The sequence below is a fragment of the Pseudorasbora parva genome, chromosome 18 (genome assembly GCF_024679245.1).
Source record: "Pseudorasbora parva isolate DD20220531a chromosome 18, ASM2467924v1, whole genome shotgun sequence".
Lineage (NCBI taxonomy): Eukaryota > Metazoa > Chordata > Actinopteri > Cypriniformes > Gobionidae > Pseudorasbora > Pseudorasbora parva.
The window spans coordinates 10,356,570-10,423,629 of NC_090189.1; the positions used below are offsets into that span (position 1 = coordinate 10,356,570).

General features: G+C 37.0%; 6 protein-coding genes across 6 annotated transcripts; all 6 read right to left on the reverse strand.

The window, feature by feature from the left end:
• Window positions 1-16,216: 16,216 nt before the first annotated feature.
• Window positions 16,217-17,089, reverse strand: LOC137047086 (C-C chemokine receptor type 8-like). Its single transcript, XM_067424645.1, has one exon. The coding sequence runs from the start codon at window positions 17,042-17,044 to the stop codon at window positions 16,217-16,219; it is 828 nt and encodes a 275-aa protein (XP_067280746.1). The 5' UTR covers window positions 17,045-17,089.
• Window positions 17,090-20,976: 3,887 nt separating this feature from the next.
• Window positions 20,977-44,662, reverse strand: LOC137047087 (chemokine XC receptor 1-like). The gene is made up of 2 exons (XM_067424647.1): window positions 43,900-44,662; window positions 20,977-21,173 (listed from the first exon to the last, which is right to left on the reverse strand). The coding sequence occupies exons 1-2, from the start codon at window positions 44,660-44,662 to the stop codon at window positions 20,977-20,979; spliced, it is 960 nt and encodes a 319-aa protein (XP_067280748.1).
• A 3,327-nt stretch (window positions 44,663-47,989) lies between these two features.
• LOC137047088 (chemokine XC receptor 1-like) lies at window positions 47,990-48,853 on the reverse strand. Its single transcript, XM_067424648.1, has one exon. The coding sequence runs from the start codon at window positions 48,851-48,853 to the stop codon at window positions 47,990-47,992; it is 864 nt and encodes a 287-aa protein (XP_067280749.1).
• Window positions 48,854-50,409: 1,556 nt separating this feature from the next.
• LOC137047089 (hydroxycarboxylic acid receptor 2-like) lies at window positions 50,410-51,246 on the reverse strand. Its single transcript, XM_067424649.1, has one exon. The coding sequence runs from the start codon at window positions 51,244-51,246 to the stop codon at window positions 50,410-50,412; it is 837 nt and encodes a 278-aa protein (XP_067280750.1).
• Window positions 51,247-56,690: 5,444 nt separating this feature from the next.
• On the reverse strand, window positions 56,691-57,527 carry LOC137047090 (uracil nucleotide/cysteinyl leukotriene receptor-like). Its single transcript, XM_067424650.1, has one exon. The coding sequence runs from the start codon at window positions 57,525-57,527 to the stop codon at window positions 56,691-56,693; it is 837 nt and encodes a 278-aa protein (XP_067280751.1).
• A 7,266-nt stretch (window positions 57,528-64,793) lies between these two features.
• Window positions 64,794-65,624, reverse strand: LOC137047095 (hydroxycarboxylic acid receptor 2-like). The gene is made up of 2 exons (XM_067424656.1): window positions 64,956-65,624; window positions 64,794-64,847 (listed from the first exon to the last, which is right to left on the reverse strand). The coding sequence occupies exons 1-2, from the start codon at window positions 65,622-65,624 to the stop codon at window positions 64,794-64,796; spliced, it is 723 nt and encodes a 240-aa protein (XP_067280757.1).
• Window positions 65,625-67,060: the final 1,436 nt, after the last annotated feature.

Below are 67,060 nucleotides of genomic sequence, written 5' to 3' on the forward strand. Positions count from 1 at the left end.
TGCGTTGCACAACAATCGCTCCAGCGGCCCTGCTCAGCTCCTTCAACACTCGGTCCTGCTCTGCTTCATACTAGTCAGTTTTTTTTTTATTGTTTTTTTTTTTTATATATCACGTATAACAGTTATGCAATCTGAGAATCATGAGGTTACAGACAGCTTTGAGAAATATGAACAGAAACAAATTACTTCTCGGTGGAAACTTTATTGGAAACTTGTGAAGATTGATTTACATGAATGCAAAAAAAGTAAATAGATACAATTATAGTGTAATGTGTGTTGTCATTAGATTCAATGGCTGCGTTCAGATTATTATAGGCTACTAGCATACTTCTCTTACTATTTCTCCAATGACTTTACATGGCAGAAATAATGTAAGTAGTACTTTTGCCACCTACTGGTGTCCTAATGGTAGCAAAAGAACCTGAATGAATCTTTTTGAACTGATTTAAAAAAAGTTTTTTAACCCTTGTTCTAAGTTCTTTAACATTAACTGCTTATTAAAACATCACACTCTTTTTATCACACTCTTTTTATCACTTTACTTTATCTGGACAAACTCCATATCATTAGAGAAATTAAAGAGGCCATCTTCGATATTTGAACACTGTTTATGGTAAAACTGGATTGCAGTAACATTAATTTCTTAATTTATGTCAGGAGTGCAAAATGTTCGATCCATTATGAACAATATTTTGAATGGAATATCACACACAAATGAATTCTCTCTCATCTGCAGCGGTTCAGTTGTGTCCACACAGCTCGCAAACAACTGCTTTCAGTTTAGCTCTTAAATCAATATTTCTCAAAATGTCAGCATTTTTGAACTATCACATGTTTGCTCACATTTCTCTCTGAATTAGCCGATCTGAATGAGCTGAAATATATAGTGAGATCTGTCTGTCTCTCCTCTTCCTGATTGCAGTGAGATATGAGCCATCATGTGTTCATTTGCCTGTTTACTTTCTCATTCTGTCTCTGTGAAGAACGAATGCGTGAAATAAGCTAATAAGCACACGATAACTATGGAATATATTTTGTGTGATTTTTTTTTTTCCATGTGATTTTTGGCTAATTTATATAAATGATGGATGTTTACATTATGACTGCTAGCATATGTAGCGATTAGCTCCATATAAAATGATAAATATAACGTTTTAACATCACCATATGAATAAAATCCCCATTAGATCCGACAGGAAGCTAATAATAACACTCAATGGTGGTCTAAAGTGACATTGAGTGTTTTGTCGCTTGATGCTAACTGAAGCTCTAATACACCTGTTGGACAAGGAGCTTTGTCTATTTTTTTTACAATAATTCACATAATGTGCTTTTGTTTAGTTTTTTTTTTCTTTCAGAAAGACTTCAGATAATTGTGAACAGGCAAGGGGTTAATTCATTTATAATGACAAAAGTCATTTTAAATTCTGATTGATTGTGTAAAATTTTTATATTGATTTTGTGTAAAATCCAATAATAAAAATACCATTATGTATACAATATGATTACACTGTCACTCAGTGAACTGAAACCATTCAGAAATTATATCATATTTTAAAGAAAATGAAATACAACAAACATTAAGTAAATAACAAAGCACACTTTACTGCATAACTCGTTCACACTAAACAAAACATTCGGTCCATACTGGCACCATAAAAGTCAGTTTTCTAGAATCTTTCTGCTGAAATAATAAAAACTAAATAAAATTCAGAAAGGTCCATTTAATTTCACATAAACTATATTTTAGAGCAGCGATTGTTTTCTAGAGCAACACAGTATCACTGACTGCTCAACATGTTTAACTTTATTTTATTTTTCCAGTACGGTGCAGATAATGAACAGGCTGAACTAAATCAGCCAGCATAACACAAATATAACTTATTGACCAAAGGATCGGATAACTCTTAAATGTCAAAATAGTGATTAATCCAGTCATGGCAAAAGGAACGTATGTGAAAGTCAAGCTAACAGTAGTTACTACAATGAGATGAAATGCTCTTCTCTTCATGTGATTTTTATCCTCTCTCTCTCTCCCTCTCTCTCCTGGTCCTGACTGCTTCAGAGCTCTGAGAACAGCCACAAGGAAAAACAACTGGATGGAGAAGAAGAGGAGGAACTGTGTGGAGTAGGACAATATATAAACATAAGTGTGACACACAAAAAAAATAAACATAAAGAAAAAACAGGAGCCAAGAGTGATTATCCAGGCCGCAGTGCAGCAGATCACTCTATATCTGAGAGGTTTGTACTTCAGAAAGGTTACAGGATGAACCACTGCCAGGTAACGCTCAAAACAGATCAGACACTGAAACAGAGGACGACCGGTGACGCCTAGTCCAACTAAAAACTGTGTTAATGCTATGAGAACCTGAAATGGAAACCAGTTTGTCATCAGAGTGAGCAAAGAGTTCAGAGAGAAAAACATCCCACAAAGAGAGAGACTGAGGTTGAAGAACTCTGCTAAAACTCCACTTTCTGTTCCTTTGACGATGAGCCAGATCACATAGGAGTGTATAGAACCACCAGACATGAAGCTGAAGATAAACATAGAAATTTCTAATATTCCTATTTCCCAAAATGGAATTAGTGTGCGATTGGCAAATGAATGAAGTGTGGTGAAGTTCTCCATTAGTTCCATACGTTTCCCTTCCCCAACCAGAAGCACAAAATAAATGTTGCAGTTGTGATCTATGGAAAGAGTAGATGTGCCAAAAAATAAAAAATCATTAGCAGCCGACCTAAAGCAGATGATCTAAAGGTAAAGTAAAATTACATTCTAATACAACCCAGTGTGCAATTCAACACAATACCAAAATTATACCCAGATAATTTTGCATTCTATTTTTAAGTATACATACCATATAATAATATCAATTTAAATGCGTTTCATAGCCATTTATTAAGTTTCAAGTAGTGTTCAACTGTAGAGTCTGAAGCCTATCTGGCTTGACATCAAGCTCAGTGCTGGTTTATATAGTAATTTCTCAGCTGTCATTTCAATGATTACATTTTTTATCAAATAGGACACCGGCTATGCAAAGTAAAAGTCACGAGGTTACAATCATGTACACTGTCTTGAGTAAACAGTAAAACATTGTGCTTCTCTTTGGAACCTTAATTTCAAAACTCTGGGTGTTTTATTTACATGAAGGCAAAAGATGATCAATGTATGTTGTCGTGACCCTTTGTATTGTATTGTTTCTTATGATTCCTTTCTTTTTTACAGGTTCAATATTCAGAATGTCAGAGCCAAACTGGAGTAACATTAAATATATATATTTTTTAAATATATTTTTAATAAAATATATTATTTACTGCAACACATAGGCTACTGTAGGTTAAATTCAAGTAAATTGCATGGGCTATTTAAGCTTGATTGTACAGTGCACAATTGTTATGTTTAAAATGTCAAAGCAAAATGTCAAAGCAAAAAATTATCTTGAAGAAAGGGAAAAAAATGTCATTAAATGATACTGTAAAACTGATACTGGAGATTGTAGCCACACCTCACAGAATAACTCCAACATCATGTAAACATGTACATAAATATTATTCTGACAGCACATTTTTGCCATTGTCGTGCACATGGAAAAAAAAGCAAAACAATTAAATAGAAAATTAAAGCAATTTTGAGTGTGGCATGGTTGTTGGTGCCAGACGGACCGGTCTGAGTATTTCACAATCTGCTCAGTTACTGGGATTTTCACGCACAACCATTTCTAGGGTTTACTTCAATGCTGAGAAAAAAAGTTATTCTGATTTTTAGGATCACATTTTGTGATATCACATCCTGTTTTGGGATCATTTAGGAGTTTTGACTATGCCGCATTCACATTTCAGTCTAACTGTACAAGAGTTAATTTGGAAGAGGACCGAGACTCTCTAAAAAGGTGTGTCTGTCTGCTTGTTTGGTCTGCACCAGGGTTCAGATGGCAGCATTCATACCGCACTGACAGAGCAATCACACTACAGTTTGTTTTAATAAAACCAACCCTACTAAATGTGAACACACCCAAGTCAACTTTTTATAACCACTTTTATCAAAAGTATGGGATCCTGACAGGGTAATCAGGACACTAAAATGATGCAGATAATTATACAAAGACTAATTAACTCTGCATGCTACAGAATCTGAGGCAGTAGAGTTTTCCATTTCGGTGCAGATAAAGAATAGCTGGTAATAAACCAGCCACCAAAAAACAAGAATAACTAAGTACCCAGAGAATCTGAAAAAGCTGCTCTGTTACAGCAGATATCAATGCAGTTATAGTAAATGGAGCATATGTGATAACTGTGTTCAGAAGAGTTATTACAATGAGATGGAAAGCTCTTCTCTTCGTGTGGTTTTCCTCCTCTCTATCTCTTCCTCTCTCTCCTGGTCCTGACTGCTTCAGAGCTCTGAGAACAGCCACAAGACAGAACAACTGGATGGAGATGAAAAGGAGGAACTGTACTGAGAGGAACCAAGTATAAATACTAAATATAAGTAGAAAACTAAGCATGCCAATTAAACATGAGCCAAGCGTGATTATCCAGACCGCAGTGCAGCAGATCACTCTATATCTGAGAGGTTTGAATTTCAGAAAGGTTACAGGATGAACCACCGCCAGGTAACGCTCAACACACATCAGACACTGAAACAGAGGAAACCCAGTGGTGGCAAGTCCTAACGAAAACTGGGATAATGCCAGTAAACTTGGGAACGGAAACCATTTTGTGAAAAAAGAGAGCAAAGAGTCCACAGAGCAAAATATTCCACAAACAGAGAGATTGAGGATGAAGAACTCTGATGCAACTCTACCTCCTGTTTCTGTGATGATGAGCCAGATAACATAGGAGTTTGTAGGAAGACCAAACAGGAAACTGAAGCCAAAAACACAAAATTCTAGGATGTCGATTTCAAATACAGATGCTGTGAGGTTGGTGGAAGCTTTATGTATGGTAGAGTTCACTGGAGAGTTACTCATGTCCTCCTCGTCTATCTTCTCACTCCAAAATAAATAAATAAATTGTGATCTAACAGGAGAGAAGTGCAAAACCAAGGCAAGTGTAGTGGTTAAACTGCATGCACAATTCACAACCAGTAAAAACAAAACAAAAAACTGATGATAAAATTAAGACACTGAAGCAGATGTTGTATTTATTTTCAATATAAAATTGCTCTGGTAATTAAAACAACATATTGGGTTTCAAGAAAATTACTTTACCTTCTATGACACAAACAGAGCTCCATAACAAATTCCTCTAACCTCCCCATAACATGATTGACAACAACAATAGTATATCATATATTGTTATAGATTGTGCTCAACACAATAGAAGAAAATGATTCAAATTGAAAAGTTTGTCACCTGAAAAGTGATTGCTCAGTCTTGATGCTCAGAAATAACAATTGTCATTGTACTTGTTGATCGTTGTACACAAATACTTGATTTTATATTATAACCATCACACAGTACATCAGATATGCAAACAAAAAGACAAAAACATATTCTCGCCACAGATGCAAAAATACATCATTTGTCATTCATGGCTTATTTAAGGTATAGGCCATTTCCTTCTCTCTCACACATATATGAAAACATAATTTAACATGCACAAAAATGTTGTTAAAACACATGGGACAGTTCGGTAAGTCACTTTACAAGGCTAATTGCAATGGCTTAGGGGTTACTTTTTTTCAATTCTATTTAAAGGTGTCGTGAACTGGCTTTTTACATTTTTGCATACTGTTGTCTGAGGTCAACTAATGATGTTTGTGTGGTTTTTGCATTCAAAAAAATCATAACTAAAAAGTAATAGGCTATTTTCAGGATCTCTCCTGAACACTAGGTTCTGATGGGCATGCCACGCTGAAGACTTGTAAATAAATGTCCACGGCTAGGATTGTATAAGATTTGCATAATTAATGAGCTTCAGCTCCCCTGTCAGTTCAGTTCACATGAGGGAAGGATTGATTTAGAAGCAGCAAACGGAATGATTCTCTCTACCACAGGGCTCGTAAACGCCTTTATCAAACAAACACAATTTATCAAACAAATTCAAATATGACTTATTTCTCATCCAACAGCAATTGATTGGAATATTACTTGGCTCGCCTGATTGGTGGATATAAGCGCGATAACCACGTGCGCACACACATGCCCAGATCAAGAAGGGAATAGTATTTCACTATTTGAGATTTACCGGCCTGCCCAGGGGCGTACATTTTGAAAACACATAGCCCTGGGACTACTATTGCATAAATAAAAAAAGATTTTTTACTCACGTAAGTGTGTTGCACCATTCCTGTTAGATCCAATATGTTTTAATCCTGTTTTAATCTCAATATGTTTGCAAATCCAGCATCGACGTGAGACTTGTTTACAAATGATTCCGCAGTAAAATGAAGCGAGCACACGTATGTCTTCCCCACATGAGCTGTAACTTCATTAAAACTTAATGAAGTATCACACATATAATATGATCCGAAGGAAGCTTATGCAGCGACTGTGTTCTTCCACAACCAGGAACAGCTCATCAGCTCTAAAACTTACATGATATAACTATAACTGTACCATGACCTTATATCAAAAGCTCAGGGAAAGTTGATCTCTCAATGCATCACCCCTTTTAAATGTTATTACATGGTTTATTGATATAATGATACTTCATTTTAAAAATGGGCAGAAACCTACAGCCTTTATCTGACACATCAAACGATTTTTTAAAACTGTCATAAGTGCTGGTTAGTCTTTAAAAAAAAGTATTTTCATAATGTAGTCAGTGTGAGTTGAAGCACACAAATTGATTAACAATTTGGGTAAGACTTTAGTACACTTTACTACGTGTACTTTTTCCAGTATTAACAGTATAATTATGCATAAGTACAAGGAACTAACCCTAAACCAAACTTTAACCATAACGGTAAATTTACAGTAAGTACAGTAAGTTAATATTAATCATTATAATAATATAACTAATAGTAGTAGTGTGCCACAATATGTTTAGCAAGCATTAACCAGCTAGAAAGCTAAATAATTAGCTTGTTAAATGCTTAAAGCGTGAAACACATTTAAATACATGTTATGGTTAACAACATACTGATATTTTCCTACATTATGTTACTTAGTCAGGGTTGAGGTCTGAGGTAGGATTAATATTTATATTATTAAAACTATCAATCTCAACATTTGCATGATTGATCGTTGCCCTGGAATTGAGTCATTTGACTGAAGTAGCCTAGTTTTAACTTTGCAAGCATAATAGTTTTTTCTTTGCTTTTCTTTTTTTCCTCAGCAGATCACTCTATATCTGAGAGGCTTGTACTTCAGGAAGCGTTCAGGATGAACCACTGACAGGTAATGCTCAACACAGATCAGAAACTGAAACAGAGGACAACTGGTTATGCCAACTTCAAATAAAAACTGTGTTAAAGCTGGGGACCATTTTATGCATAGAGTGAGCAAAGAAAGGGAGAACAAGATCCCGCAAAGAGAGAGACTGAAATTTAAGAACTTCTAAAACACCAGACATGAAGCTGAAGGTAAGCATACAACATTAAAATATTTCTATTTTCCAAAAATGGAAATAATGTGTAGTTGGCAATAAATGAGGTGTGATGATGTTTGAATTTTTCTCTTCTCCAACCAGACGCACAAAAGGAATGATGTTGGAATTGATCTCTGGAAAGAGTAAATGTACCAAAAAAAGAAAACTTAAGCTGAGTAAAGTAAAATTGCACAAACGCAAGCGTTACTGAAAATGTACAGAGTAAAATATTACTGAAAATTGATTAGTAATGCCTTACACTACTGCGTTACAGCAAGTTACTGTAATGTATTACTTTTGTAATGCGTTACTCCCAACACTGCTCAAGACTGAACACAATGGCATGGAACAAATATACGTATAAAGGGTCAAACACCAGTGTGGGAAATCAGGGTGGATGAGCAGTATATTGAACATGGGCGGGGGCAAATTATACCTCTTTCAGCAGTGGAGAGACTACAGTCCATGATATATTTGTCACTCACAGTTCCAGAGAGAGCAGGGCTCTAGGAAAGTGACCCCTACTGTCCAGGATGAAAATGGCACCCTGGAGACAAATTCATAACATTTCTCTATATTAGACATATCCCTCAAAACATAACATGTCATCTGTTCACTTTCTCACCATGTGCTCTGTGACGAGTAATAATAATACACATAATAATACACAATAACTATGGAATACGTTTTTTTGTGCGATTTTTATCTGATTTTGGCTATTTTTATATCAATAAGGGATGTTTACATTATACATGCTAAGCAGGTGTAGCGATTTAGCTCCATATAAAAGGCTAAATACAACATGTTTTAACATCATAACCTGAATGAAAGCCTCATTAGATCGCGACAGGAAGAGGATTCACTTGATGTTTGTTAAAAGTGAGCTTTGAGTAAAAGTATAATTTTAATCTTTTAAAATGTTTTATGTAGCTTCATGCTAACTATAGCTCTAATGCACCTGTTGGACCAGGAGCTATATCTATTTCACAATCTGTGTCGTTACAATAATTCACATAAGAGTCCAAGGATGTGCTTTTAGTTTGTTTGTTTTCTAAGAAAAGACTTAGTAAACTACTGTTAATTGGCGAGCAATTATGCCAGAATAAAGGATGTAATGGCTGAATACAAACAAAAAGAATAATAAGGATTAAGTCTCATACCTACAAAGGTGTAAGATGTTTGCTGTTTGAGAACAATATAAAGCACTAATTAAGCTGTTCTCCTTGCCAGACAATAGACAAAAGACCGCAATGTGTGTGTGCAAGCCAATAACATATTTGATTAGCATCTTACCTTAGCGTTCTCTTCATGGTCTGACAAAATGCTTTGTAGAATTCTTTTTTTTTTTTTTTTTTTTTTTTTTAGATATCCTCAGATTTGAAATGAAGCATGACCACACTTGTGGCTTCACTTTAGTTTTGGTTATAAGTTGTTATAATCCATTCATATAATATCTTTATACATTTAAAAATATAGTCTTAATATTTTTGTTTTTATGTTTGAGCATACAGCATATATCTCAATATCAATAACTGTCTGAGTAATTCTGAGTCTTGAGCTATAAACCCTCAAGTGTTGGCTTTCTAAATATATATTGGTTATGTGTATATTCAGAATGACTTATGAGCAGCAGCCTTTTCATTTTGGTCATGTCAAAATAAATATAGTAATATGGGTAACCAAACAGTCAATGGACCCCATTGACTTCCATAGTATAAAACAAATATTATAGAAGTCAATTGTTCAAAATATAACACACACAAGTTGAGTAGATGATAACATAATTCAAATGTTTGGGTAAACTATCCCTTTAATTAATGTTACACGGCTCTGTGAAATACTTGATTCTGATTGGTCAATCACGCATTCCTGCGGTACGTTATTTCCAGATAACACCCGCTCATACGGGTACTATGAGTTATCTTGACCGGTACTACTTCTATGCTTAACGCTGGGGCCATCTTGTGGCTTAAACAGCCGTGGGTTACAATGGAAGACTTCAATGCAGGTGTACTTGGGGTTTCCTTTATAACGTTTTTAATATAGATCTTTTTCTTACACAAACGCATCGATTCGAATCAGAAGGCTCTATTAACCCATCGGAGTCGTGTGGAGCACGTTATTTGACGGACAGCTGCATTTTTTTATGGACTTCAAACACAACTACAACAACTGCTTGGATTAACGTTAGCCTGGACTTTTTAAATATAACTCCGATTGTGTTTGTCTGAAAGAAGAATGTCATATACACCTACGATAACTTGAGGGTGAGTAAATCATAGGCTTGGTTTCATTTTTGGGTGAACTAACCTTTTCAGCATTCATTTCCAACATTTAGCAAGGGCATGGCAAATCTTCAGCAATAGAAAGGCTTTGTGTAAGAGCTAATAAAATATTTAATCTCGAGACAATATTTTGTGTCTAATAATTATTTATTTGAGACTAAAAAATCGGTATTTAGAATTAAGCTGTTACCATTTGTTTATAAAACATAAATAATGAAAAGCAATACACATGTAATATATGACAAAGCACACCTTAATGCAGACAACACCGAAAATAGAGCTAGATTGCACTTACACTGCATCATAAAAATCAGTAAATTAGCTAACATATCTCAGGTATAATATACAATTTGGAATGCTAAAATGATTCACAAATTTCACATTTCATTTCATATAACCTACAATCTCCATTCTAAATGAAAACCAATGTAATTGTTATAGTATGATACGGTTCACTAGGGAAAATGATTCCAATTGGTTAATTACAGCATTTCAATATTCCCAAATGATGACAATTGTGATGAAGCTGGGTTTTTTAAGAACAGACGCAGAAGAGTTTTTTTGTCCGATGCAGATAAAGTCCAAGTTGAACAAAACCAGCCAACATAAAACAAATGTAACTAACTGACCAAAGGATCTGACTTGACTGATGTGTCACAAGAGAGTGCAATCCAGTCATAATAAATGGAACATATGATATAACCAAGCTAGCAGTAGTTACTTGAATGATGTAAAATGCTCTTCTCTTCATGTTGTTTTCCTCCTCTCTCTCTCTCCCTCTCTCTCCTGGTCCTGACTGCTTCAGAGCTCTGAGAACAGCCACAAGACAGAACAACTGGACGGAGAGGAAGATGAGGAACTGCACTGAGATGAACCATATATACACATAGATGGTAAATGAGAGAGAACTAAACATGCAGAACAAACAAGTACCAAAAGTAAATATCCAGACCACAGTGCAGCAGATCACTCTATATCTGAGAGGTTTGAACTTCAGAAATGTTACAGGATGAACCACTGCCAGGTAACGCTCAACACAGATCAGACACTGAAACAGAGGATAACCAGTGACAGTAACTCCAAGGAAAAACTGTGTTAATGCTCTGAGACTGCGAAACGGAAACCATGTTGTGACTAGAATGAGCAAAGAATTCAAAGAGAAAAAGATCCCACAAACAGAGAGGTTGAGGTTAAAAAACTCTAATGCGACTCCACTTCCTGTTCCTGTGATGATGAGCCAGATAACATAGGAGTATGTAGGAAGACCAGATAAGAAGTTGCAGGTCAACATACAAATTTCTAAAATGCCTATTTGCCAAAAGGAAGATTCTGTGACGTTGGCATGTGTATGAGTTGTAAAGTTCTTCATTAGTTCCATGTCTTTGTCCAGTAAGAACAAGAAGAACAAATGAATATTGCTGCAGTTATGATCTATAAAAAAGAAGTCCAAATGGAAGGTCAATAAAAAGTAAAGGCAAAATTACATATTGTAAGCAATTGTAATTATTCTACACAAAACTTTAACTATACGCAGATAATGAATGCTAGTTTTAAATACCATGCTATATATTAATATAATTTGAAATGTAGTTAACTTTCATATCTAGAAAATCTAGTTTTGTTTAATTTTTCCAAAGATCAAACCTATTTTACTCAATTAATCTAGCGCACTCATCATAAACCTTGCCCTGTGTCACAGTGACTTTGTTATATATGACAGCAGAGATAAAGACAATGAATCAAAGTGAACATAGTTTGTCACCTGAAGAATGGATGTTCCGTCTCTCTGGATTGACAAAGCTCACTGCTGTTATATACAAGTCACTTCACAGCTGTCAAAACCTCATATGTAAACAATTTCATTTTTTAAACACCGGCTAGGCAAATGTTTAAAGTGAAAATCAGGAGGTTAAAAAAAGACAGACAATCTTGAGTAAACATGAATAGAAAAATATTTTGTTCTCTGTGAAAAACTAATTTGGATCTTTATATCTTTATATAAAGTTGCCTTAACTACTATGTACTACCATTGTAATTAACAATTTGATACAATGGACTTATTGTGTACATATGTTTTTACATTGTACTTACATTTTAAAAATGACCTGAGTGTAATTACATCTGTAATTAATTAATTTATATTTGTAATTATACAGTTGGCACCTCCCTTACACCAAACCCTACTCTTAAACTTACCCACACCACCACACCTGTCCCTAACTCTACCCGTATCCCACCTCAATATCAGCAAAAGTGCTTTGCAATACAATTTGAACACAGTAAGTACATTGTACTTACTTTTTGATGTAAGTACATAGTAGTTAAGGCAACCTAATATAAAGTGGGACCATAATTTCTTACAATGCTTATTGCGTACATGTTTTTACTTTGTACTTATTATGTAAAACACATTACATTTATAATTACACTGTTGACACTTCCCTTACACGTAACCCTACCCTTAAACTGACCCATACACCACACCCCTCCCTAACTTTACCCTTAAACTGACCCATACACCACACCTTTCCCTAACTTTACCCTTAAACTAACCCATACACCACACCTGTCCCTAACCCTACACTTAAACTTACCCATACACCACACCTGTCCCTAACTTTACCCTTAAACTTACCCATACACCACACCTGTCCCTAACTTTACCCTTAAACTTACCCATACACCACACCTGTCCCTAACTTTACCCTTAAACTAACCCACACACCACACCTGTCCCTAACTTTACCCTTAAACTTACCCATACACCACACCCGTCCCTAACTTTCCCCTTAAACTGACCCATACACCACACCTGTCCTAACTTTACCCTTAAACTTACCCATACACCACACCTGTCCCTAACTTTACCCTTAAACTAACCCACACACCACACCTGTCCCTAACTTTACCCTTAAACTTACCCATACACCACACCTGTCCCTAACTTTACCCTTAAACTTACCCATACACCACACCTGTCCCTAACTTTACCCTTAAACTTACCCATACACCACACCTGTCCCTAACTTTACCCTTAAACTTACCCATACACCACACCTGTCCCTAACTTTACCCTTAAACTTACCCATACACCAGACCTGTCCCTAACTTTACCCTTAAACTAACCCATACACCACACCTGTCCCTAACTTTACTGTTAAACTAACCCACACACCACACCTGTCCCTAACTTTACCCTTAAACTTACCCATACACCACACCTGTCCCTAACTTTACCCTTAAACTTACCCATACACCACGCCTGTCCTAACTTTACCCTTAAACTTACCCATACCACCACACCTGTCCCAAACTTTAGTGGACTAGTGGAGCCTTGTAGAAACCTTGTAGATAATGGTTATAATGGTAATAGAGCTCTGCTGACAGGTTTTCCTCACTGACACTATAGTGTCGGGCCATGGGCAGCAGAAGTTGTTTGTCCAAAGTTTTGTGTTTTGGGCTGAGAGTTGGCACACCTTTCAGTACATAATTTGCGTCTGTTGAAAAGCGCTGTTTCATTTCCACCATCAACCTGTCTATAACTGGATAGAAAGAGTGCGTTTTCATGTCATCACTATTGTCTGTCTGTGTTCTCTCTGGGCCTCCACAATAAAATCCTCCAGGTGTCGAGTTTTCTGGGTCTGCCATTTCTCACGTGAAGTATGTGCCTGTGTTTGAACACAGAGTCTCTGCTTGTTGTTGGATTTCTTTGCACTTTGTGTCTGTGTGCTTTTATGATAGAGCATTAAGTACAGACTGGGCCAAATCCACTGCCGCAATGAGGTCAAAATTGGGGGCCTGTAGCTGATCTGACATGAACATTGTTGTTCTAAATAAATCCTCAAACATGATGAGGTGCAAAACAAACTTGTCATCGATGATGGCACTGATGGCTCTTGCCTCTGTGATGTGGGTGTGACTGAGATGATATCACGCAGGGTGGCTCGGATAGCGGGGAGAGTTTTCTTGATGGCACAGATCGCATTATAATGGCAAGCCCAGCGAATATCGCACAGTCTCTTGAGCTCAACTGGTTGTGCTGTCGGGTCAAGCTGAATTTTTCCTGCACACCATTAATACATCTGGACATCACATATGCTCCATCGTAGCATTGACCAACACATGATGTATATCAATATTACACTGACTGAGTGTGTGTTTGATGCTGGCCTTTTCTGCATCCAATCCATCTGCATCCAATCCATCTGTGGCAGTGAAAGGCAAAAAAATCCTCATGCACTTCCCCTGATTCTGGCTGCAAATATCGCATGATAACAGAAATCTGCTCCTTTTTTTTTCTCTCATCCACCAAAACAGCAAAGCACTCGAAATCTCTTACTCATCACTTATCTTCTTTCTTATAATTTCTGCCATTACAGAAAATATCTAATTTTGAATATCATGGTGAGTGTATTTGGCATTTGATGGGTTGGTAGCTAACTTCTTGTCAATTGTTGGATCAAACTTAGTAATAACATGCAGCAGCTCACGAAAGTTTCCCAAGTTGTGTGACGACTCACCCTCTTTGTAACCTCTCTGTGCGATCCCCTGGCAGGCAGTGAAGTGCAGGCTCTCCACCACAGCTTTCAAGTATTTTCTGTTCTCCATAACTAACGCAGAATGTCCCTTATCAAGCAGGATAATAAATGTTTCACCATCTATTTATTAGCAGACAATAACTGCGACGGAGCGATCATTTGTGTAGTATATAAAGCTCGAAAATAAATAGTCAAGCAAAGGACACTGTTCACACAGGCTGACTACACAAGCGGTTCTGTGAGTTTAACCTGTGTTTTTTCACTAATCCTACCACCAGAATTTCCTGTAAATGGTCTGAAAGTCCGAATTATACAGAAAATGCTTTCACACAAGAAATGAACCTTTGTTCAGTTTGATCTGGACAGAGACTACCTCTTTTCGTCTGACCAAATTTCATCTATTTGGTCAGGACCGTGGTACGGGGAAGGATTCACACCTGTAATTTTGATTCAGACCAAACTGAAAAGTCCGAAAATCCGGACCAAACAAGGCAGGTGTGAAAGAGCCCTAAAACTGCACACATACACATTTCTAAACTTTCCATTATCCCAAAGGTATGAGCAGTGGAGTTTAGGGATGCTTTAAGTTTGGTGAAATTCACTGATGAATTATAAATCTTCTTCTTTTCTTGAACATCTCACTAAATAAACAATAAGTTATCTATAGGAAGAAAAAGAAAATATTAGCCTGGGAAAACCCAGACCATTTCCGGCAAGTTTAAATTTGCTCTGCAAGTATTCTGGCAAAGAGCTCATTTAAACCCATTTCTAATCCGTCAAAATCGCGGCACCAATCAGAAACGTTTGGGCGGGCTTTGAGCGTTGACGATGGGTGAAGATGGATGCCGACGTGGAACATCACTCGTTCAAATCAGCTATCGCATCTGTTTTAAACGATTTAAACTTTTCCTTTTCGTTAAAACCCAAGCGAAGAACAACACTCAGATCTGGTAATTATGTAAAATAATGTAATTGAATAACTAGCGTGACTATGCTCAAGTCTGAAAATGTTCTAACACATCTGAAATGACTGAATTTGCATAAAGTTTGTGAGACACAATTTCCAAAGACTAATGATTATTATTTTATTTTCAAAATATTGCAAATCGCATTCCAATCGCAATACAAATGCCTTACAATGGGGGCAAATGCGATCAGAGCTTGATGTTTTCTGTTCGACTGTCAATCCGAGATGTTTCAGTCTGCCTGAGATGCTATTAGCTTTCCAAATTTTGCAAAAATGTTGATGGAGTGGCGGTGGACACCAGCTATTATCATATTTATTTTACAACAATGTCAAAAGTCGTCAGAAGCCACTGAAACATCATCTTCGAAATCACAAAAATTGCTGTCTCAGATGTTTCTCCGGCTACATCATCGTCTGTTGGTGACGCCCCTTTGGAAATGATTTGTCTATGAAGTTTTGCCAGGCCATAACTCAGTTACTACTGAGAATGGTATAGTTTTAACCAGGCTAAGAAAATATACTAGAGACTTAGTAGTTTGTGCATATCTATGGTCATATTCAAAATCTCAATTAAAACAGAATACCTCACCCTGTTTTACTCAACAGCTAATTAATCTAAATTGTCCATAAATCTTAATCTACAGTTTATCTGCTATTCATGTTGGTTTTTTTCCATATCGCTGAATGGAATAAACAAATACAGTAAAAAAGGAGAGTTTGTCACCTGAAGAGTGAATGTCCAGTCTCACTGGGTGTAAAACATATGATGTCCAGTCCTGTTTTTGCAGTCTCATTTAAAAGTTGTCACAATGATATATCATGGATAAAACAAAGCATGCAAATGCTGGATATGGGCATTTCTATACTGTTATACAAGTTTTAATAAGGATTGTTTACAAAACTTTTGAGGAACAGAGGCAGACAAGTTTTTCAGCACGGCACAGATAAAGAACAGGCTGAACAAAACCAGCCAGTAAAAAACAAAGTATACAAATTAACCAAAGTGCACGAATATTCTGTTTTGTCACAATGGTAAAGAGTCCTGTGATAATATATGGGACATATATGATAACAGTGTTTACAGTAGTTATTAGAATGATTTTAAATGCTCTTCTCTTCGTGTGGTTTTCCTCCTTTCTCTCTCTCCCTCTCTCTCCTGGTCCTGACTGCTTCAGAGCTCTGAGAACAGCCACAAGACAAAACAACTGGACGGAGAGGAAGAGGAGGAACTGCAGAGTGTAGAACCATATTTGTGCTGGACTATTCAGAGAGAGGAATAAAAAACAGGATCCAAGAGTAATAATCCAGGTCGCAGTGCAGCAGATCACTCTATATCTGAGAGGTTTGAACTTCAGAAAGGTTACAGGATGAACCACTGCCAGGTAACGCTCAACACACATCAGACAATGAAACACAGGACGGCCGGTGATGCCTAGTCCCATTAAAAAACGATTTAATGTTGTGAGATTTGCAAACCAAAAAGACAGTAGAAAAACCAAACTATTCACACAGTTGCCAATCTCACAAACAGAGAGATTGAGGATGAAGAACTCTGATGTAACTCCATTTCCTGTGATGATGAGCCATATAACATAGGAGTGTGTAGGAAGACCAAACAGGAAACTAAAACTGCATGTATACATTTCCAGAATGTCCAATAGCCCAAAGGAATAAGTTGTGAATGATTCAGGTGTAGTGACATTCACTGTAGAGTTGTTCATTTTGTTTTCTTCCGTTCTCAATCTAATTCATAAAATGAATAGCTAGTTGCAATCTATTGGAAAAGATAAAAGATTTTATTATGGAAAAAAAAGGCTAAATAAATCGACTCAAGATTTAAATCTTCAATATATCCCAGTCTCCAGTTGTACACAATTACCAGATCTTTCCAATATTGAATTACTTTCATGTCTAGGGAATTATTTTAAGTGACATTATAACTAAACAAATGCATCACGCTAGAAGTACACACACTAGTTAAACCAAATTATTTAAATTATCTTAACTTCAAAATGGTATGGTTCTATTCATTATCATAAAACAAATGTAGATCATTTGCTAACATTTGCTATTATATTTCTAAGGTGAAACTATACACTTCAGCACCATTTTACACATTCAGCTAATTAATGTATTTATTCACCTGTAACACTTAAACAACATCTGGTAATCACGCTCATGTTTTTGCATATTATTGAAAAGAAAAACAAACAAATCAATCAAAAAGGAGAGTTTGTCACCTGAAGAGTAAAGGTCCAGTCTCTCTGGGTGTAAATGACACTGCTGTTTTTCTAGTCTCACTTTACAGCTGTCACAAGAATATATGTGCATAGCTTTTATATGTAACATGTCAGATAAAACAAAACATATGCAAACCTCTGCAACACATGCACAAGATTCAAAATGATCAATGGTGTTCTGTTTAAATTGCGTAAAACATTTAAATAGAAGGGAGAAAATGTGGGTTTGATTTCGGCAGATGTTTTAATTACAGAAATAGCACTATATATAAAGCACATAACATTCAAAGACCTTCAGGTCTCCCTCGTCTCAGCTATGGTCTGTGTTAATGATAAGGTATACAACACCATCACATATGCCAAAATTAGTTTTGGCTTGCATATGGTATGCACTTTATGGCATGTATATGACACACTCTTGGGTAGGATGAGGGTGGCATAGAATAAGTAAAATTAAATTGCTAGTTAATAGCCTCACACTAACACAGTAGCATAATGAGGGTCCCTACATGCAAACTGAAGCATTGATAACTTTGTAAGTGTACAAACAGTTTAATAAGAAGATACTTTATAAAGACAGTGCATAACGCGTTTTATGGACAGGCGCCAGTCGAGCCACGAACGCTGTGCTAAGTCTGCTGGTCGATAGGAATTAAGTTTGTGAAATCTAATTACATGGACCTTTTTATTTTCATTTATTTTCTCTGTTGTGTTCAGTGCTTTCTTCCGGAAACAACGGACCATATAAGATTCCAAGTCACTGTTCATCACTTAGCACAGTGTTTGTGGCTCGACTTGTTGAGACGAGCCGAGCCACGTTTTCCAAGATGGCGCATGTCCGTAGACACGTAATGAATTGTCTTTATAAAGTATGTCCTTATTAAACTGTTTCTACACTTACAAAGTTCTCAATGCTTTGGTTTGCATGTAGGGACCCTCATTATGCTACCGTGTTAGTGTGAGGCTATTTTGAACCTTTTTAGTGGCATTAACTAGCGATTTAATTTCACTTACCCTGTGCCCCATAGACAAGCGTTATAAACTAATCTGTTTTTAGAGATAAAACTTTTTACATTCGATTTTCATGAAAATGCATACTAGAGAACGATCTACTCGGTAACCATCTGTTAATTACCCTAGGTTCATTTCTCACTGGTCACAGACAGAGGCAGATGTATATGGGGACGCAGGGAGTGAGAAATAAAACAACATGGTTCTGTTGGTAACCCCATTCTGCATTGTTTCAGTTCTTGAGAAAATCTAAATGGTGTCAGAAGTGGCATGGCACAAGGTTGATTCGCTGTAGCTCCACGCAATATATCACCCCAAAATGATCACAAGAACCTTGAGCAAAAATCCCAGAACCACACAGGGAGACCTAGTGAATAAAGTTGGCCCATCTGAAGTTTGTTAGAGATCATTTGGATGATCCAGAAGAGGATTGGGAGAATGTCATCTGGTCAAATGAAACAAAAATTTAACTGTTTGGTAAAAACTCAACTTGTCGTGTTTGGAGGAGAAAGAATGCTGAGTTGCACCATACCTACTGTGAAGCATGGGGGTGGAAACATCATGCTTTGGGGCTGATTTTCTGTAAAAGGACCAGGACTGATCCTTGTAAAGGAAAGATTAAATGGGGTCATGTATTGTGAAATTTTTAGTAAAAACCTCCTTCCATCAGCAAGGGCATTGAAGATGAAACGTGTCTGGGTCTTTCAGCATGACAATGATCCCAAACACACAACCCGGGCAACAAAGGAGTGGCTTCATAAGAAGCATTTCAAGGTCCTGAAGTGGCCTAGCCAGTCTCCAGATCTCAACCCCATAGAAAATCTTTGGAGATAGTTGAAAATCTGTGTTGCCCAGAGACAACCTCAAAACATCACTGCTGTAGAGGAGATCTGCATGGTGGAATGGGCCAAACAACCAGCAACAGTGTGTAAAAACCTTGTGGCAACTTACAGAAAACATCTTATGTTATTGACCAAATACTAATTTTCCACCATAATTTTTTTTTTTAAAGCAGAATTTGAGTCCCCCCCCCCCCAAAAAAAAAAAAATATATATATATTTATCATTGTGTCCTTCATTGTTGAATTGTACCTACAATTGCAGGCCTCACAATTTATGTGAATTTATGTGCAAAATTTATTGCTGATTAAATGCCGTGGCTCAGTGGTTCATGTAGGTTGTCTACAAACCAGAAGGTTGGTGGTTCAATCCCCGGTTCCACCTGACCGAGTGTCGAGGTGTCCATGAGCAAGACACCTAACCCCAGCTGCTCCCGACGAGCTGGATGGCGCCTTACATGGCTGACATCGCCGTCGGTGTATGAATGGGTGAATGTGAGGCAAAAATGTAAAGCGCTTTGGATAAAAGCGCTATATAAATGCAGTCCATTTATATAAATGCAGTCCATTTAAATACTTAAAAATAAAAAGCAGGAAAAAACTGAAACACAAAGCTGAATGTAGTGCCCACTCCCTTAGACTTAAGTGGGAAGGGCCCTGGGTTAGTTTATAGTTAGATCTCACTCAACAGCCTCTGAATATTATTAACTTTGTTTCAGTAAACCCTTATTTTATTATTGGTATGCTTATCACCAGACTAATAATAAGAGAAATAGAAACATAGTGTAATTTACTCAAATCAAATAGAGGGAAAGCAAATAGCAAATCAAAAATAAAATTAAGTTTACCCTGTAAAGTTTTACAATATGAGGGTCTTTCCAAAATTAAACATTAAAATTAAAATCAACAATTCCAGGTACCACACCTTATTAATACTCCCTATATATAGAATAATAGGCTATATGACTCTCGTGTTTGAACAAAATACAGACAATAAGTCATCATCATCATCTTTCACTTATCCGGGGCCGGGTCATCAGTCTAAGAAGAGATGCCCAGACTTCCCTCTCCCTAGACACTTCCTCCATCGCTTCCGGGGGAATACGGAGGCATTCCCAGGCCAGCTGGGAGAAATAATCCCTCCAGTGTCTGAGATCTTCCCCGGGGCCTGCTCCCAGTGGGACATGCCCAAAACACCTCCCTGGGAAGGTGTCCAGGAGTCATCCGAAAGAGTTGCCTGAGCCACCTCAGCTGGCTCCTCTCGATGTGGAGGAGCAACGACTCTACTCCTCCCAAGTGACCACGCTTCTCACCCTATCTCTAAGGGAGCACCCATGCCACCCTGCATGAAAATTCATTTCTGCCACCTGCATCTGGGATCTTGACCTTTCGGTTATGACCATAGGTGAGAGTAAGAATGTAGATTGACCGGTAAATTGAGAGCTTCCCCTTAAAGCCAAGCTCCTTCTTCGCCACGACAGACCAGTACATCGACCGCATTACTGCAGAAGCTGCACTGCTCCATCTGGCGCTCTCCCATTCCATCCTTCCTTCACTCATGATCTAGACCCAAGATACTTGTAATCTTCCACTTGAAGAACTCTCTTCCAAACTGAAACGGGCCACCCTTTTCCGACTGAGAACCATGGCCTCGGACTTAGATGTGTTGATTCTCATCATAGTCGCTTCACACTCAGCGGCAACCCATCCCAGTGCATGCTGATGGTTCTGGTCTGAAGAGGCCAACATGACAACATCATCTGCAAAAGCAGTAACATTCATTTCAATCAGTTTTTGTAGTAAATCATTTTTAAATATGTTTACTATTAGACTAATCTGGTTTCTTTCATGTTGCTCAGCTGATATTGTTGCTTCTGTACGCTACACAATCACAGAACACAGTCTGTTCATGATGGGAAATATGATCATTTTCTATATTTGCATGCTATTTTTCAACACTCTACATGACCCATTCCTGATGTGTCAGTTGAATCTTCTTTATACATTCACTTGGAAGGCAGACAGTCTAGGTATCAGTATCGTTGTGGACATCAGCCCAGGACTGAGGTAAAAAAAAACCAAGGAATTTAAACAGAACTGTTCTCTTTTACTAATGTGTGGTTTTAAAGTAGTTTTGATCAGGTTTACTCTGCACCATCTCAGAATGTTCTGGTGGACTAACACTTGTATCTCTCATTCATAGAACACAGTTGTGTTTTTGACTGCACACAGTGAAGAGATGAACATCTCAAGCGATATCTTCTCCACTGATGGATCAAACTCATCTGATCACTTATTTTTCAATGGCACTGGGGATGAAATTAGTTTTGATACATTCTCACCTGTATATTTTATCACCTTTCTGTTGGGTGTTCCTATCAACTCCTATGTGATATGGCTTATAGTAAGAGGAACTGGCAATGGACTTGCAGCAGAATTCTTCACTTTGAACCTCGCTGTCTGTGAGATAATGTTTTGTATACAATTGCTTTTAATGTTTTTGAGCTATAAATTTATAATTCTTTGGACGGCTATGTTTGTTTTAGATGGACTAGCCATGGCTGGGCGTCCTCTGTTTCAGTGTCTGATCTGTGTTGAGCGTTACCTGGCGGTGGTTCATCCTGTAACCTTTCTGAAGTACAAACCTCTCAGATATAGAGTGATCTGCTCTGTATTTATTTGGCCAATATGCCTTGGCTGCAGTTTGTTCTCCATGTTTACCTTTCACTCACAAAATATTTATACATTTACAATGCTCTTCCAGTTCCTACTTTTCCTCTCCATTCAATTGTGCTTCTGTGTGGCTGTTCTCAGAGCTCTGAAGCAGTCAGGACCAGGAGAGACAGGAAAGGAGAAAGAGGAGGAAAACCACATGAAGAGAAGAGCGTTTTATCTCATTTTGATAACTACTGTGACAATGGTAATCATTTATGCCCCTTATATTGTCACAGGAATCCTCTATATTCTAACACAACAAGAGGTTTTATTTGTCAGTCCAATTAGTTTAATATGTTTTAGTCTGGGTGGATTTGTTCAGCCTGTTCTATATCTGCACCGCACTGGAAAACTTTCTTGTTTTTGTTCTTTTTTTAAAATATGCTACTTGCAACTACTGACAGTTTTTACCCTTATTGCTTGATTTTTTTGTTAACTTGAAAATCGATTGGGCTACACTTTACAGTACTTTGAATGAAAAGTGAATTACATTTGTTCATAGATATACAGTAAACAGAGTGTGATTTTGTAATCTCTTTGTTAATTGTTAGGTATTGTGTATAATTGCAAAGCCCTGTCTAGCAAGCAAGGGATACAAATTAATAAAAAGAACCAGCATTTTACAAAACCTTCATATTAATTGGCATTTACTCATTTGTAGATGATATTCAATACACTTTCATGAAAACATTTGCAGTTGGTTTGCAAAATGTGTCATTATACCTACATGTTTTTGTTACATATACCATTTTGAACTGCCAGTGCCAAAACAAATTATTCAAGCACTTTAAAACAGTGAATCGTTTTGTGAAGCATTTTCAAAAGCTTTATTTTCTAGTAAATAAGCACAACTGTGTGTATGTTAGGAGTCATACTTAATCTGCATCTTGTGGATAGTTTGCTGCCAAAAAGTGTTCTACTTCCTGAGAGTTATGTGTTAAAAGGTAAAGGTGCAGAACAGTAAAGGGAAGCATTGCGAGGCACTTTCCGTAAGAGTAACAGGGGCACATTCAGTTCAGGGAGACAGCATATTTTTAAGACTTTAAGCATTAAACAACTACAAAAAAATACTTTGGTGAGGACTATTATAAATAAGAATATACAACAATATGTTATATTTACTTAGCCTGGTTAAAACCAGACATTTCTCTGTAGTAACTGAGTTATGGTCTGGCAAAGCTTCATAGACAAATCATTTCCAAAGGGGCGTCACCAATGGACGATGATGTAGCCTATGCAGAGTGACGGAAAAACATCCGAGACAGCAGTTCTCTGATTTCGAAGATGATGTTGCAGTGGCTTCTGGTGACTTTTACCATTATTGTAAAATAAATTTGATAATAGCTGGTGTCCAACGCCACTCCATCAACATTTTTGCAAAATTTGGAAAACTAATAGCATCTCAGGCCGACTGAAACAAATTGCATTTGCCCCCATTGTATGGCAGTTGTATTGCAATTAAAAAGAGATTTGCATATTGATTAGTCTTTGGAAAATTGTCTCACACACATGATTTAAATTCAGTAATTTCAGATGTGTTAGAACAATTTCAGACTTGACAGCATCCATCTTTGTAATGTACAAAATCAGTTTCACCGTCGCTGCTCTGTCGTAATCGTGTAAAGCCCGCCCCAACGTTTCAGATTGGTGCCACGATTTCGACGGATTAGAAATGGGCTTGAACGAGCTCTTTGTCAGAATACTTGCAGAGCAAATCTAAATTTGCCAGAAGTTATCTGGGTTTTCCCAGGCTATCAATCTCAATCAATCAATCTTTATTTATATAGCGCTTTTACAATCACGATTGTGTCAAAGCAGCTTCACAGTGTCAAACAGGATAATATTGCGACAAAATTAGATTTGGCTGTACAGTCGTACTGGAGAAAACAGCGATGTTATCAGCTTATCTTAATTTATCATATAGCGACAATGTTGGCAGATCAGTATTATAGTTTATAGAATTAAATAAGTCCTAATTCATACATTTTATTTGTATAATAAGTTGAATAACTTTAATCATATTTTTAGTGTCCCCAACTGAGCAAGCCAAGCCAAATGCGAAGGTGGCAAGGAACCAAAACTCCATCAGGGCATGATGGAGAAAAATAAACCTTGGGAGAAACCAGACTCAGTCGGGGTGCCAGTTCTCCTCTGGCCTATTAACACACCTTGTAAGATGACTAATAACCACTTATATTTGGGCGTGAAGTTATGCAAGCTTAATTGGAGACACGGCAGTTTAGCATACTTGCACTAAAATCAGAGTTTTTATTTTTAATGAATTAATCCTGGGTACATATGTTTGTGTTCTATGGTCTAGTGGTATTAAATATGCAAGATGAGTAGTTATGTCCGGTTCTTGAACAAATCGTTCTTTCGAGCCGGTTCTAAGCCATTAACAGGTTGTGCCAGTTCATTAATCAGACTGAATCAAACTGTAGTTCCGGGTTGATGACTCAAACATGACGTAAGATGCAAAAGCCGAAGTAGCACATCCGACTAAAAAAGAACTAAAAGAGCAAGTTCAATCAGCTGTCAAAGTTTGCCAAGGACTCAAAAGGACCTGAACGAGCCGGTTCAAACATTTGTCGAAGTTTGCCGATTCAGCAACGTAAGTCTGAGGCATGTAAGCTACTGGAAATATGTTAATTATGACTACTGTTATTTAATAACATCTAATTAAAACCTGCAAAAAACCTTTCTGTCGATGGATTTAAAGTAAGGGATAATGTACATCCAGACGGTTTTTATCGCCGAATAAACCCAGACAGAGTGATCAGGACCCCGATGCGAAGCGGAGGGGTCTTGTGTCACTCATGACGGGGTTAAGGATGTAATTTATCCCACTTATTACACAGCTACTTTTTTACAAGTAAATTAGACATTAAATATTGTCTTGAGTTTAAATATTTTATTAGCTCTTACGTAAATCTTCCACGGAGAAAAACAGTTCAAAAGTGCTTTAAGCCTTTATTGCTGAAGATTTGTTTTTACCATAGGCTATATGTGGAAAATGAATGCTGAAAGGGTTAGTTCACCCAAAAATGAAATTAAGCCTATGATTTACTCACCCTCAAGTCATCCTAGGTGTATATGACATTCTTCTTTCAGACGAATACAATCAGAGTTATATTTAAAAAGTCCTGGCTAACGTTAATCCAAGCAGTAGTTGTAGCTGTTTTTGAAGTCCATAAAAAAATGCAGCTGTCCATCACATAACGTGCTCCACGTAGCTCCGATGGGTTAATAAAGGTCTTCTGATTGGAATCGCTGCACTTGTGTAAGAAAAATATCCATATTTAAAACTTTATAAACTAAACCCTTGAAGTCTTCCATTGTAACCCATGGCGTTTAAGCGTTTAAATTGGGGAGAAGCCCCAATAATGAGTTTGATTTTTATATTTGTAACAATATAGTTAAGCAAAGCTATATCATACGAGATAGATTGCTGTTTCAGGAAAAAAATAAAAAATAATAATGAATGATTCAATGACTCAGACCATGTGACTTGGTTTCCACTGCATTCCCCTGTGGAGTGAAAGTGTGTAAGATAGGCACCAAAGTGTTTGTTTATTTATGCATTATTGTTTATTTCCTTTTGCCATGAAAAATACCTCAAAAGCCATTTTTTGAAGTGGCATATTACAGATAAATTCCTTATTACGAGTGCAAGCAACACTGTAATGTGAAAAATGTACTGCATATGCTCTATCTATTTAAAAAAGCATTCTCTGGGATTGTTTTTTATACTCCATGGTGTTAATGTTTTATGTATTATCTATATATATCTTTACCCTTTTAAACTCCCAACCCAAAACATATTTCTGTGCCCCTGTACACAAGTCAAGAGCTAGAGGAGTTGGTAGACCTCTCTAAATAAAACAATGCATAAACGATATCCATAGTACACTAACATGTCCTGGGATCATGAGGTCATGTCTCATCAGGAACAGAGACAGGAGAGTTTTCCAGTCCGGTGCAGATAAAGAACAGGCTGAACAAAACTAGCCAGCAAATAACAAATCAGACCAGTGAACAAAAGTGCTTCCATATTCTGTTGTGTCAGAAGGATAATGAATCTGAAAACAGCATTTGGGACATATATGAAAACCGTGTTTACGGTAGATATTAGAATGAGATAAAACGCTCTTCTCTTCGTGTGGTTTTCCTCCTCTCTCTCTCTCCCTCTCTCTCCTGGTCCTGACTGCTTCAGAGCTCTGAGAACAGCCACACAGTAGAACAACTGGATGGAGAGAAAGAGTAGAAACTGCACACAGAAGAGCCATGAACTTGTTTGTTCTTCTTCGGTGATGGGGGCTAAAATAAACATGGAGAGCAAACAGGATCCAAAAACAGTTATCCATGCTGAAGTGCAGCAGATCTCTTTATATCTGCGAGGTTTTAACTTCAGAAAGGTTACAGGATGAACCACGGCCAGGTAACGCTCAACACACATCAGACACTGAAACAAAGAACGACCAGTGATGGAAAATCCAAACAGAAACAGTTTCACTATCTTGAGACTTGCAAACCAAAATGACAGTGTAAAGATCAAGCTGTGCAGAGAGACACCAATCTCACATACAGACAAATTGAGGAAGAAGAACTCTGATGCGACTCCACTTCCTGTTCCCGTGACGATGAGCCATATGATATAGGAGTGTGTAGGAAGACCGACCAGGAAATTGATGCCACACACAAGTCCATTTATTAGCTCAAATGTGGAAGCTTCAGATGTAGTTAAGTTCACTGCAGAAGTATTAATTTTCTCCATGTGTTCTTTAATTAATGAATAATTCATTATAAAGATGACCTACTAAAAGAGAGAAACGTTAAAGTTCCAAATAATTAAGACTGCATTGATGAAGCCAAAATAAAGACTTAATGTGTGAATAATCTTCAATACAAACCAGTCTGCAACTGTACACAGCTCATTTAAACCCACATTACCAGAGCCTTCTTAAATTAACTTTATGCCAAGGTAATTTTAATTAACTTAATTAATAATTAAACAAATACACTACAATCTATACTTAAATTGCCTAAAAGTTCAACTGTATTCAGATGACTTCAAAATGAGATATGATTCTAGTTCTTATGATACAAAATGCAGTGGTTTTTTTTTTAGCATGCAGTTATATTTCTAAATAAACTGCCTGCTGAAACAATACAAATCAGCCCAATTTTAATCAATAACTAATTCATATCACATAAACTACATCTGATAATCACCCAGCTCGTTTGCATGCTATTGACTGAAAGAAAATCAAATGAATCATAAAGGAGTGTCATCACCTGAAGAGTGAATGTCCAGTGTCTCTGGGAGTAAATGATATTTGTGCTGTTTGTATAGTCTCAATTTCCATCTGTATATGATGTATGTGCACAGCTTCATATGTACGTCACATAAAACAAAACATACGCAAATGAGGTTTAAAATGACTGATGACATTCTATAGTCTTGTAGTGACAACACCGTCAACTGGAGTGTCTGTGGTGACACACACTGAGTGGCAAAAAAAACTTTGCGTTGGTTCTCAAAGTGAATGCAGCAAAAAAAAAAAAAAAAACTTTACAAAGAGCTTTGAGATTGACTGTATAAATATGTTTCAGATATATTTTAACAGACTGCCCAAAGATTCAGAAAAGAGAAGCAAATGGATCACTGCAACTCACAGAAACAATTGGAAATAGTTTTGTAGTTATGATTTTTTGTCAATATGCTGAATTTCAGGGTAAAATAGAGTATTGTTATCTTTTGAACTTCTCAAATATTTTCCCGCTTATATTCTGCATAATTGTTTTTTTTTTTTTTTTAAATAAACACTGGCATGTGTCTATCTAGCTATCTATATACAGTATATAATTTATATAACATTGATATCTACTTCTAGTAGGGCAAAAAAATGTCTCTTTTTTTAGTTCTCCCACTTAAAAAGATGAGAGATGCCTGAAATTTTCATAATAGGTACACTTCAACTAAGAAACAGAATGAGTGATCAAAAAAAAAAAACAGAAAAATCACATTGTCTGATTTTTAAAGAATTTATTTGCAAATTATGGTGGAAAATAAGTATTTGGTCAATAACAAAAGTTAATCTCAATACTTTGTTATATACCCTTTGTTGGCCATGACAGAGGTCAAACGTCTTCTGCAAGTCGCCACAAGGTTTTTACACACTGTTGCTGGTAGTTTGGCCCATTCCTCCATGATCTCCTCTACAGCAGTGATGTTTTGGGGCTGTCGCTGGGCAACACAGATTTTCAACTCCTTCCAAAGATTTTCTATGGGGTTAAAATCTGAAGACTTCAGGACCTTTAAATGCTTCTTTTGAAGCCACTCCTTTATTGCCTGGGCGGTGTGTTTGGGATCTCCTCCAAACACCACAAGCTGAGTTTTTACCAAAAAATTCTGGATCATCCAAATGCTCTCTAGCAAACTTCCCAGACATGTACTAGCTTAAGCATGGGGAAATGTCTGACACTGCAAGATTGGAGTTCTGGTGGCATAATGTTACTGATGGTAGCCTTTGTTACTTTGGTCCCAGCTCTCGGCAGGTTATTTACTAGGTCCCCTGAGTGGTTCTGAGATTTTTGCTCACTGTTCTTGTGATCATTTTGACCCCACTGGGTGAGATCTTGCGTGGAGCTCCACATCTAGGGGGATTATCAGTGGTCTTCTATGTCTTCCAATGCTTGCTTCCACAGTTGAGTTCTTCCCACCAAGCTGCTTACCTATTGCAGATTCAGTCTTCCCAGCCTGGTGCAGGTCTGCAATTTTGTTTCTGGTGTTCTTTGGCAGCTCTTTGGTCTTGGGCATAATGGAGTTTGGAGTCTGACCCTGCGTCCCAATTCGCATACTATCCATCCTAAATAGTATTCGAAAATAGAATTAGTATGTCCCAAATCGTAGTATGTTGAAAAGAGTATTCCAAAGATTCCCGGATGGTTTACTATTTCCGGTCCGAATTCACAGTATGGATCGATGGGCACTCTAACGGCTGATATTGCCCACAACCCATTGCGAGTTGGACGAGGATTCGATTAGAACTACAAACGCGGATAAAAAGCGTTAAAAAACTACAAACATGACGGATGTGCGAGTTCGACGGTTAAGTAGAGAAGTTTAGATAAAGGGGTTTGAGTGACCAACTATCAATATTTAACCTGACAAAAATATATTTATTCAGTGGTGTCACATTATATTTCACCCGCAGCAGCATTGAGAACTTTTGAAATGACACGTTTGGCCATTAACTTTTAAATGCATCATTATATTTAAACTGTAAATACATGAGGAGAGTCTCTGCATTAAAGACCCACAAATGGCAGATCAACGAGCGGCTACATTTCTCTCCGATACGGTAGGAGATTAAACTGAATGTGAAGGATTTGAACTGTGACGAATCTGACGATGATTGACAGGGCAGATAAACGGTGACGGGATGCACGTAACTAAGCGACAGAGTCCGTTAAAGATGGCGAAGTAGTATGTCCCGAAGCTTGCATACTTTTCTGCTACACACTCAAAAGTATATACTTTTTCTTCACAAAAAGAGTACATACTTTTAGGACGTAGTATAAGTAGGCGAATTGGGACGCAGCATGACTGTTTGAGGTTGTGGACAGGTGTCTTTTATACTGATAACGAGTTCAAACAGGTGCCATTAATATGGGTAACAAGTGGAGGACAGAGGAGCCTCTTAAAGAGAAAAAAAGTTACAGATCTGTGAGAGCCAGAAATCGTGCTTTTTTTTAGGTGACCAGATATTTATTTTCCACTATAATTTGCAAATGAATTCTTTAAAAATCAGACATTGTGAAACTATGATAAAAATGACCTCTCTCATGTTTTTAAGTGGGAGATCTTGAACAATCGGTGGCTAACTAAATACTTTTGGGGAGGTCTGTGTTGAAACATTTGACAAACATTTGCATTTTGGTTTGAAATGAAAATCGTATTGATGTCAAAACTCACCTCAACCTTGGCTTGACGTCAACCTCCAACATTAGACAGCCATTGAGTTTTGGTTACTTAGTACCACAACTGAAAAGCAACAAAATATTAAAGTCTACTGATATTATAATTTAATGGTTTAATGGAAATTTAGCAGTTTTGGTTACCATACCTTATGATTAAATGTTGGTGTTTATGTCAATATGATGTTGGCATGAAACATTTACAAACCTGATTCCAAAAAATGGACAGTGGACAGTGTACAAATTGCGAATAAAAAAGGAATGTAATATTTACCAATCTCATTAACTTATATTTTATTCACAATAGAATATATATATATAAAATAACAAATGCTGAAAGGGAAACATTTTGAAATGTCATGCCAAATATTGGCTCATTTTGGATTTCATGAGAGCGACACATTCCAAAAAAGGTTGGGACAGTTAGCAAATAAAGGCAGTAAATATAATTTACATGTGTATTATGTACATATAAGGAACAGCTGGAGGACCAATATGCAACTAAGAGGCTATTTTTATACCCAATCATGTTGCCAATTGACCTAATAATGCCAATTGACCTCTTGACCTCATGCAGTCCATTTACACTGCATAATTCAAGTTACCCAATTCCGATTTTTCCCTCTCATGTGGCACAGATCGGATATGTAACATGTAACAGAAAAAAGAAAGAAAAAAAAAAAAACATCAATTCCGATATCCTCAGGTCGGATTCAGGCCTCACTGGATTCGGATATGTGCATTTGCATCTGCCATGTAAGCGGACAAATCAGATATTCCCCAGTAAATCGAGTTGTAGCAAACATTAAAGATGTTTGGAAAAGTGTAGCAAAACATTGAATAATCATTTCGCCTGCATCCATTGCATATCGCGCAGTTTTACTTCCTTTTCTGGGTTAGTGTCTTGGGCTATTTCGCCAGTGTATGCAAATATCGGATACAGGATGCTTTTAAAAGATGATGTAAAAAGGTCATCAAAAAAAAAAAAATTCGGATATAGTCACCAAATCAGAATTGTGTGTCAAGACCTGCAGTGTATATGCGGCATTAGAGTGGCAGTGTCTCTCATAAGTCAAGATGGGCAAAGGATAACCAATTTCCCCAATGCTGTAGTGAAAAATAGTGGTGCAATAAAAGAAAGGAGTTTCTCAGAGAAAAATTGCAAAGAGTTTGAAGTTATCATCATCTACCATGCATAATATCATCCAAAGATTTAGAGAATCTGGAACAATCTCTGTGATAAGAGTCAAGGTCAGAAAACCATACTGGATGCCCATAATCTCTGGGCCCTTGGACGGCACTACACCACATACAGGAATTCTACTGTAATGGAAATCACAAAATGGGCTCTTCCAGAAAACATTGTTGTGAACACAATCCACCATGCCATTCGCTGTTGCCGGCTAAAACTCTATAGGTCAAAAAAGAAGCCATATCAAAACATGATCCAGAAGCGCAGGTGTTTTCTCTGGGCCAAGGCTCATTTAAAATGGACTGTGGCAAAGTGGAAAACTGTTCTGTGGTCAGACAAATCCAAATGTGAAGTTGTTTTTGGAAAACTAAGATGCCATGTGATCCGGACTAAAGAGGACAAGGACAACCCAAGTTGTTATCAGCGCTCAATTCAGAAGCCTGCATCTCTGATGTTATGGGGTTGATTTGTGTGAGTATGAGTGGCATGGTCAGCTTAAACATCTGGAAAGGCACCATCAATGCTGAAAGGTATATTCAAGTTCTAGAACAACAAATGCTACTATCCGGAAGTCGCTCTTTCAGGGAGTACCTTGCATTTTCCAACCTGACAATGCCAGACCACATACTGCATCAACTACAACATCATGGCTGCGTAGAAGAAGCATCCGGGTACTGACAATGGCCAGCCTGCAGTCCAGATCTTTCCCCCCTAGAAAACATTTGGAGCATCATAAAGAGGAAGATGCGATGAAGAAGACCTAAGACAGTTGAGTATCTAAAAGCCTGTATTAGACAAAAATGGGACAACATTCCTATTCCTAAACTTGAGCAACTTGTCTCCTCAGTCCCCAGACGTTAGCAGATTGTCATATAAAGAAGAGGGGATGCCACACACTGGTAAACATGGCCTTGTCTCAACTTTTTTGAGATGTGTTGATGACATGAAATTTAAAATCAACTTATTTTTCTCTTAAAATTATACATTTTCTCAGTTGAAACATTTGATATGTCATCCATGTTATATTCTGAATGAAATATTGAAATTTGAAACTTCCACATCATAGCAGTCAATTTTTATTCACAATTTGTACAGTATCCCAACTTTTTTGGAATCGGTTTTGTAGAAGCTGCTGGATTTTGGTTGCTTAACTCTAACGTTATAATTTCATGTTGTGTGCACGTTAACATTATGACATTTAGCAGATGCTGGGTTTCAATTACTATACCTCGAGACTAAATCTTAGTGTTTGATGCTATATGATGTTGAATAAGACTTGGGCTGAATCCAGAATCACCCTCTATACCAATGTTTTTAGAAACGTTTATACCCATACATAAACATGTTTTCAGGTGACAGCCATTTTTAGTGGTGTCTGATACCATAATGGATATTATTGAGCGCAGTCATTCTATCCCACATTACACTGCAGCAATGATTGTACAGCTGATTTACACTCAAGGCTGTCTGAATTTTCATTCACTCTTTCAAGTAAACTGTATTAGTGGACTAAAGTAGGGTATAGTGATTGAGGAGGCATTTTCGGATTCAGACGTTGAGTTTAATTAATACCAGCATCAGCTGTCGTCAGTATTACACATCAACTTGATGTTGCATGACTACAGTACCTAACAATACATTTTAGTTTAGGAATGGCTTAATCCAAATCTAAACCTTCATTTAATTGAAATTCTGTTGTAGGACCTGAATTGCCAGTGTTACTCCTATCAAAGAGCCAAATATAATTTCCCAAAACTTGCCCTTCCTCACCTGGCTTCTTGATTTCTTGGCCTTAAACCTCATCCTGTTCATTGTTTCCATGCAGTCAAATGTGTTCAGAACTCACCTTCCCTGTGTTAATGTAGTGATAGTTAAATCTCCCCTGAAACCTCTAAAAAACTGCTCATTTGTTTAGTGAAGCCATTAACAGCCCACGCTCATCTATTCCAGCCAATGAAATCTTGGGTCAGATTTATAAAACATCAAGTATAAAATTATTCTTATTTTAAAGTTAATAAAAATTAAAAGGTATTACTGATCTAAAACAACCAAAAAAAAATAAAAATCAAAAATAAATAAATAATAACAATAATAATCGTTTTTTTCAAGTCTTAAGCACAAAAATATAATACTGACCTACTACCAATATTTCATATGCACTATGAAAGGATTTCAAGTAAGGGAAACTGCACATTAAGTCGGTTGCAAAATAAACCCAGATGGGGTGATCCAATTCCAACCATTAATATGGAAAATGGTGATGCAGGAAGTATTTATTCAAAATGAACAAACCACAAACAAGTGTAACAACCATATCTGATAAACACTCAGAGAAAAGGCAGAATGTGTATGCAAATAACAATTTAAATTAAAGCTGCTAGCAGCATTTAGCGGGGTTCAAGCCTTTAAGGCCTTTTAAGCACAGAGGCATTAAAGACATTACGTTTTATTTAGCAAGATTTTAAACACTGGAATAGTAGATGGAAAAGTCCATTTACAGCCAATATAGGCAATTTACCATAGGAAATGCATGGTTTTTAAAGCTTTTTAACACTTATAGCGCCAACTATAGTCCGATCTCCATCAAACTTTGCATGCTTCATCAACATGTTATGCCACATGTACCCAACAATTTTCGTGAAGTTTTGAGTTTCCCCTTAAGATTTATAGGCTTTTGAGTGTATTTTTCCACGCCTCTTTTCTAAATGGCCCTGTTATAGCCATCCAAATGCAAAAGTTTCACTTTTTTTGATAATTATTAATCTAGAGAGTCCAGAGAATTGTCTTAGACTGGTTTGGGCAAAAAACAGGGACAAGTTCGCATAAGTAGGTTTTTAACATAATTATGAATATTTAATTAACGATTTGATTGACAGCAATGGTTCTAGAGGCAAAGTTGTTCAGCATGAGGAGGTCTATCATATATGCATATTTTGCGGATGTGTTTAACACCACGTGATTACAGAGCCATAAAACTCGTTAGCGCCAACTAGTTGCCGATTTCTTTTAAAATTCTTACAGACCTCTAGGACCATGAGTCAAACATACCCATCAAGTTTCGTTCCAATCGGCCTCCATAAACCTTGTCTAATAGGTGCTCAAAATTCATTGGCCGATGGCGGCCATATTTTTTGAGATACGTCAATGTCCTCATAGACATATATAGTACCTTGGGCCAAGACACTGCATACCAATTTTCAGGTCAATCGAACGTCGCGTGGTTATAGCTATTTTCATGTATTTTCACATTATAGCACCACCAAGTGGTCAATCATCGCGATTTTTTTATCGTGACCTAAATTTGAGCTCATAGATATGTGAACCAAGATTAGTGAAAATATCTAATTCCGTTCAAAAGTTATAGTAATTTTAGTAAAAATGGCCCCGGAGACATTGAACATTTTGGTTCCCCTTAGCGACTATTCATCGAAATTTCTAATTTCTTTTGTATTTATTAATAGTCTCTCTCCAAAGAACATTTCTGCAGTGGTTTGGTTCTGATCAGGGAAAAAACCTGGGAGTAGTTCGCAAATCTAGGTTTTTCAAAGAGCCCAAAAAATCTCAAAATTGGCGCCTGAAGGGCGAGCCAATCCGAGGCATGCGTCTGGTCCGACTCGAGCCAAGGATTCCAGTGATATAAGGCACTTGAGGCTAAGGCCAACGGTCTATGAGTTATGAGCAGTTTCGTGCAATCGATCGTTATAGCGCCACCTATAGGCCAACCTGGCTCATAATTTGATAACCTCTCCTCGATTTTTGTACTACCTATTGGTCAAGTTTCAAGTCTGTAGCCCTTACGGTTTGGTCTGCACGATGCGTTTTACGGGAGAATAAAAACCGCTACAAATACAATAGGTTTTCAAGCACTTCGTGCTTGAACCCCTAATTACTAGTGGTGGACATCTTGATGAAATGAGTGACCATGTTACGTAGACTGACATGGGATCATAGATTCTTAATTAGAGGAAAATGTCAATTCAGAAAAAAAAGCACGTCTAATTAATGCAGAAAATAAATAAAAATTAGTTACAGTATATCAACAGTTATTATGAGGTGATTTTTCCAGTTCGGCACAGAAAAAGAGCAGGCTGAAAAAAATCCATCCAGCAAAAATACAATTGAAACAATACACCAAAGCGCAGAAATATGCTGCTGTGTTAAAATGAATGCTGACATTTTATATGGGAAAAATATGATAATCACAGCCACAGTATACTAACTATTGTTATTAGAAATATATATATTGTTTTTGAGAAGGTTTTTAGGAGGTTTCTAGATATGTTAGAGAAAGCTTAATGATCTTTCGGAATGTTAGGCATCAGTTACCTGTGGCTGCTGCTAAACTTATGCACACACTGATTTTCCACATTTATCGTATTGTGCTACAAGCTGGTCTCAAGCAAGTGTAACAACACTGAAGCCATTATATACTCTCTATAAACAAACTGTGAAAGTTTTAGATAAAAAAAGGAGTTGCCATCACTGCATTATCATCAGAAATGATAAATTATTGACGTTCAGTGTAGGTAGAGTTATTTTTTTCCTTTTTTTTCAACTTAAGGCTGCATGAAAGAAAGTAAAAATAAATAAACAAGATAAATGATATATTCCAATCTTTAGTTTGGAGTTCTAAATGAAGTTCTAAAACTAAAATCCAAATAACCAAATAAGTATTTTAATATGATCATTCAAGTAACTTAATAAATTGAGCGTAAGCATCAGTTCTGGCAGGCTAGGTAGTCAAGACGCTGCTAACGCTATTTGGTCTCATCAGCTGGTTCTGCTCAGCTGAGATGCATCAGCTGATTTGCAACAGTGCATCAGCTGTTCAAACTCCCCTCACTGTTAATGGCCATGATATAACAGCGCGCATCTTCAAACAGATTCAGTTCGCTCCTAAACTGCTGTTGCTAGCTCTTTGCTGCCCACCACCTCCCCAGCTCCTCCATGTCATGTATGTAATGTGGCATTTTACTTGGTCATCGTTGCTGCTCTGTTCATAGGGGGAATAGTTCAGCTCTCACAGCCCTAAACTGTGCGAGCGTTCCCTAATGCTGCTGCTGTCCGACTCTCTGCTATTTCATGGTGCTCATGAAAGGTCAGAGGACTCCCTGAACAGAGCCATACCGCCAAAACATTCATTCAGAATTATCAACTTGAATTGCAATTTATTCAAAAATTCCTAAATCATTTTTATTTGTTCTTGACTTAATAGACCTGACAGAAATCCAGACATTAATTCTGCACAATGCTTTAACTACCCAATTTTGTTACAATTTTAAATGACTGAAAAATATAGCTGCAGCCTGCAGTCAATTATCGTCAAACAACTTGTCTTTTAAATGATGATTATTGAGTACAAAAATGAGTACAAAATAAAAAAAGAAGAGTTTGTCACCTGAACACCAGTCCCTTTGGACTGTCTTCATAGTCTTACTTTAAAGCTGTCTCACAAATAAATGGCTTCACATAAAATGGAAATGCAAATTGATGAGAACGCATAAGATTCAAAATTATATGTGGTATTCTATTCAAATGACTTAAGCCAAAATCTTTAGCATATTTGTCACGTTTACAACTGGTCAAACAAAGACGTGTGTTTTTTTCTTCTGTGGATCCATGTTAACCTTTCTTGCTTGTGTAACAACTAACCTATGCCACTCCTGTTAAAAGCATCTCACTCGGTCTAAACAGCAGATTTAGCAGGCTTACCATAATGAATCTGGGTAAGATATATTATATATTAGTTACTTTACATTGTTTACATTACAACGGCTATCTTTAACAGGTATCATGGAAAACAGTGTCGATTTTCTTGAATGGGTTAAGGAAACCATTTTGGGATGCACCTCAACCTGTTTTACTCAGATGCTAAATCATCTAACCCTAAAACTATGTCTGATAATCACACTGATATTTTGCATATTACTAAATGGAATAACTAACAAATGAATCAAAAAGAAGAGTTTGTCACCTCAAGAGAATACTCAGTGTTGGTTTTGTAGTCTCGCTTTAATGTTTTCATTTGCAGAGCTTCATATGCAACATTTCACATAAAATAACATGACAGATGTTGGTTTATACCATTGGAATAGTAAGTGCATTTTTGTGTTTGTTGTGTTTTTGTATTGTCATGTCTGAAAGCATATGTATAGTAACTGTGGTCTAACTGGTGGCCAACATAACATCAAGAACCTAACAATTATAATTTAATTAACATTAAGCGTTATTGCACATTCAAAATGTACAAATGCACCTAGCATAATTCCACCCAAGCAAGGTCTTTAATTGGAAATGCCTATTGTTTTAAGCTCCAGAAATTGGATCAAGCCTACAATGAATAGAAAATAGTCTGAAACTGATCATGACATATTTATCTTTAGAAACCATTAATAGTGGTAAAGACAGTTCCACGTTTGGAAATGTTTATTTTTACACTGCAAAATTGTTTTTATTCTTTATTATTATTATTTTGTCCATTTCAAGTTAAAATAAATAAAAATGCAATATACATTTTATACTGCAAGTATAATTGTAAGTTTTCTTTAAAGGTGCATTATGCAACTTTTCCATCCACTAGAGGGCGCCTATTCAAAACGAAGGAGTAGTTTGATGATGCCAAGTTTGAGCTCAGAATCTTGGGACATGTGGTCTTCACCTCACAGCCGGTGGAAAAGAATCAGGATAGGTCTCATGTTCATGGATCCGATTATTAACATTACTGTAGTATTAAGCAGAGCAGGACCGAGTGTTGTGGAGCTGAGCAAGGCAGCTGGAGCGATTGTTAATAAGATGAACAACAAACCTGGGTTAAAATAGCAATTTTACAAATGGTTGCAAACATTTGGAATATTGTAAGTACTCAACTGAACAAAATATATAACACTGGCCTGGTGGTTTTTGGATATTTTACTGCAAAAATACTACATAGTCCACCATACTTATATAGTTTACTATTTATATATTATTTTTGCACTTTAAGTATACTTCTATGGTCCCATTTAGTAAAAAAAAAAAAAAAAAAAAAAAAAAAAATGTATATATATATATATATATATATATATATATATATATATATATATATATATATATATATATACTTGAAATATGTACTTTAACTCTTTCCCTTAAAAAATGAACATCATTTGAATTTAACTTTATGCATCCTTTTTATCAAAACTTGAATCTGGGTATAAGTTTCATAAAAATAAAAAAAGTCATAATTTTACATGCAAAGCTGAATGATGATCAAAACCTAGATGGACTAGATCGAGTCCATCAACACGCCCAAAGCTTCACAGTAATTTCCTCTTCGTGGGATCAACATTTTATTCAATAACACATTGTTTTAAATTCATGTAAGCAATCTTCTAACACTGCTGCTTCACCTGTGTTTTGAGCCAGAGATTCTGTACTATTTCAGAAGATGTGTAATAGCGCCCCCTACCGTATAACAGTGAAAACATGGATAGCCATAAAATTCAGTCAATGGTGGGCAAAGAGTAAAGTACATTTTAAGTAAATTCCTATGTACACTACCAATGGACTCGCCTAAGCATAACATTTCTATGCAGTATGATGGGATTTCAGGTCAAATGAAATTATCTATGTTACAATCCTTGAACTGGTAAATGAGTTGAAACAATATTTTAAATTGTTCTCTGATATCTACATAGAGGGTATGTGACTTGTGTAAGGGCAAAAATTGTCCAGATATAGCTCTACAGGTCCATTTACAACCCTGGAAATTGTCCCTAGAATGAAATGGTCTGTTTTTGCCTTATTTGGAAGAGTCATGAATATTAATGTAGAGTTGGGCTCTGATTGGCCGTTGAAACAATCATATGTCACCGTATGATTTTTCAATGATAGCTTCTTCACTTTGAGTCACAAACTCTAATCAGGGAAATGGGTAACCTTAGCGTGTAAACGTTGTTTGTTCAGTACAGTAAAGATTGTGTTTTAGTTTTTTTTTTTGGGGGGGGGGGGTTACAAATTAACTAGACACCTTGTCAAATTACTACCATGTCAACTTAAGTGGTGGAGAAGGTGACATTAGCTAGAAGGATCGAGTGAGCTATAAGAATCCAAAACATAGTTAGGTCCTGAGTTATGTGTTATTGATGAAATTTAGGCAAAATTATAATTCTATCCAACAAAAGGGATTGCCATATGTATCTATTAGTGTTGTCAAAAATATCGATATTTCGATATATATATCGATACTGGAATATCTGAAACGATACGATTCTCAGTTTTTACAGTATCGATATTAGCTGCGCTCTCCTCTCCGACCGTCAGCGAGCTGACACACACCGGCATATTCTCACTCAGCCCGGTTAACCTCTGAGCACGGCGAACGCGCGTTCTGCTGAACTTTTTCCTCATGACAGTGTGTTAGTGTTAGTGTGTGATCGGTCTGAATTTCGCGCGGGATTACACATAAATTAATTCTAGCCTACTAATGCCCGCACTAGATGCTCCACATCTGAAGCGCACACACACATAGCCTACCCTAATAAAGCCGCCTCTGACATGATACAAGTGCAAACATTTGCTTCCTTTTCCAGCATATTATTGGTCAAATACACTCAAAGAATTATCAGTGCACATCTGGAAGAGTATTAACGTAAACACAGTCGCAAACAGTTCAGGAAGAACGAGTAACAGGAACAGTGTTCAGGATCCATGCGTCTGTTAGTCTTAAAGGGACCGCAGTCATTTGCTATTCAAACTACAAAAAGACAAACGATCACACTGCTCTTGACTGATCAACTTGTGTAACTTTAATAGTTTCATCTGTACGCTATTGAATTTTTTACAAAGAACATTATCCAATGTTGTTTTAAATGTAATTACTATGCATTTTTTTAATTCAGTTTCTTATCTGAATGTTAGACCTACCTGAAAAAATAAAGCAGTCTTTTTAATTTTTATCTTCTATTCTATTGCATTTATTTGTGCTATTGTTTGTAATCTGTCTATTTGTTCTTATTTTATTACTGTTTACTCGTCTTTTTAAATTCAATTTACCATTCGAAATCAAGCTTTCTTGTGCTGTGTGTAAGCTACTGCAACACAATTACCCTATTGTAAAAAATACATTGAGATAGCAAAAATTTGTGAGATAATTTTAATAGTAATTGATCAATTGATCAATAATTGTTCAAATCAAAATGATGCCCAACCCTAAGGAACATGCTGGCCACATTAATTTTTAGTAAAAAATAACAATGAATAATAAGTTCTGTTGTCATATTAAGCATCTTATCTTATTTATTTATTTATTTATTTTTTTACTGTGGTATTGATTTAGTATCGATATATCGATATTTTAGTCTGATATCGTATCGAAGTCATAATTTTGGTATCGTGACAACACTAGTATCTATGGTTCTATTTTGTAGATTTGTATGACATCACTGGCAGAAAATATTATTAACTTTTGTCATTTGACATTTGTCATACTCTTATGTATACTTCTTGGAGTTTCCTATTGTTACTGTGCCAGCATCTTGGGTATCTAGTAGGGGTGTAACGATTCGTTTAACAACAATTCGATTCGTATCACGATTTGAGGTTGTTGATACGATTTAAGGATGATATTGGTTCTTATAGAACGATATGATACGAAATGATTCAGTGATTTGAAATCGATTCAGTAACTTTTTAGCCAAAAATTGAAATCAGTGTGACTGAACCAAGGCCATTACAAGTGACCCCACACACCCTGCCTACCCTCTGTTTGATCTGTTGCCCTCGGGGAGACGCTATAGGTCAACCAAATCGCACACTAGCAGGCTGATGAACAGTTTTTTCCCCAGGGCCATACGTACTGTCAATATCCAGGGACACTTACATACATAAGCCTCTTTTTTTTAACTATCTCGTACCGCTCTGAAGAGCAGACAATCAGTCACCTCCCTCTACCGATACTGAACTATAGACACTTACGATTTTTTTTTAACTCTTTATTTGGTTGTTGTGTTTTATGTATATTATGTGTTTTTATTTGTCTGTGTGGTGCAAGGGTGGCTCTGTGGGAGCACCCTAAATTTCGTTGTACTGCCACAGTACAATGACAATAAAGGCTACTCTACTCTACTCTACTCTACTCTACTCTACTCTACTCTACACTACTCTACTCTACTCTACTCTACTCTACTCTACACTACTCTACTCTACTCTACTCTACTCTACTCTACACTACTCTACTCTACTCTACTCTACTCTACTCTACACTACTCTACTCTACTCTACTCTACACTACTCTACTCTACACTACTCTACTCTACTCTACTCTACACTACTCTACACTACTCTACTCTACTCTACTCTACTCTACTCTACTCTACTCTACTCTACTCTTCTCTACTCTACACTACTCTACTCTACTCTACTCTACTCTACTCTACTCTACTCTACTGTACTCTACACTACTCTACTCTACTCTACTCTACACTACTCTACACTACTCTACTCTACACTACTCTACTCTACTCTACTCTACTCTACTCTACTCTACTCTACACTACTCTACTCTACTCTACACTACTCTACACTACTCTACTCTACTCTACTCTACTCTACTGTACTCTACACTACTCTACTGTACTCTACTCTACTGTACTCTACACTACTCTACTCTACTCTACTCTACTCTACTCTACTCTACTCTACTCTACTCTACTCTACACTACTCTACACTACTCTACTCTACTCTACTCTACTCTACTCTACTCTACTCTACTCTACTCTCTGTTTTATTTCAGCCGAATCGAATCGTTATTAAAACGAATTGTTACACCCCTAGCATCTAGACAACACAAGGGATATTATCGTTAATTTTTTCTCACTAAGAAACATTTAATTTAATCAGAAATTGTTTAGACAGTTAATAAGTGGATAAAATCACTACTTACTGCTCACAGGGATATAGTTTGAATTGCTGCTTCTTTAGTATCAGATGCTGAACGAAACCTGTTTGATATTGTCCATGTTATAAAAACTGTCCGTGGTGAAATGGGCTGAACAATTTTGAATTAAATTGTTGCAGTGTCCAGTTATTAGAGGTTTAACGATTCGTTTAACAACGATTCGATTCGTATCACAATTTGAGGTTGTCGATACGATTTAAGGACAATATTTGTTCATTTAGAACAATATGATCCGAAACAATTCAGTGACTTGAAATCGATTCAGTAACTTTTTAGCCAAAAATTTAAATCAGTGTGACTGTTTTATTTCAGCCGAGTCGAATCGTTGTTAAAACGAATCTCATTTATAGGGCATCACTGTAAAATAATTCAATAACGTTATATGTTTCTTTTAAAGCGTGTACACGATGAGTACTTACGCTCTCAGAAATTTTTTGGATTTCCTCTTGAAGTAAATAATTTATAAAACATGAAGCTCAAATATGTGATATGTAGCTAGAATTTCAAATGTTTGGCACAAATTCACACTCAGCCTAAGCCGTTGTGCCAGTGGTTGGTGGGTGTCGGCTCTAGGGACCACTGTAGCTCCAATAATAGAGACATGCACACACACTTTTTTTCTGAGGTAATATTTAAAAGCTAAATTACTTAATAAATTATAATACTTGCATTATTTGAGAAATTCCGCACAAGCTCTCGATGTTCTTGATGTGAGCTGCAAGTAGCTGACGCCACCTCTGGATTGTGAGCTCGAACGATGTAAAAACGCAGATAAAAGCGAACCAGATCTAAAACATCGCTCGCGAATGTGTGCAGTCGGTGGAAAATGCTCTTTAAATCTCCGTGCTGTCATGACAGCGTCTATCACGTGACAATTCCATCATGGCGCATGTAGTACGTCCGACTCCATTCATACTACCCATATTCATACTATATAGAACGTACTTTTTTAATATTATTAATATTATCAAGTAATATTGGACAGTATTGGACGTTTCATTGCTGTCACTAAGCTATCGCCTAGCGAGATAGCTCTTTAGTTTTCTATGTATTAAAAACATAACTTCACTGACAATAACCGACATGGGTGTAATTTAAATGTCAAAAGACCAGTACGTTAGTAACGTATAATTTTCATGCTAGTTATGAAAAGTAGACAAAACTCAATCTTGCCTATAGGGCAACCAAAGAGCTAGAGCTGGCCCTGCATATTATGGTAAATGTGCTATCCACATTTTTTTTTTTTTAAACATTGCAACATTTTTGAAAATTACCACCACAAAATCAGTAATTGTGATCGCAAAAAAAAAAAAAAAAATAGTGAAATCCTGGAGGGACTGGTATACGATGTCCATGTTCTAAACTCTTATATTATTCAGCTATTCCATGGTTAATTCAATTTTTTATTCTAGGGCACCTTTAATATATTTATTTTGAATGTAAAATGAGACAGTCAAGGATTTTATGCATCATTATCAAAAACAAACAAAACAACAGTAACTTCTAAATGAAGCTATTCAAAAAAGAAAATATTCAGTAAATAAACTTAGTGAAATTAAATGACCTGAATGTTTTATGAAGAACAAAGCCAGGAGAGTTTTCCAGTTCGGTGAAGATAAAGAAAAGGCTGAACAAAACCACCCAGAATAAAACATATCAAACCAAAAGAAAAAAGGTTCTCAATAAACACGTGTGCCAGTATTAAACTGAATCCTGCGGTAATAAATGGCATATATATAATAGACATGGTAACAGTAGTTATTAAGATGAGATGAAACGCTCTTCTCTTCATGTGGTTTTCCTCCCCTCTCTCTCTCCCTCTCTCTCCTGGTCCTGACTGCTTCAGAGCTCTTAGAACAGCCACACAGCAGAACAACTGGATGGAGAGGAAGAGGAGGAACTGAATCGAGTAGAAGTATATGTAAATATAATTTTTTTCTCGGCCTGTAGTTAACAAGCAACATAAACAGGATCCAAGAATAATTATCCAGGCTGCTGTGCAGCAGATCACTCTATATTTGAGAGGTTTGTACTTCAGAAAGGTTACAGGATGAACCACTGCCAGGTAACGCTCAACACACATCAGACACTGAAACAGAGGACGGCCGGTGATGAATAGTCCTAATAAAAAACATTGCAATTGTGTGGGATCTGAAATCCCAAGACAAAAATAAATTACAGTCAACAAAGCGTTCAGACAGGTACCAATCTCACAAACAGAGAGATAAAGGGTGAAGAACTCTGATGCAACTCTGTTTCCTGTTCCTGTGATGATGAGCCAGATAATATAGGAGTGTGTTGGAAGACCAAACAAGACATTGATGCAGTACACACACATGTCAAGTGTCCTAGTCTTTATTCCATTTAAATCATCGGTGAAATTTGTAGATGCTTCAAATGTGAAGTTCGCTGTAGAGTTATTCATCTTCTCCTTGTTTAACTCTCAGCTCACAAAAATCCCCTGTGGTGGAAATCAAGTTTTTAACGTTGTTTTTGTGAGGTGTTTTAAAATGCTTAAGACAAACCATGCACAAATTCATCAGTCAAAACCATTTTTTATAATTTCTCCATAGAACTGCAGTGTACCAAAGACAAAAACATCAAAAACGTAAAAACACGGTTCCTACCATCACGCCTGCAACCAGTCCCGTCAAAGTGTGGGCGGGGCTTTTCCACAATAAGCACAAGAACACATTTATGAAGGGACAGGACAATAGGCAACATATAGCAAAATAACAGCTGAATTATGTGTATGATGTTTATTAAAATGTTATGAACTATTTGTGTTTCTCCACTGATGTTCTGTGATGTTCACCATGTTCCTAAGGATGCTGATTCCTAGATGGCAGCTGTTTGACTCTGAGATGGTGAACGGGAACATGGTTTGTGTAACATTAGCAATTATAAATAGCAGTGATACAGAAAACACCCCCAATTCTGATACTTTGACTTGAACCTTGTATAATTTACTCTTCCAATTTTTTGTTCAAAAAATATATGGTTGAAATAAACCAATGTTTCCCCTTGTCATTGTGTAGTTTACTACAGTTGACAGAGTGGGTCAGGTAGTCCGAGCTTGTGTGATTATTGACTGCAGGAGGACTTTAATAATACCGCAACCATGATTTAGGGGGAAGGGGATGTTGGGACAGCTTTCATTAGATTCATAAGTTATTAAGAATTCAGTTATTATAGATTCAATAATTGAATAAATATTTCTAATAAAAACCCTCATGAAGGAAACTGTTCTGCATAAAAATGATGCATTTTGTAAAGCTTCCTAACTGATTTCATATTTATCTTCTGTCTAGTTTTAACAGAACAGAAGAGCTAAATTGGGCTAAATAACATTTTCAAAAAACACCTTTTCATGACTGCAATATGATGATTCTCATCTCTGTCTCGGGTACACATACAGTCTCAGGTTCACACAGAATGCTCAAAATGAGTTGAATTAAGCATTGTTTCAGAAAAAGGTCCCAATATGTTTGTTGTTTTACAATTTTACCATTTCAGATCACAACCAAAATGAAAATAAATCAACAAAAGTACAATGGATTCTTTAAAAGTTACATCTATAAAACACAAGTTTAATATCATATTAATAATAGCAAATTCGGTATTTACTCTTATAACCTATGTTCATATTAAAAGTATAAAAAAGTTTAAGAGTTTATCACCTGTAGAGTGAATGTCCAGTCTCTGTGGATGTGTATAAATCTCTGTGCTGTGTTTTATAGACTGACTTCACAGCTGTCACCAGAATATATGTGCATGACTTCATCTGCTGCACGTCACATAAAACATCATATGCAAAAAAGATCAAAAGGGGCATATATGAACTGATAGCCAGTGACTTAGCACATTTATATGGTAAAAACTGTTTTAGTATTAGGCTACTATACTGTTTCCATAGTCTAAGCACACACACACACACACACACACACACACACACACACACACACACACACACACACACACACACACACACACACACACACATACATACATACACACACATATATATATATATATATATATATATATATATATATATATATATATATATATATATATATATATATATATATATATATATATAAAACAAAAAATACGGCTTTATTCAGCAGTCTTCTCTTCCGCGTTTGTTTTCAAACCTCAAATAAAGATTCAAAAGGTCACGAATCAGCAGATTGATTCATGATTCGTATCGACCAATGTCATGTGATTTCAGCAGTTTGCTAGTTTGACAGTTTGTCATTTTTTGATATTTTTGGACCAAAATGTATTGTCGACGCTTCAAAAGAGTCTAACTAACCAACTGATGTCACATATGGACAACTTTGATGTTTTCATTACCTTCTAGACGTGCACAGCTAGTGGGCATACACTTACATTCAAAGGACAGAAAGGCCTCGGACTACATCTAAAATATCTTAAACTGTGTTCCGAGGATGAACAGAGGTCTTACAGGTGTGGAACAACATTGGGGTGAGTCATTAATGAAATAAATTTCATTTTTGGGTGAATTAACCCTTTAGGTGTAATAGTTAAGTGTAATAGTTTAACTTCTAAAAATGAAACAATTTAATATTTTTTTTTTTTAAAAAGGAGAGTTTTCCAACCAGGGTTCAGCTAAAGGAAAGGAAATACAAAGAAAAAAGACATCCAAAACTGCAGCTCTTGTGGGGTGTCCCCGGTCTGCAGTGGTCAGTATCTATCAAAAGTGGTCCAAGGAAGGAACAGTGTTGAACCGGCAACAGGGTCATGGGCGGCCGAGGCTCACTGATCCACATGGAAAGCGAAGGCTAACCTTTGTGGTCCGATCAAACGGACCAGTCAGGGTGCCCATGCTGACGCCTCTCCACTGACGAAAGTGCCAACAGTGCCAGCAATGGAAGAAGGTGACCTGGTCTTGATTAATCATGTTTTCTTTTACATCACATGGATGGCCTTGTGCGTTTGCGTACACGTGTGCGTTGCTTACCTGAGGACACATGGCACCAGGATGCACTATTGGAAGAAGGCAAGCCGGCAGAAGCAGTGTGATGCTTTGGGCAGTGTTCTGCTGGGAAACCTTGGGTCCTGTCATCCACGTGGATGTTACTTTGACACATAACCTAAGCAGTGTTACAGAACATGTTCACCCTTTCATGGAAACGGTATTACCCAGGGGACTGTGGCCTCTTTCAGCAGGATAATGCGCCGTGCCACAAAGCAAAAATGGTTCAGGAATGGTTTGAGGAGCAGAACGAGTTTGAGGTGTTGACTTGGCCTCAGAATTTCCCAGATCTCAGTTCAGGCTCCATCACGTAACTTACAGGACTTCAAGGATCTGCTGCTAACATCCACTAACCACAGCACACCTTCAGGGATCTAGTGGAGTCCAAACCTTGATGAGTCAGGGCTGTTTTTTTTGCAGCAAATGGGGACCTACACAATATTAGGCCTGATCGGTGTGTATTAGATGTGTTACATTTTTAAATGGTCACAGTTCTAGTCAATCTTAGGATGTCAAAACTGAATAACCTCATATAGGAAAAATGACACTGTGTCATTGAAGAAGTGTTTTATTGGATAAACAATCTATAACATTTATAATAACCATATCTGAAGATCATATTCCGAATAAACTTTGTGGCTGTATATTTCACATAACAGTTACTGATAGAAAGTCACACTAACATGTTCTGAGACATTTAACAAGACAGCAGAAGCCACATGTGAAGATTCATCTAATGCAAAAACATGTTTAAACTCTAACAAATAAACAATTTAATGTTTTACAGGAGAATTGTCCAACCCGGTTCAGGTAAAGAAAAGGCTGAACAAAACCAGCCAAAAAATAACAAAAAAAACCAATAGCAAAAGGTTCCTGGATATACTGATGGGTAAAAATGTAAGAGAATCCTGAAATTACACATGGCATATAGATAATAGGCATGCTCACAGTAGTTATTAGAATGAGATAAAACGCTCTTCTCTTCATGTGGTTTTCCTCTTCTCTATCTCTTCTTCTCTCTCCTGGTCCTGACTGCTTAAGAGCTCTGAGAACAGTCAAACAGCAGAACAACTGGATGGAGAGGAAGAGGAGGAACAAAATAGAGTAGAAGCATACATAAATATATAATTTACTTGAGATTATAGTAAACATGCAGCACAAACAGGATCCAAAAGTGATTATCCAGGCCGCAGTGCAGCAGATCACTCTATATCTGAGAGGCTTGTACTTCAGAAAGGTTACAGGATGAACCACTGCCAGGTAACGCTCAACACACATCAGACACTGAAACACAGGACGGCCAGTGATGAATAGTCCTAAACTAAAATATTTCAATGTCTTGAGACTTGAAAACCAGTGATCAAGTGCATGGACCAAAATGTTCAGACAGCTGGTAATCTCACAAAAAGAGAGATTGAGGATGAAGAACTCTGATGCAACTCCACTTCCTGTTCCTGTGACGATGAGCCAGATAACATAGGAGTGTGTAGGAAGACCAAACAAAAAATTGAAGCTGTGCAGACAAAGTTCCAACATTTTCATTAGCCCAATAGACTGACTTTTGGAGAATGAAGATGCTTCATGTGTGGTGAAGTTCACTGTACAGTTATTCATATCTTCCTTCTTTCTCAAAATATCTCAGAGAAAAAATGTGTTCTATGGAAAACAAGAAATGTTAATATATACATGAATCTAAATTTGCATGCAGAGCTAACAGCTATATCAAATGCCTATTTATCTGCTGTCATACTTTAACAGAACAGAATAGCTAAAATGGGTCGCATACCTTTTAAGCACAACTTTTAAGACATAAACAATGTGAAAAAGCTCAATGATTATCGTCTGTCATTTGTCTCAAGAACTCTCAGCCTCAGGTTCACACAGAATTAATGCTCAAAATGAGTTTAATCGGTACAGAGTAAACAAGTCAACTGCAGGAACGTCGCATTATATAAGTCAGTTTATCATTATTAAACTAACAAACTTTACAATTTAGACTGCACAAAACATTGTCAAAAATTTCAAATTTGAACTACATTGTATTATATATTTCTTAAATTAAATTGACATAAACGCAATTAATTTAGCTTATAATTTTACAAAACAAATAATAATTTTAGAGTACTTTCCCTATGTTTAAATAGAAAATGTCATGATTTTAAGAAGAGTTTAGTACCTGAAGTGTGAATGTCCAGTCTCTATATGTGTGTAAATCTCAGTGATGTGCTTTGAACAAGCATAAGAATATATTGGATGTGTATGACCATCTGTTTCATGTCACATGGCATATTCAAATAAATAAAATAAAGAAATGTAAGGTTCAAAAAGACATACGTCTGACTTAACATTTGACTGTACTGACACTGACTGACTTGAATGGAAAATCGTTATATCATTTCCACACAACACTACTAAAGATTCACATATTTAGTATAAGCATGACAACAACAGTGTATGGAAATGATAGCATAGTATTTTATTGATAAACAAATGACAGACTTGCAGCAAACTTAATCTGAGTGTGAAAAGGACGCTAACTTTCTAACACAAGTTGAACAGGGTGCACTAATAATAATACAAAATAGAATTGACATTTAATATTCTTCATGGGCTAAATATAACAGTGAATAAGGTTACAGGCTACAGGATGAATCACCGCCAGGTAACGCTCAGCTCACATCAGACACTGAAACAGAGGACTACCGCTGATGAATAGTCCAATTAAAAAAACGTGTCAATGTCTCGATTGGGATCCAAGTCTCAAATAGAGAGAGCAAAGAATTTAGAGATTTACCAATCTCACAAACAGAGAGATTGAGGTTTAAGAATCCTGATGCAAAACAACACATTTCTTTGAAGGTCACTTAGTTTATTACCAAAAAGTGTAATTGTTTAAATCGTCGCAAAAAAAATGCATATTGCTAATTCAGTGAACAGTAATGATATGCTCTCATGCTCCAATGGTTCTTCTCCTGGCAGAGATTTTCAGTAATTCCAGTACCTACAGGCCCAGGAAGGGAGACACGGTTTCCCCCTAGAGGTGGAGATGAGACAAATCAAATTTATAATTATTATTTATAGCTCAGACAAAATTATTGGCTCCAAAAAAAAAAAAAAAAACTTTAGAAAAAAAATTTGCCTGCCCTACCTTCAATGCTAAATACCATGTTTTATGAACCGAGGCGGAACAGCTTTCCAGTCCGTTGCAAATAAAGAAAAGGCTGAAGAAAACCAGACAGCACATAACACAGAATAGCAGGAAACCAAATATCCAAAATATTCTGTTTGGTTAGAATGATAGAGAATCCTGTGATAGTAAATGGGACATTTTGGATAATCATGCTCACTGTTGTTATTAGAATAATATTAAACGCTCTTCTCTTCATGTGGTTTTCCTCCTCTCTCTCTCTCCCTATCTCTCCTGGTCCTGACTGCTTCAGAGCTCCGAGAACAGCCACAAGACAAAACAACTGGATGAAGAGGTACAGGAGAAATGCTGTTGAGAAAAGCCATGCATATGCCTCTATGTTGAGTGATGCTAAAGTAAAGTTGCAGAAAAAACAGGATCCAAGTGTGATTATCCAGGCCGCAGTGCAGCAGATCGCTCTATATCTGAGAGGTTTGTACTTCAGAAAGGTTACAGGATGAACCACTGCCAGATAACGCTCAACACACATCAGACACTGAAACAGAGGACGACCGGTGATGCTTAGTCCTTGCACAAAATTTGTTAATGTATTGAAAAGCGAAGAAAAGTATGACAATAGACTAAACACCGCACAGATACTGTTACCAATCTCACAAACAGAAAGGTTGAGGTTGAAGAACTCTGATGCGACTCCACTTCCTGTTCCTGTGATAATGAGCCATATAACATAAGAGTGTGTAGGAAAACCAAAAAGGAAGTAGATGCTGTATGCACACATTTCCAGACTGTTCAGTATTCCAATAGAATGAGTTGTGGAGTTGGCTTCAGGGGTTGTGACATTTACTGTAGAGTTATTCATTCTCTCAGCTCAGGATGTTACAAATGATATTGCATCTGTGGTAAGCCTATAGAGAAAGAGAGAGGGAGGGTTAACTAAAATGTAAAGGTTTACATACGGTGTGTAATGCAACATAATTCCAATGAAACAATCCAGAATTATAACATTTGGGTCATTCTGTACTATATAATACATAAATGTGACTATAATGTCACATAAGATGAATCCAGTAATAAATGACTTAAACATTAAATAACTATTTCATAGAAGAAGAAAAAAAACTTTTATTGAATTAAAAACAACAAAATTATTCAAAAGTTTATCACCTGTATAGTGAATGTCCAGTCTCTGTGGATGTGTATAAATCTCTGTGCTGTGTTTTGTATATTGACTTCAAAGCTGTCACAATAATATAATGGTCATGACTTCATCTGCCAAGCGTCACATTGAACACCATATATGCAAATATTAAAATTTGTAAATTGCTGACAACACTTTTACATTTATGCAGCAAATTACAATTTTGACAACCATATATTGTAAGATAATGCACTAAATACAGTCAGGGACTGGTAAATAATAAAGGTATCTAATGAATACACTCTTTAAAATAAAAATAAAAGTAATAGAAAGGTTCCATGGATGTTAAAGGTTCTTCGTGGAATCACAGATGCCAATAAACAACCTTTAACATTCAAGGAACCTTTCGATTACAAAAGGTTTTTAATAGTGGAGAAATGCTTTGGAGGCTGTGATCTAGATTGCAGGAAACACTCGTCTAATTTGCTTACATGACGGGTTTCCTGTTTCTTGACTGGCCAATCTATATTTAACCTGGAAACAGTGCGAGTCACAACCTCCAACAGCTCCTCCTGTACGCCGGCATAATATCCTCATCCAGGCTCACATCCAACATCCAGTTGCTCGGAACTGGAGTGCTGCTGCACCTGCGCTTCAGCGCGAGCAGAAGAAACCACTGAGCGTGCTTCTGACTCATGAATTGAAGCATCGGATCTAGCAGGTAAAGGCAGAGATAGGGTATCGGCCATCTCTAACCCCGCCGCTAGATCCATCTGTGAACCCAAAGACACAAGCCTTTGCTGTGCCTTGTCAGCAGCGGGACCCGAGCCCTGAGGAACACGAGCCGAAGCACCCTCCTCAAAGAGCATCCGGCGGGACCGGAGAGTTCTCATAGCCATTCTCTCACAATGCTGACAGCCAGCCCCCTCTAGGGCTGCCTTTGCATGCTCCGGTCCCAAACACATTACACAAAGCAAATGTGTATCCCCACCCATGATGTAACGAGGGGAGGGAGTAACACACTGTCTGAACAGTTGATTCGCCTTTATCTTATATAAAGGCGAATATATATATATATATATATATATATATATATATATATATATATATATATATATATTATATGTGTATATGTATGGCTTACGGCTTTCGTTTCGAGGGTAACAGACTCTGCATATCCTGCCTGAAGATGAAGGCAAGGGCACAGCCGACCCCCGGAAGGTATAGACAGGGACCATCCTGGTAGTGGCAGCTTTTTCGGAAATTTACCAAGCATTTAGAGACTGTGACATTAGTGTCATCAGCTTGCATGGAACATTGCTCGTGCCCCAAAAAAATACAGCGAAAGGAAGTTTGTTAAAAAGTGCCTTAGTGATGTTGCTGCTATTCTTTGTCCCGAAAACAAACTTTTGAAACGTTCAGTAAAGGACCTCCAGCTGTCACGGCACACCGTTGAAAGAGAATATCAGACATTAACAACTCAGTTGAAACCCATTTATATTCAGATCGTCAGAAGTGCCGGTATTTCATCATTGCTTTGGATGAGTCTTGCGATGTTCAGGATAAGCCACAGTTAGCAATATTTGTACGATTTGTGTCTGAAGACTGCACAATTAAGGAAGAGCTACTTGACATTGTGCCACTAAAATACCTGTGGCATCGACCTGAAAGAGACACTGATAACTGTTGTTGAGAAATCAGATCTGCAGTTGTCAAAACTAACAGCAATAGCCACTGACGGAGCTCCAGCCATGTTGGGATCTGGAAAAGGCCTTGTAGGGCTGTGTAAAGCTGAATTTTGGGCCTTCACTGTATTTTCCACCAAGAGCAATTGGGGTCAAAAAAGCTGAACTTGGATCACACCATGAAACCTGTGCTGGAAATTGTCCATTTTAAACGCAAACATGATCTCAATCACAGGCAGTTCAGAAATCTCATTGCTGAGCTTTATGAAGACCTTCCATCTGATCTCCTCTTTCACGGCACTGTAAGATGGCTTTCAAGTTTTTTCAAGGTTTTTTTTAGCTTTTAAACCTAGTGAAGCTATTCCTTGCAGAGAAACACAAGGACTATCCTGAGCTAGATGATCTCTAGCTCAGGATAGCTGGAAGCTTATCCATCACTGGACAAGGTACAGCTCAGATGGCAGAAGCAGGAAAGTGTTAGACCACATCCTCATCTCTCGATGCTGGAAGTAGTTTGTCACCAGCTGCCATGTGTCCTTGCTGGTGGCCCAGCTCAAGTTAAAGTTGCGAGCTAATCAGCACACCATGACACAGCCTTGCCTGGACTCCTCCCTACTCAGTGACCCAAACATCGCCACAGACTTCAGTCGCACCATCCACACCACCTTTGATAACCTGGCTACCAACAAGGCGAACGACTGGCAGACCTTCAAGGAAAGTGTCATCCAGTCAGCTCACAATGTCTTCGGATGCTTTGGACCTTCCCCAAAAAAGGCTTGGATATCAGAGAGGATACTTAACATCATCGACCAGCGGGGTGAGGCCCAGCTCCGAGGTGACCTGACGGAATATCAGGGACTGAACGGCCAGCTCAATGTGGCTATAGCCGAGGACAGGGAGAAGTTCTGGCAAGCAGAAGCTAAAAATCTAGCTTCTAGATGAGTCTGCGGGCAATAACAGCAATTTGAGCCATGTCTTTAGCCTGCTAAAGACGTAATGGTGACAGGCTAGTCTGTGGCAACCAGAGTAATGTCTGAGGCATTACTCTTCTCTCCATCCCCAGCAAGCTCTTTACCAGGATCTTGCTCACTCGTGCTCTCCCAGTCATCAGAAGCAGTCACCGTCCCCAGCAGGCTGGCTTCATGCCTAACTGCTCCACAACAGACCAAATCTCTGCCGTTCGCTTGCTGATAGAGAAGACCTATGAATCCAGAGGCTGAAAAGGTTGTCCTCCAAGTGAGCTGAACGAAAAACAAGTTCATGTACGTCGGTGACTTCCCTGCAGCTTGGCAATGGCACGGTAGAGCCTATCAAGACCTTTGTGTGTCTGGGATCCATAGTGACAAACAACGGAGACCTACAACCAGAGATTAAGAGCCCTGGCAGCGTCACCCCTGCAGTCTCTCTGGAAACCACTCTGGCAGCACCAGATCATCTCACGCAAGACGAAGGTTCGGATTTACAACTCAGCAGTACTCTCCATCCTGCTTTATGGCTCAGAGATTTGGCCCTTAAATAAGACACTGACTGCAAGATTAGATGACTTTGATAGCAGGGCTCTCAGAACCATCGAGAAAAACATCAGGTGGACATCAACAATGTCCAATCAAGTGCTTTGAGCCAGCATGTGCCAGCCCAGAGCATCCTGCCTAGCTGCGCAACGCCACACCCGCTAGTTCGGCTATGTCCTTCGCCTCCCTCCTGACCATCCCACGAGAGCCATTCTCCAGTTTGATCCAAGAGCCGCAGGCTTGAGAAGACCACGAGGTAAACCCCGCACCCAATGGCTTGAAGTCCTTGCGGGTGGCCTCCAACAACATTGAGTTGCTATGGAGGATGCAGAGCAGCTGACACAAGACCGTCAGCAACTGGTTCATCTGGTCAGCTCAACTCACAGGGATAGGACAACCCCCTACCCATTGCAGGAGCCAAAATAGATAGAATCACTTCCATGGCCACAGGTGTATAAAATCAAGCACCTAGGCATGCAGACGCTTCTACAAACATTTGTGAAAAAATTGATCATTCCAGCTCATTGGTCATTCAGCTCTTTTGTGAAATTTCCTCACTACTAAATATTCCACGGTCAACTGTTAGTGGTATTAAAACAAAGTGGAAGTAATTGGGAACAACAGCAACTTGTAAAATAACCAAGCGGGGTCAGCGCATGCTGAGGAGCACAGTGTGCAGATCTTTCAACAGTCAATAGCTACAGACCTCCAACTTTGTGTGGCTTTAAGATTAGCTCAAGAACAGTGCATAGAGAGCTTTATGGAATGGGTTTCCATGCCCGAGCAGCTGTTATAAAAATATAAACATTGGTTTGTAGCTCAAATATTTTTACCATTTACTGTACTTCCCTATAGTGTCTAATACAGTTCTGCACATTCACAAAAATAGCTGGCTTACTTCCATGTTTAAAAAATGGTGAATCATAATATTAATATTAAATATCAACTGACAATTAGCTTCAAAATTAAGACTGAAATAAGGTAATAGATTGTTATATAATATTTTTATTGCCTAAAATATAGTCTGTCTCATATAAGGCCTGCACAGGTGGAACACATTTAACACCTGTTATGCAAATGTATTCGAGTGTCAAAGGCACAAATTAATTTGATGGAATTTTCCGTACTTAATTGTCTTACAGGTGTTTTACCTCTATTTTGAATTTTATTGTGTTGTGTGTAATGTTGAATGGATATTTCCATAAAATTACTGGATAATGTCCTGGCAGAAAATTAACAGTAGCCAAAATTTAAAGATTTACAGAGTAAGGTATATGTAGTATCTGTGAGGGATGAGATTTTAAGCCGAATAAAATAAACACACAGAAAATAGTTCATCTGAAAGTAGCATAACACAGTCAGGGGTTTTATTCCAATGTGTGAGGTGGTGGACTTCCCTAAATAAACAAATAGAACACTAAATTAACTTTATTTTGATGTCAATGTTTGATGTTATTTTTATGTTAACATATTTACCTTTAAAATGTAAAATAATATTAACCTTTAAAAAAATTACACACATATACAGTTTTTCACAAAGTTTTGAAACAATTAACACAGCCAACTAAAAACACACTCTTACCAAACAATTCATCTTTACTGTATAATGAAGCACTGCATTTTTTTCTACTGCTAATAATTTATTAAAGGTTTCTGTGAATCTTTCTTCTCATGTTCTTCTGTCCATTTCTGATTGGTTATTCATGCCACATTTACCACATCACTCTTAAAGCAGGGTACAAATTAGTTAAATGACGTTAATTTTAATAATGAGTAACTTCCATTTTATAGACAACATTGCAGTAGTTTGTATATTTTCACACTGCCAATACATTTTTTTTCCAACAAAGGGGAAAAGAAACTAAAAGCTTCTCAGAAAGATACAGTGCTGTTTCGTTTCTGAATGCATCTGTATTTTTGAATGAATCAAATGATGGAATGATTGAAAGATAAAATAAGGTTTAGTTACTTAATGTGCACAACAGCAAAATATTTTTCCAGCCCGTTGTAAATACAGTACCGGCTGCACAAAACCAGCCAGCACATAACAAAGATAAGCAGGAAACCAAAATTCAACAAAATTCTGTTGAGTTAGAATGACAAAGAATCCAGTGATAATAAATGGCACATATAGCATAATCATGCTCATTGTTGTTATCAGAATAAGATAAAATGCTCTTCTCTTCATGTGGTTTTCCTCCTTTCTATCTCTCCCTCTCTCTCCTGGTCCTGACTGCTTCAGAGCTCTGAGAACAGCCACAAGACAGAACAACTGGATGGAGAGGAAGAGGATGAACTGCAGTGAGAAGAACCATACATATGTCTCTGTTTTGAGTGATACTAAAATAAAGATGCAGAATAAACAAGATCCAATAGTGATTATCCAGGCCACAGTGCAGCAGATCACTCTATATCTAAGAGGTTTGTACTTCAGAAAGGTTACAGGATGAACCACTGCCAGGTAAGGCTCAACACAAATCAGACACTGAAACAAAGGACGACCGGTGATGCCCAGTCCTTTCAAAAAATGTGTCAATATTGGGAAACTTGAAAACATATATGGCAGTAGACTGAACATTGCACTGAGGCTGCTACCAATCTCACAAAAAGACAAATTAAGGTTGAAGAACTCTGATGCAACTCCACTTCCACTTCCCGTGATGATGAGCCAGATAATATAAGAGTGTGTGGGAAAACCAAACAGGAAATGTATGACATAGACACACATTCTCTCTTTGTCCATTAGCCCAAAGAAGAAAGTTGTCGATGCTTCAGGTGTGGTGAAGTTCGCCGTAGAGTTATTCATTCTCTCGGCTCAGAATGTCACATGCATTATTTAGCTATAAATATTTTTGCAGCTGTGATCTACACAAAAAGAGAAGTGTAAATGCAATCACATAAAAAAATTAAGCTGTTTTATTGTTGCGTTTACATGGACAATCAAATCAAATTACTAAAATGAAAACGAAAAAAATATAATCAACAGTTTATCACCTGAATAGTAAATTGCTGTCTCTGGAAGTGTATAAATCTCTGTGCTGTGTTTTATAGACTGACTTCAGCTGTCACAAGTATATGTGAATGACTTCGTCTACTGCACATCACATATAACAAAAAGTATGCAAATATTAAATGTAAACTAATTTACCTTGAAAAAAAAACTTTGTACATGTTGAATGTTGAACAGATACTTTATTTGCATTCATGAAGGAAAATGGCCTGATTGTCAAATTAATCATACATCTCTTTGGAGAAATTGTAATTGTATAGTAATTTCATCAGACATTACATTTTTTTATTAAAACACCAAGCAAAATTCGAATAACATTTATCTACTGACTATGGAAATCAATACTAAGGCTAACTCAAAAACAATGATTGTTATACAATCTTATTTTACTAAACACATAATCAGCCATTTTAAACAATATTCATAATTCTAAAACTGTACAGGTGCAACACAATTAAGAACTGCAACACAGCAATGCTGCTTTACCAACATAGCACTTAATTGGAAAAACCCAAAATTCCTGTCTCAAAAAATTAGCATATCATGAAAAGGTTCTCTAAACGAGCTATTAACCTAATCATCTGAATCAACTAATTAACTCTAAACACCTGCAAAAGATTCCCGAGGCTTTTAAAAACTCCCAGCCTGGTTCATTACTCAAAACCCCAATCATGGGTAAGACTGCCGACCCGACCCTGTCCAGAAGGCCATCTTTGACACCCTCAAGAGAGAGGGTAAGACACAGAAAGAAATTTCTGAACGAATAGGCTGTTCCCAGAGTGCTGTATCAAGGCAACTCAGTGGGAAGCCTGTGGGAAGGAAAAATTGTGGCAAAGAACGCTGCACAACAAGAAGAGGTGACCGGACCCTGAGGAAGATTGTGGAGAAGGACCGATTCCAGACCTTGGGGGACCTGAGGAAGCAGTGGACTGAGTCTGGAGTAGAAACATCCAGAGCCACCGTGCACAGGCGTGTGCAGGAAATGGGCTACAGGTGTCGCATTCCCCAGGTCAAGCCACTTTGGGCTACAGAGAAGCATATACAGAGAAAAATAATGAACTTTATCACAATATGCTATTTTGTAAAAAAAAAAAGAAGGACCTGTACTTATGTTTTTGAATGAAACAGAATCCTGAGATCGTAAATGGCACATACAGTCTTGTTCAAAATAATAGCAGTACAATGTGACTAACCAGAATAATCAAGGTTTTTAGTATATTTTTTATTGCTACGTGGCAAACAAGTTACCAGTAGGTTCAGTAGATTGTCAGAAAACAAACAAGACCCATTCATGATATGCACGCTCTTAAGGCTGTGCAATTGGGCAATTAGTTGAAAGGGGTGTGTTCAAAAAATATTAGCAGTGTCTACCTTTGACTGTACAAACTCAAAACTATTTTGTACAAACATTTTTTTTTCTGGGATTTAGCAATCCTGTGAATCACTAAACTAATATTTAGTTGTATGACCACAGTTTTTTTAAAACTGCTTGACATCTGTGTGGCATGGAGTCAACCAACTTGTGGCACCTCTCAGCTGTTATTCCACTCCATGATTCTTTAACAACATTCCACAATTCATTCACATTTCTTGGTTTTGCTTCAGAAACAGCATTTTTGATATCACCCCACAAGTTCTCAATTGGATTAAGGTCTGGAGATTGGGCTGGCCACTCCATAACATTAATTTTGTTGGTTTGGAACCAAGACTTTGCCCGTTTACTAGTGTGTTTTGGGTCATTGTCTTGTTGAAACAACCGTTTCAAGGGCATGTCCTCTTCAGCATAGGGCAACATGACCTCTTCAATTATTTTAACATATGCAAACTGATCCATGATCCCTGGTATGCGATAAATAGGCCCAACACCATAGTAGGAGAAACATGCCCATATCATGATGCTTGCACCTCCATGCTTCACTGTCTTCACTGTGTACTGTGGCTTGAATTCAGAGTTTGGGGGTCGTCTCACAAACTGCCTGTGGCCCTTGGACCCAAAAAGAACAATTTTACTCTCATCAGTCCACAAAATGTTCCTCCATTTCTCTTTAGGCCAGTTGATGTGTTCTTTGGCAAATTGTAACCTCTTCTGCACATGCCTTTTTTTTAACAGAGGGACTTTGCGGGGGATTCTTGAAAATAGATTAGCTTCACACAGACGTCTTCTAACTGTCACAGTACTTACAGGTAACTCCAGACTGTCTTTGATCATCCTGGAGGTGATCATTGGCTGAGCCTTTGCCATTCTGGTTATTCTTCTATCCATTTTGATGGTTGTCTTCCGTTTTCTTCCACGTCTCTCTGGTTTTGCTCTCCATTTTAAGGCATTGGAAATCATTTTAGCTGAACAGCCTATCATTTTTTGCACCTCTTTATAGGTTTTCCCCTCTCTAATCAACTTTTTAATCAAAGTACGCTGTTCTTCTGAACAATGTCTTAAACGACCCATTTTCCTCAGCTTTCAAATGCATGTTCAACAAGTGTTGGCTTCATCCTTAAATAGGGGCCACCTGATTCACACCTGTTTCTTCACAAAATTGATGACCTCAGTGATTGAATGCCACACTGCTATTTTTTTGAACACACCCCTTTCAACTAATTCAACTAATTGCCCAATTGCACAGCCTTAAGAGCGTGCATATCATGAATGCTGGGTCTCATTTGTTTTCTGAGAATCTACTGAACCTACTGGTAACTTGTTTGCCACGTAGCAATAAAAAATATACTAACAACCTTGATTATTCTGGTTAGTCACATTGTACTGCTATTATTTTGAACAAGACTGTAGATAGTAATCATGCTCACAGTAGTTATTAGAACGAGATCAAATGCTCTTCTTTTCATTACATTTTCATCTTGTTTTTCTTTTCTTCTAACTCCTGGTCCTGACTGCTTCAGAGCTCTGAGAACAGCCAAAAACAAGACAAAACAACTGGATGAAGAGGAAGAGGAGGAACTGAATAGAGTAGTAGCATACATAAATATAAAGCAAGATTATAGTAAACATGCAGCGCACACACAGGATCCAAGAGTGATTATCCAGGCTGCAGTGATGCAGATCGCTCTATATCTGAGAGGTTTGTACTTCAGAAAGGTTACAGGAGGAACCACCGCCAGATAACGCTCAACACACCCAGTACAATGATTAAATATAAAGAACAAATAGATCAGACAGTTGCCAATCTCACAAACAGAAAGATTGAGGTTAAATAATTCTGATGCAACTCTTGATCCTGTGACGATTAGCCATCATATAACATAGGAGTGTGTAGGAATCCCAAACAGGAAACTGATGCAGTGCATACAAACTTTCAGACTTTCCACTAGCCCAGTGAAATGAGTTGTGGAGTTTGTAGATGTTTCAGGTGTAGTGATATTGGGCCTCATTTATGAAACACGAGCAGAACGAATTTGTGTGTAAATCGTTCGTAAAGCCGCTCTGACGTAAATGTTCAGATTCACGAAAATGTTTGTATTTTCAAAATGTTAGTTGGTATGAAAGAAATTCACACCTGCCCCTACCACGTGTAAATGGTGAGTAAAACATTTGAAAGTTCTGTGTTCTAATTTAGGCAAACTGATGACATTGCATTTTTATGCACTATGTACGGCAGGCCTACCATAATAATATTCAAGAGTTGATTTGCCCCCGTCTTTATTGTTTTGTTTTGTTTGTACTGTTTAACCTTGGGCAATAGGCAGCACTTGTCACGGTCATTTTTTACCAGGCCGTCCAATCACAGTGGAGGAGGGGCAGGACAAAAACTATGCCGACCAATCATCCCATTTGTACACCAACCGAACAACAATAATAGATAAGTTACTGCTTTTTATTGCATTTCTAAATTCAGTAATATTCTTTAAAATGAGATACTAGTAGTAACACATTACTGCCATGGATATTCTGTATCAAAGTATCTCAGCTGGAAAAACGCTGCCCTTGCAAAGTGCTTTCAAGCGCCACCAGCTGGCCGTTTTCAGAAGAGCACCAGTTGTTTAGCTGGCTAAAACATGCTTTGGTGGACACACAATAATTTAATATGTATTGCTAGTCATATGGCCAATTAGTCTCTTCAACATTTATGCAAAATCCTGGAGCCAAACCTGAGAAAGAAGTCCAGAAAAGTCCACAGCATTCCTGGTCACGTCATTTGCAACTCATGGGCGGGGATTATGCTAATTATGAATGAGCGTGCACACGCTTCTTATTTACTTATGTTTGGAATTCACTAATATGCACACGTTTAACTAACGAATCCGTGGTATACGAAGCATTTGTGAATCTGGAGGAGAGTTTTCGTAAAGGTCCATTCATGAAACTTTCGTAAATATGTGAGCAAATTCTGAGTAATTTAATAATTTAATAGCAAATTAATTTGTGCGTAAAATTACTCAGAATTTGCTCATATATTTACGAAAGTTTCATGAATGAGGCCCATTGTGTGCAGTTTTTCATCTCTTCTGTTCTTTTCTTTTAGCTCAACAACTCAAGAAATATATAAATAAAAATAGCAGCTGCGATCTATAGGGGAAAAGAAAATGTAATTTAGACTCTATTAAAAAAGCCATGTCATCAACAAATATTTTAGAAGGTTTTCAATATTTAAGGCAGATCACTTTTATGTAACCAAATAACATAGATCATTTCAATCCAATATTAAAGGCACAATACATAAGATTTTTGGATTCAAATATCCAAAAACAATGTTTTATATTTTGTTGACTTTCACATTATTAGCATTATTGACACTTTAACATTATTAGCTTTATTAAACAGATGAGCAACTGTTTGAAGACATACATCGACACAAAATGAATCATTTTTATATAGCTCAAAGTTAGTTTTATCGTTTAAAACTCATTTTCTTGATTTACCGCGACTATATGTTTTACCCAAGCAGCAACAGTGTCTGTTGAAGCCAATACGGAAATAACTTAAACTGCAGATAATTGACTGGCCACTTTGCCCATTTTCTTTTTTCCAGGCGTGACGTTCTGCCAAGACTGCAACGCCAGCATGTTGATAAATGAATTCATTTGATTAAATCAAGCTATTACTTTGTTTTGTATAAGCGACCTCTAGTGGTGAAAAATTACATATTGTGCCTTTAAATTTCTTCAGAACATGAAATACATGGCTATTATTTTAAATAATGTCCTTACATAAAGCACTTTGAATTGCCATTGGGTATGAAATGTGCTATAAAAAATAAACTTGCCTTGCCTTACATATAGCCTATAGCGTTGCATGAAAATTCTAATCAGTTCTGCTTTTAACTGTCACATTATTTAAAAAATATTTTAGGTATCAGACTTGCTTTAGTTCATAAATAAAACATCTTACAAGCAAGTTGTTTATTCTTAAGCTGAAAACAAGAAAAATTACCAAAGGTTCATCACCTGGAGAGTGAGTGTCCAGTCTCTCTGGAAGTTTATAAATCTCTGTGCATGCTGTGTTTTATAGACTGACTTCACAGCTGTCACAAGAATATATGTGCATGACTCTATATAGGCAACAAATCACAAAACATCAAATATGCAAATGGTAAAGAGGACTGATTATGGCCCTTTTTACAAGATGTAATGTAACTCTCAGGTGTCCCCAGGAAATATATGTGAAGTCTCAGCTCAAAATACCTCACAGATGATTTATTATACCATGTTGTAAATGCCATTTTTTTTTAAATAAAAGCAAAAAATGTTTTTCTTCATTGTCATGAAATTGTATTATTTGCATTATAGTTTTGAAGAAATATCAGTTGAAACCTCTGTTATATGGTTTTCTGAGCGTGTACACAGAACGCTGTCAGTTGGCGTGCTGCATAAGTATTTCTCTTTCGCATCTTATTGCGCTTCTGTCAACAATTCTCAAATGAACAAGACAAATTTCACATAAACACAGTTGGTTATGCTTGTGACTGTAAACAGCAGGGAAAGAAATTGCATGTTTATATTATATCTGTCTATCTGTCTATTAACTGCTGCTGTTAATATGAATCAAACAAAAAAAGAAAAACAGAAAATCACTCACTGCTCTTGAATGAACAACTTTACTACCTTTAATAAGAATACATTCAGTCAGGAGAGGATCTAAGCTAATAGACTCTTTATTCACAGAAGCCCCTCTTTGATTTTTAACAGGAATGAAACCGATGCTGCGAGGGATAGACATGCATCTCTCCAGTAGATTGTACATTGTTTTTGGATTGTTCTATATATGAAACACGGCATAAATGTATTTCCAAGAAATTTCAGTAGACATATAAATCTAGACAAAATGAGCTGTGGAAAAAGTGATGTAGGAGCTTTATACAGATTTTTAGAGCGGATGCCATTGAAAACATGGTAAGTTTATCCCTCACAGCTGTACTTTTATGCCTGTCATGACGCTGCTCTAAATAAGTCAATGGATTTTTACCACAATAGGGTGGTTGCATATACAAACAATACAACAACAATACATCTGTGTCAAAAACAATATAAATGAGATCATTGCATAATAGCTAAGTAAAGTTTTCAAATGTAAGTAAAATTTAATTTAGGAATAAGATTGTGTTTTATTTTATGTTGAACACTTGCAACATGCCATTTACATTTAATAAAAAAAATAAAATTATTTCTATTAGACTATTTCATTGTACTATCTTATGGAGTACAACTATATTTTAACAACAGAGAGAGAGAGAGAGAGAGAGAGAGAGAGAGAGAGAGAGAGAGAGAGAGAGAGAGAGAGAGAGAGAGAGAGATTTGAGGTAATCTGAATGTAGCACAGCGTGTGATTTTATATTAGGGGTGTAACGATTCGTTTTAAAACGATTCGATTCGTATCGCGATTTGAGGTTGTCGATACGATTTAAAGACGATATGGGATCATTTAGAACGATATGATCCGAAACGATTCAGTGACTTGAAATCGATTGAGTAACTTTTTAGACAAAAATTTAAATCAGTGTGACTGATTTATTTCAGTCGAATCAAATCGCTGTTAAAACTAATCGTTACACCCCTATTTTATATGCAACATTTCCCTTTCATTAATTTAGTAATATTAAACATTTTAATGTTTTATGGAGAGTGAAGACAGGACAGATTTCCAGTTCGGTTTAGATAAAGAACTGGCTGAACAAAACCCGCAAAAACATAACAAATAAAACTGAAAGCAATGAGTCCTTCAATAAACTGCCCAGAACAAAAGCAAGAAATGAATCCTATGATTATATATGGCACATATATAATAATAATGCTCACAGTAGATATTAGAATGATGTGAAACGCTCTTCTCTTCGTGTGGTTTTCCTCTTCTCTCTCTCCTGGTCCTGACTGCTTCAGAGCTCTGAGAACAGCCACAAGACAGAACAACTGGATGAAGAGCAAGAGGAGGAACTGCAGAGTGTAGAACCATGTAAATGCAAGATTGTATTTTGAGATTAAAATAATCATGCAGCACAAACAGGAGCCAAGCGTGATTATCCAGGCCGCAGTGCAGCAGATCACTCTATATCTGAGAGGTTTGTACTTCAGAAAGGTTACAGGATGAACCACCGCCAGGTAACGCTCAACACAGATCAGACACTGAAACAGAGGACGGCCGGTGACGCATAGTCCTTGCAAAAACAATTTGGTATTTGTGAGACTAGAAAAAAAAAGTGACAGTAGATTCAATATAAACATCAGACAGTTGCCAATTTCACAAACAGACAGATTGAGGTTGAAGAACTCTGATGCGACTCCACTTCCTGTGATGATGAGCCAAAAAACATAGGAGTGAGTAGGGAAACCAAACAGGAAACTGATGCCAAATAGACAAATGTCTAAAGTGTTGATTAGTCCAATGGCCTGAGTTGTGGAGTTTGTAGATGTTTCAGGGGTGGTGAAGGTTACTGTTGAGTTGTTCATTTTCTTCTGTGTGTCTTTTCAGCCCAGAAATTCAAGAAATGTACTTAAATAAGTATGACAACTGTCTCCAACAGGAAGAACGATCTGAAAATGTCAGACTGTAACAAGATACTTTTTTTTTTCTTTTTCTTTTTCTTAAACACATAATATGGAATGTTTCAACATTAAATGTCTAATATTAGAGGTCGTTTTAATGCAGTAATTCACCACACAATGTTTAAAATATAAAACTTAAATAAAACAGGGTCTTTCTTTCAAATGTTATTTGCAAATTCAGCTCTATTATATTTCCCTTAAATGGCCTTTAGATTTTTTTTTTTTTAATCCTACACATTTTAATTGATTGGATTAGAAACAATCAGCCCTGCTTTATTTAAAAGTTTAATAATCTTACATGCTCATAAGCTTTACAATACCTAATATTAAGGGGGGGGGGGGGGGGGGGTAATAGTTGAAAGCAAGAAGCAAGAAACTGTATCAAAAGTTTCTTTTCTCACCTGAATAGTGAATATCCAGTCTCTCTGGATGTATAAATCTCTGTGCTGTGTCTGTGGACTGGCTTCACTAATGTCACAATAATATATGTGCATGACTTCATCTGCTACAATTCATCATATGCAAATATTAATGGAAAAATGTCATATGAATAAGACAGTGTAAACAGGGATTAAAATAATAAACATTCTAGTTCAATGTGGAAGCTGCATCCCCATTTCAATAAGAAGGTTCAACAAACTCTGAGTTGACTTACTCTGAGATTGGAAACTCTGAGTTTTTGTTTTCAGGACCATTGAAATCAGTTAGTTTAATCAACTCTGAGTAGTCAATCACTGAGTTAATTGGTTAAAGACTATGAAATGGCACTTTTAATGGAGCTCCGAATTACGATCCACCATGGCAACATCACCCGTCAAAAAAAAGATGTCCGCGTACTTCCGAGTCAAAGCGTAAGTTTAATTCTTGATAACTGTTATAATATCAGAGGTGAGAACTAGCAGAACGGTAAGTTATTGAATATTCATGAGTGTCTTTGAAGTGTGTGTGTGTTCGTGCTCTACGTAAGAATCAGCCTATGATTGAATCTGGAAATGAAACGAATTAACGGAGAAAAATTGGAATAATGCTGCCTTCACATGCTAACGGGATTGTCCTAACTAGTTCATTAGTAATTTTTTATTATTTTTTATTAGGCAGTATTTTAGATGCCATGTCAATAATTTATAGCAAATAAAATCATTAATTCATTAAAGCTAAGTTATCACATAATTAACCAATGTGGTTGAGCGACAAATTTGTGACAATATGGTTTCGGGAAACAGTTGTGAATATAAGAAACATGCATTTAATTTTAATTTATTTTTCTCACAGGAAAGACTATATCTTTTTTTTTTACTTCATTGTGACTCGTAGGCACTTGACCATGCTTCAGATTTTGA

Coding starts and splice junctions, on each gene's coding strand:
- LOC137047088 (XM_067424648.1), bottom strand. CDS start 48,853: ATGAATAACTGTACAGTGAACTTCACCACACATGAAGCATCTTCATTC.
- LOC137047089 (XM_067424649.1), bottom strand. CDS start 51,246: ATGAATAACTCTACAGTAAATGTCACAACCCCTGAAGCCAACTCCACA.
- LOC137047095 (XM_067424656.1), bottom strand. CDS start 65,624: ATGAACAACTCAACAGTAACCTTCACCACCCCTGAAACATCTACAAAC. Junction 64,848..64,955: donor TGAGCATTATTATTATATAT/GTGCCATATATA, acceptor GGTTTTGTTCAG/CCAGTTCTTTATCTAAACCG.
- LOC137047087 (XM_067424647.1), bottom strand. CDS start 44,662: ATGAATAACTCTACAGCGAACTTCACATTTGAAGCATCTACAAATTTC. Junction 21,174..43,899: donor TGAGAACCTTTTTTCTTTTG/GTTTGATATGTT, acceptor CTGCTTTTGCAG/ATGATGTTGTCATGTTGGCC.
- LOC137047086 (XM_067424645.1), bottom strand. CDS start 17,044: ATGAACAACTCTACAGTGAATGTCACTACACCTGAATCATTCACAACT.
- LOC137047090 (XM_067424650.1), bottom strand. CDS start 57,527: ATGAATAACTCTACGGCGAACTTCACCACACCTGAAGCATCGACAACT.